This window comes from Ostrinia furnacalis, unplaced genomic scaffold (assembly GCF_004193835.3).
Source record: "Ostrinia furnacalis isolate ACB-3 unplaced genomic scaffold, ASM419383v2 OfSCF2991, whole genome shotgun sequence".
NCBI classification, from domain to species: Eukaryota; Metazoa; Arthropoda; class Insecta; order Lepidoptera; family Crambidae; genus Ostrinia; species Ostrinia furnacalis.
The window spans coordinates 144848-216281 of record NW_021133230.1 but is presented as its reverse complement, the minus strand read 5'-3'; the positions used below and the strand labels follow the sequence as shown (position 1 = coordinate 216281).

General features: G+C 37.5%; 7 protein-coding genes across 12 annotated transcripts; 2 read left to right on the top strand and 5 right to left on the bottom strand.

The window, feature by feature from the left end:
• Positions 1 to 20456: 20456 nt before the first annotated feature.
• On the bottom strand, positions 20457 to 21847 carry LOC114356862 (protein app1). The gene is made up of 2 exons (XM_028310227.1): positions 21477 to 21847; positions 20457 to 21330 (listed from the first exon to the last, which is right to left on the bottom strand). The coding sequence occupies exon 2, from the start codon at positions 21318 to 21320 to the stop codon at positions 20544 to 20546; it is 777 nt and encodes a 258-aa protein (XP_028166028.1). The 5' UTR covers positions 21321 to 21330; positions 21477 to 21847; the 3' UTR covers positions 20457 to 20543.
• Positions 21848 to 24790: 2943 nt separating this feature from the next.
• Positions 24791 to 26578, bottom strand: LOC114356866 (uncharacterized). Of its 4 annotated transcripts, none has more exons than XM_028310235.1 (2): positions 26473 to 26578; positions 24791 to 25248 (listed from the first exon to the last, which is right to left on the bottom strand). In XM_028310235.1, the coding sequence occupies exon 2, from the start codon at positions 25236 to 25238 to the stop codon at positions 24888 to 24890; it is 351 nt and encodes a 116-aa protein (XP_028166036.1). In that variant the 5' UTR covers positions 25239 to 25248; positions 26473 to 26578; the 3' UTR covers positions 24791 to 24887. The 4 variants fall into 4 exon arrangements, with proteins under 4 accessions (XP_028166036.1, XP_028166037.1, XP_028166034.1 ...); XM_028310236.1 differs by having other exon boundaries at positions 24791 to 25245; XM_028310233.1 differs by having other exon boundaries at positions 26405 to 26539.
• Positions 26579 to 27478: 900 nt separating this feature from the next.
• LOC114356861 (uncharacterized) lies at positions 27479 to 29927 on the bottom strand. The gene is made up of 5 exons (XM_028310226.1): positions 29742 to 29927; positions 29439 to 29600; positions 28949 to 29110; positions 28227 to 28430; positions 27479 to 27871 (listed from the first exon to the last, which is right to left on the bottom strand). The coding sequence occupies exons 1-5, from the start codon at positions 29913 to 29915 to the stop codon at positions 27656 to 27658; spliced, it is 918 nt and encodes a 305-aa protein (XP_028166027.1). The 5' UTR covers positions 29916 to 29927; the 3' UTR covers positions 27479 to 27655.
• A 3938-nt stretch (positions 29928 to 33865) lies between these two features.
• Positions 33866 to 40585, bottom strand: LOC114356860 (calphotin-like). The gene is made up of 7 exons (XM_028310225.1): positions 40489 to 40585; positions 39295 to 39330; positions 36337 to 36484; positions 35750 to 35911; positions 35086 to 35247; positions 34451 to 34642; positions 33866 to 34245 (listed from the first exon to the last, which is right to left on the bottom strand). The coding sequence occupies exons 2-7, from the start codon at positions 39318 to 39320 to the stop codon at positions 33919 to 33921; spliced, it is 1017 nt and encodes a 338-aa protein (XP_028166026.1). The 5' UTR covers positions 39321 to 39330; positions 40489 to 40585; the 3' UTR covers positions 33866 to 33918.
• Positions 40586 to 41353: 768 nt separating this feature from the next.
• Positions 41354 to 46491, bottom strand: LOC114356864 (protein PRRC1). 3 transcript variants are annotated; one of them, XM_028310229.1, is made up of 10 exons: positions 46452 to 46491; positions 46149 to 46295; positions 45977 to 46068; positions 45686 to 45801; positions 44560 to 44706; positions 44349 to 44451; positions 43856 to 44026; positions 43114 to 43303; positions 42285 to 42430; positions 41354 to 41416 (listed from the first exon to the last, which is right to left on the bottom strand). In XM_028310229.1, exons 2-9 carry the CDS (start codon positions 46287 to 46289, stop codon positions 42305 to 42307), a joined length of 1086 nt encoding a protein of 361 aa, XP_028166030.1. In that variant the 5' UTR covers positions 46290 to 46295; positions 46452 to 46491; the 3' UTR covers positions 41354 to 41416; positions 42285 to 42304. The 3 variants fall into 3 exon arrangements, with proteins under 3 accessions (XP_028166030.1, XP_028166033.1, XP_028166031.1); XM_028310232.1 differs by having other exon boundaries at positions 44560 to 44703; XM_028310230.1 differs by lacking the exon at positions 46452 to 46491 and having other exon boundaries at positions 46149 to 46445.
• Positions 46492 to 47344: 853 nt separating this feature from the next.
• Positions 47345 to 50924, top strand: LOC114356847 (sorting nexin-2-like). Its single transcript, XM_028310209.1, has 4 exons — positions 47345 to 47581; positions 48109 to 48222; positions 49236 to 49479; positions 50731 to 50924. The coding sequence occupies exons 1-4, from the start codon at positions 47489 to 47491 to the stop codon at positions 50922 to 50924; spliced, it is 645 nt and encodes a 214-aa protein (XP_028166010.1). The 5' UTR covers positions 47345 to 47488.
• Positions 50925 to 53146: 2222 nt separating this feature from the next.
• LOC114356863 (uncharacterized) lies at positions 53147 to 60629 on the top strand. Its single transcript, XM_028310228.1, has one exon. It carries the CDS (start codon positions 53156 to 53158, stop codon positions 60341 to 60343), a length of 7188 nt encoding a protein of 2395 aa, XP_028166029.1. The 5' UTR covers positions 53147 to 53155; the 3' UTR covers positions 60344 to 60629.
• Positions 60630 to 71434: the final 10805 nt, after the last annotated feature.

Sequence of the window (71434 nt, the reverse complement as noted above, 5' to 3'; positions counted from 1 at the left end):
CCGTTCACGATCCGGATTTATAGAGGTTTCAGTTTCATATACGTAATTGATAGATTACTGAAACTAAGCGTATACATTTTCTATACAAACCGAAACCTAGCAATGGGTTCCTGTTTAATCAACTAGGCTTATGTTTACTTACGGATGATGGCTGCTAATATTTTAGGCATATATTAGGCATTAGTAAGATTTATACAGCCGACTGCACATCTAGACTGTTGGTAAACAAGTGTAAACTGTAGAACTTGATTCTCGACTTTTATTTTTGTTACCACTATGTAAATCATGAAGTTAGTTATATGGTTCCAGCAGAGAAGAATAGGACTCTCCCACTTTTCCCGTGGATGTCATAAGAGTTGACTTAGGGACAGTTATTCAAACATCAGTCCTCCTCAACATACGTCTTAGGGGCTGGCCAGCGTGGGGAGTGTAGGATAAATCCTCCATTTGCCTCTGGTAATTTGGATAGGACCGTGTTCCTGTGATAATGAGCTGATGCTGAATACCAGAGAGTGTCAAATATGCTTGCTTGTTTAACTTTTTTAACTTGACATTTACAATAAATTATAGAAATCATCATCAACAGCCCTTTACAGTCCACTGCTGGACTATGAGCCTCCTCCACTATAGTGGAGGGTTTTGCCATAATCTCCACGCTTGGCAGGCGGGTTGGAGATCGCAGTTTAAAATATTGATGTTTTTCAGAGAGCGCTGCTGCCCATTCTCTGTTTGATGTGTAGTCCCTAAGTCGCCTCTTACGACACCCGCGGGAAGAGTAGGGGTTGGTGACAAATGTATTCTACTCTGCCGTCACCACACGGCTAATAAATTATAGAAATAACTAGCAAATATTACAGTTCATACCTATATTANATAAATTATAGAAATAACTAGCAAATATTACAGTTCATACCTATATTAAAAGGAACTAGCAATCATCTAGTTTGTTCAACCAAAAGTGCCCATTTGTCGCAGTCCCTAGCATGTAGGAGTGTTTCAAATCGAGCGCAACGAGGCTACCCGAGCGCTGTGTGAGAAATTTATGAACTTCATCTATCAAGCTTTAGTGAACTACCAATGATGGCTTGAAAGCCAGTTTTGGCGTGACTTTAAGGCAGAAAAAATTAAGCCTTTACTTTTACTTCTTAAGATAAACAATTTATTTATTAACTTTGACAAAGTTCAAGGATGTGGTGTCCGGAATGAATTTATTATTAATCAAAATCTATGAGCACAGCAGTAGAGTGCAAGTGTGAATAGCAGTTATCATGGAAGATTTGCAAAATATAATCTACTACTAGGTTTCGATGTGCTTTGAACTGTTCACTAAGGTAAAACTTACATTCACACGTCTATTAGATCTTACACATAATATAACATTTGAAACACATTAACTAGAGTATTTTTTCAAATCGATTACTAAATTTATTACGGGCGGCTGCGTTAGGATTTCGTGAAAAATATTGCAGTAATCCATCAGGTTACCGAAAAGCGTAAGAGCCTTTTAGTCGGGGGGCTTTACGCTTCTCGTATTCTGAAGCGATGTTCAAAACTTGATTTATTCTTAGAACAGATTCAACTCTATGAAACTTCTATGATTCTCTCTCTTTGTGATTCTAATATGAAATCCGATGAAGCACAATTTTGAATGTAGCTTAATTGATAGGCCAAATCCTCATTGACTCTAGCCTTTAGTACATTAAGGAGGTTCTCGTAGTGCTCCTGTATGGATACTGTACCTGATGATTATCAAAATTTTCAGTTAGCGAAAGTTTGTCAGGACTTTTTGTTACCCTTTCACGATCTTTGGAAACATGAACGTGATATAATGCTTAATTCAATACAACATACATCAGTTTCCGCAATTTATTACACCGATCCTGTCGCGACAAGGAAAAATTTCCGTGTTTTTAAGCGATTTTGTGAAAATTACTATTGGCAGGTAGTTGCTAATTGCTCATAAGATAGGCCCTATTAATTTTTATTTATTGTCCGTGGTGCATAATCTTTTCTTAAAGGTTTTAAACCTTTTTTTTTGTCACCTGTCATCCGCTTTGCAATGGAGGGAAGTCGAACCTTAATTTCGAACTCCTCCTATGTTCTTCTGATTAATTTCGTTGCGGGTCCAATGACAGTTTAACTTTCCCCCGGGACAAACTTGACCTTCATTGGTTGGGTTTTTGTGGCGGTCAAGCTGTAGATCCTGGCTACACAGGAGTTGCAGTGGTGGGAACGAGAGGTGGGAATAGTCCCGTACCCTTTCACGAATAAACAACTGATAATGATGAAACTTTACAATGTTAAAATAGCTTATATCAAAAATTGCATTTTCGTTTTATTTGATGTAGAGTTTACACTTATCAGTTTATTCCTGAAATAATCCTTAATTACTTAACTACCAAGATTTAGTCTAAATCCATCACACTCTTTCATCGTCTACGCTGTGGTCTACCACAGCCTAACCTTAGGACTTTGCTAGTGGCATTTTATGTGAACACAAAGCCATAACAAAGCGCGTATTGTCCCTGTTTATATCACAATAAATAATATCCGTTGTCACTGATAAATTGACCGCCCACCATTGGATTTGATTGACCATTGGTTACTTTGGTTTTCTTTCATTATTTTGTGTTAGGATTCGGTTTATTGTTCTATAATCAGCCTCAGTTATTCAGCACTATTTGTAATTCATTAATCACAAACGATGCTTGCTTAAGTGAAGCAGTTATCGAACACACAGCGTTGAATAGAGCTCTGTGATTGGTTCGTGTGTCACCCTGTGCGTCCACGCGCACTGTGAGACCTCATAGTAATGATTGTAAATACCTACGGGCGTAAGAATCATTGTCAATTTCTTTTACGATTCATTTGCATCTTACCTAACCTAATACATTTTATAAAGTCTATAATACTTACAAATCCTAAATCTCGAATATTAAATTATGTAAGCTATACATTTTGTTACAAAATATAACTATTATAACCACATAAGAAGTTGTAATAATAATTAAGTTGATGGCCCTCGTCCGTACCTCATAAATCACACTCCTATTTTTTGCGTCGGAGCAAAAATCCTAATTTGTAACTTACGTATAGTACCTACTTGTATTTGTCTATTACCAATCCTTCATCACGATACATTTTTCTTCACTATTTCTGTGTATTATTATGATTATTATTGTACTACCTTTATAAGCAACGCATGTAAAATAACCTGAAAGGACAATGTTCGTTCTCCATACATTGTTCGCCTAAAGAACCAACAATTTTGACATATTACTACCCGAAAGCGAAATAATACGATTCTGTGTGTAAGAACAATGATTCCTGATGGACACTTGCCATAAAATTAATGATTAAGAATATTAAATCACAGCGATTTTATAATATGTCGTTTATGACAACATGGCGTCTAATGTATTGTGTGAATGTATGAACACCGATTCGCGAAAAATGTTTTGTATTGTCGTCACGCCGAGTCGCAGCCAAATAGTATAAAATAATAGAACAAGTTTTAGAAATACAACTCGGCATTCCACTTTTACAATATGCCCACATATTGCACGTAAATAAACAACATGAATCGTAGGTTGTTTCCACCCTTGTCATCTGACACATGAAATAAACTCCTATTGTATTATAGATATCGAAGCCGAATCGTATATAATAATAGAATGGGTTTTGGAGATCACTCGGGGTTCCACTTTTATAAAATACCTACATATTACATAAAAATACCACGAATCATGAGTTTTCTTTTCACCATTTACATCTGACACGAGATAACAAACTCCTATCTCCATGACTACCATCGTAGTCTATGCCAAAGACTACAATATTTTAAGCAAGAAGTTTCAAACCTTAGCGGCTACGGTAACCCCTGGGCCACATACATCATGATAACATTCGGTCGACACCGGAACGAAGTCTTGCGATTATGCAAAAAAGCATCGTATTCTAGTGCGGCTATATCACGTTCAACCGGGGTTTTAATTCGACTAAAGTCCTGACTAAAGACTGGAAGAAAATACGCCGCATTGTATGAGCACTTCGTGTTCGTTAAAGCGGCTTCAGATCTAGAGCCCACATAGTTTTCTTTCCAATAATATCCGCAAGTAGCGCTGCATGATCTTTACAACAAAAACGGCAATAGTTATTAAGGTGCCAAAATTATATGATTACTTTGGCACGGTATTATACACGTTCGAAGATTTGTCATTTTCATTCATTTCTTCATCATCATCATCATTTCAGCCACAGGACGTCCACTACTGAACATAGGCCTCCCCCAATGACTTCCACATCGCACGGTTGGTAGCGGCCTGCATCCAGCGCCTTCCCGCTACCTTTATCAGGTCGTCGGTCCACCTTGTGGTGGGTTGACATTGCAGAATATGACTTTTGATAGGTTCATCATAGAATTCGGCGGGGATATCCTCACGGAGGAAGTTCGTAAAAGGGCGGAACAAGATCTTATAATAATGCAAGGCCGAAGCTGTTACGCGCGTGCTCCTACGTGTAATCCGGCGAGTATGCAATAAATAGTAATGTCTGGTAAATAGTGGTAATACGTATCGTTCGTTCGTTCGTTTCAGCCGAAAAGACGTCCACTGCTGGACAAAGGCCTCCCCCAAGGATTTCCACGAAGACCGATCCTGCACCGCTCGCATACAGGCACCTCCCGCGACCTTCACCAGATCGTCGGTCCACCTAGTGGGAGGCCTGCCCACGCTACGTCTTTCGGCTCGTGGTCGCCACTCAAGAACTTTCCTGCCCCAGCGGCCATCAGCTCTACGAGCTATGTGCCCCGCCCCGTCTATGTCTGTATGCGCTACGATTACAGGGTATCATTTTGCATAGTCGCAAGACTTCACTCCGCTGCTGTCAAATCAATGTCGCATAATGTTATCGCAATGTGTGTGGCCCTTGGCCAAATCACAGAAGCCTATGCGAAGAAAGAGCACTTGAATGACAATAAAAATCAGGGTTACCATTTTATAAGATTTCCTCACTATTGAGGGTAACAAAGTAACATTAATAATCTAGCCATTAATTACATTTATTACCTATACGAGAAAGTAAAGCAACATGCGGTTTTATTTTAATTTGTAAAATATTAAACCCCTCATATTTGTAACAGTTTGTTCCAAGTTTAGTTTTACTGTTTTGTTAACAGTATTGCTGTTTCAGCTGTCACTGTGAAGCTTTGGGAAAATAAATAAATAGAAAAAATATTAACATAAATATTTATTTAAGTTTTTATGTTCATTATCATAATATGCCAATTTAAGTTACACTGTGTGACAGTCTTTGACACTAAACAAACTCTTCAGCTTAATAATACCTACCTACAGGGCGTTTTTATAGTTACTCTTGCTGATGAAACAAGAAGGGTTGATTCTACTACTGAAATACAACTACTTTTCTTACAGGACCAATATCAAATTCTCAAAAAAATTCACATCCTCGTGATGGTGATAATTTCTATGGAGAGGTTTTTTTTTTATTCGGTCTCTTGGGATAAGTTATTCCATTTGAGCAGTAGAATTAATCCTTTTTATTCGATCACATATAAAAACAACACAAGTGTTTAGGAAAACTTCTTCTTTGGTATGGTATCACTACGGAGTTATAATGTCGGCAACTCTGTATCACTGACTTGTAACTTTCAAACAGCATGAATAATAAGGGCACCACATTGGTTTTCTTTCTGAAAAAAGGCTTTCAGTTTTAGTACTAACCCTTTAGCACTATTTCATTGAAATAAAAATACAATAAACGCACAGAAGACTGAAATTGAGTCAACTGACGTGACATTTATAATTTGTTGACATTATGACAGTTTGACAAGACTAGGGATTGAAAAAGTTTTAATTGAAAAAGTAAAATGACAATTTATTAAAACGATTCACATGGATATAATCGATTAAAAATATTTATAAAATGTTCTGATACTTGCCTGTAGCGATTATCCAATCCTGGTTTCTACTGAAAAACTACCTCGTGGCAAGATTTTAATAAAATAATAAAATCTTTATCTTCTCTTTCACAATCTATAAAAGTTCATTTGGTCTATTATTATACATGTGCTATGAATGAGGGTTTTCGCGATTGAAAAATCCGCGAGATGGCAATACGTAGACGCGAGGTCCAAATGCTGCATGATTGGTGGATATCTGTCAATGTCATGTCAAAAATAACCAATCATGCAGCATTTGGACCTCACGTCTACGTATTGCCATCTGGCGGATTTTTCAATCGCGAAAACCCTCATTGGCATAGATTATGAGAGACTGGCAACTATACTAGGTTGATATCAGGTGATCCGTCTGCTCATTTGCCTCCTGTCACATAAAAAAAAAATATATATGTTTCTCACACTTCAACTGGCATTGGATTCAACATCGGATTCTGACACTTTTACAGTTATGATACCATGAATATCAGTTTATGGTCCTAATTATTTTTATTTTATTTACGACCTTCGACCAGTTGGACACTTTAGATATCTTCTTGTAATAGTGTCAAACTGTCAATATCTTTTTAGCTTTTAACGCAAATCTAGTCTTCAAAGCAGTTTAATCGATTTATTTTATTTTCAAAATCGATATTTTATTGTCTATGATGGCCGCAGGAACATCACTATACATGGACTCCCAGCAATAAAGTACGGTAATGCCTCGTACAGATTTTATCGGCAAAAATTATGGAACTTGATAGGTTTTAGACCATGCCACGCACCAAAACGTCCGGAAGTTGTAATAGTATTATAGAATAAACGTTAAAAGACTTATTTATTTAATTTTTCAATGCTTAAGTGTCCATTAGAATGAAAGGGTGCTTAATGTATTAAAAAAAATAGAAAATAATTATGATGGGTTAATGTTTTTGGGCGGTTTTTAGGCGGTTTCTGACAATGTCCTTTTGAACACAAACGCTTCTCTTTGTAATATCCAATTATTTTGCCCGTGCCGACCTTACAAAGAACTCGTTATTAACTCCAGAATAAATAATAAACAAGCTATAGAAACTTTAGATACATACATTTAGTACCCAAAGAACTGAAGGGTAGATAAAGTATTTGGGGTCCCTCATAATTAGTGTGGAGGTATATTTATGAAGTATTTCCTCCCCTGAGATAGAAAAGGCAAGGCTAATGCTACAATTTGTTACATAAATACTTGCAAACAATGATCCATCAAGTAATTTGCTCGTATCTTTCCATGATTTTTACACTGATTTAAAAAGGTTTGTGTACCTATTTTATTTGTGTCTCTATTATGTTTCTGTCTTAGTTGAGAATAAAAATGAAGCGCTACCGGGCAAGTACATACAGTTACAATGGCACTACTGAAATCAAATCTACAATACGTACGTTCTAACGTAGGAAGTCCAAAAATAGTCTATATTTTTTACTTTGTACAATAAAAAGCAGAATACGATACAAAGCTAGTAAAAATACTATAAAATAGTGAATCCGAAGAAAACGTGCTTTATTCAGAGCCTATAAATAGTGATTTCAGTTTTTATTGTCCATTTAAATTTCCTGCACAACTATTTAACTGCCAATGGCTTTAGTTGGCCACATTCAGTGTTTGGCTAAGATTTGTCGTTTTATTATACGGAAGGCACGGAAGCACAGGCAAGGAATATTGGCACCAACGTTGGGATAAACTGTTTCCTAAAGCTAAACGTTGGACGAGTAGCGTTGGGGAAAACGTTAGGCCAATGGGTGGAGCTGGTCTAATCACACTGTGTCATCTTGTGTAATTATTTTATTTACTATTTTTCAAAAAAAAATTACATGTTTGTCCACTGTAATTAATTTTATCATTTGCTATATTTTGGAAGATTTAATTCAGCTGCAATGTTTGTTTTACGTGAAACGAAATGAATGAAAACAAATTAAACTTGACCCATTTCCAGGATTTCGATTGAGTTTAAATGTTGCACATGAGTGTAAATTGGATGACAACCTAATTATCCAATTTACGAATTTACATGCCGGAGTAATACAATAAATAAAAATAACAAATTGATATAAAGTATGTGGGAAACATTTCTAGAAAATTTTTCACAAATCGAAAGGCTCATTTCACTTTCCCAGTTAAAGTTTCGTCTATCTGTCCTACACCCTGTTTACAATGACACCATTACCTTAGAACCCCGTATTTAAATGAGAGATCTTATTTGACTCCACGATTATGCAATTTAATAACAATGTCCTTACGCAAGAAGTTACATAGCCAGTCCTACATAACCTCTAAAATCGACACTCACAAAAAAGGAAAAGGCTTGTATAAGCTCGCCTCCGATTTAAAGCTGCCTTAAACTCGACTTGTTTGCTCTCATAAACCAAAATGAGCACTAGACTGTCTACTAGCCTATAAACTTTTATTGTCAAGGTACACGTTTTAGTGCAGACAGAAAACAAACACGTTTGCGGTATGTAAATCAATCAGTAGTAGAAACGGGCGTAAACGCTGGTAGACTTTGATATTTAGCAAAAGGCGAATACGCACATAAAGTTCGCAGTAAATCATTAGGCATTAGTCATCATTTCGTCTCGGATGTTTTGTGCGTCTCGCGGTAATATTTGTAATGAGCATTTAGTTATTAGTATTCGAATAATAACTCGATCACTCTTTAGTATTACGTGATAGATCCCTACAGTAATTAAATGCACATGGGCCATTATGGCTGTGGAGTAAGTAAATCTTTTTCATTTGCACTAAAAAGACGTCGATCTTTTAAACTTCTACCACCTTCTTCGAATCATTCTGGGAGTGGGTAGTCAATGCGAAAAAACGCTCAACGGTTGGAATGTGCAGGTGTCAAAATGTCCATATGGACCGGCTGTTATAGTCTTTTTCACCTAAGATGATCCGTATGACGTTTCGAGTTTGAAAGATTTAGAGATGTCAGATAACTAAACCATAGCGATTTATCTATCGATTTTTTTCGAAGAGTTAGTAAAACCTACTTTTAGAGAAATATTTTGTATAGGTGTTATTTAACAAAAAACATGTTTTTTTAATTACAAATATTATTGTAACAATTTTTTATTGATAATATTCAAATTTCATGGTTCGTGTTCGAAAAAACGATTCCTAAAAAGTACTGGTTCTGTTTCTTTAAATTAAAAACTATTAATTTATTTTTAATGCGTTTATTACAGTCAATAATCGAAAAATATAGTTGATTTTTGTGATGTTTTTAATAACTAAGTATTCACTTCAATCGATTAATGAACCGCGGAAATAATCGATTTTATTATACAAGAAATACCCCAGCACTAAATCTATTCCGTTTCACACATTGCGTACATTAAATAAAAATATTTTTACATCGTATTTAATTAAAATATAATCAATAGACTCAGATTTTACTATATATTTCAAGACAAGGTAGTTATTTTTTTTTATTATATTGCTAATAAAATACAAATATTTTTTCAAAAATATTCTGCATATGTAGTATGCGTAATATGGATAACCTTGAAGTGTCATACGGATCATCTTACGTGAAAAAGACTATAGTGTGGCAAAAAGTATGAACGTCGAAATGAGCAATGGTTAAAATGATCTGAAGTTAAAATGTCTTCGGGTTTATTCGAACAAGCGTCTTATTGTATAATAGCTAACGTGAACACGTGCTTAAATGCATCAAGGTAAAAATGTCCAAAAAAAACTCTTTATGACTGGACTACAAGAACATTGAACATTTTGACATTTAATTTTATTAATTTAATCATGAGCACAATATATCAGTTGATCATTTTATCTATCACACCTTTTGTTGTACTTGTATTTTGTGATGTGTACCATTTGTCACTAAACCATTGTAACCATGGTAATAATGTACGGGTATTTCTCATCGCCACGGTTCTCATCGTCACCTTCGTGGCGAATTTTATTTCTAACTTATTTCAACTTTTTTTAAACAAAAATTGTAGCGCTTGATGTGAAGATTGTATTCTGAGTAAATCAGTCAAATAGTAAGTCTCGTTTGGAAGCTTTAACGTTTTGAATTTTTTGATGCCACGAAAGTGATTCTGTACTTCACAGCAATAATTTTTTCAAACTTTACTACTGTAAATGACTCTTAAGTGTTTATAAAACATATATTTTGTCTTATTTTCATAGATAAATAGCAATAACATAATATAAATAGGTACCTACTTAAATACAAGATAAAATTTTACTTTTAAATTTAATTTAGTCACCTACTAAGTTACAAGATTCTACGCAATTGGTTTTAAGGGTGACACTGTTAGCATTCTGAAATGCTAAAGAAGCAAAAAACGGATTATCAGTAGGTACCTCAATAAAAAAAGAACTCTAACTGATTATTATCAGTCCCTCAACAAAAATATATTTTTTATTTAGGCCAGAGGGCCTCGTATTTTTGTTGTACAACTTTTAACTCGAACTTCAGATTAAATTTATCTTACAAACAGATACACAGTCACATATACAGACATACATACAGTCATACAGACAGACAACAAAAATACGAGGCCCTTATTTATTTATTTATTGATGTACTGATCTCTACTTACCACGTATAATTTATTAGTTATTAAAATATTGTAAAAACATAAACACCAGTCACTATATTTTAAAATAAACCAAAGCAAGAAATCACTTTCGTGGCCTAAAATCACCTTCGTGTATAAAACACCACGAAGGTGATGCCACGAAGGTGACGAAAATTTTAGTTTTTTATGAATTATCCTTAAATTTGAATTTAACGGTTCAAGTCGAATACTACACAAATAAGTCTAACATGTTAAGTTTTCAATGGCAAAGTTTCAATTAAATTGTTTAAATTTTAGAGGTAGAAAATATTGTTCAAGCAAGCGACGGTATGTCTATGGATAATCACAAAAAGTTACGTATTTTTTTTGCGGAGCGACAATCGACCTATCTCACCTCCCCAATGGTCGAAGCGCGACTGACGTTAACCGAATAGAACGCTGTGATTGGTTGCTGGTGTTCGGTTTAACGGCAATCTTGTATTATTACTCAAAATTTTAGGTACCTAAAATCGTGTGACCAACGTATTTCGCTTTCTCAATTCAAAATAATTGTAAGAAGATATTTTTTTGATTATTGTGTGGAAAGTATATTTCATTACGATGATTTTAGTATATGCTACACACAAATTGAATGAAAATTGTGAATGCAGTAACCAAATGTTTCATTGCAACCGAAGGTGTGACACGATGAGAACGCGAAAAATGACCCCGTTTTTTATCGTTTCATGTGATTTTTTCGTATTATTTTTGCTTCTATTACGATAACATTTATTTTGTATGTAGCTAAATAGATATTTTATCATCTGATTTCAAAGTTATTGTTCTAACTTATACCGTTTATGAACTATTATTGTGTGACCATCAAATTTGAGTGTAAATGAGAAGTACCCGTACATTTTGACACTGGGACTTTTCGACGTTCATACTTTTTGCCACACTAACAGCCGGTCCGTATGGACATTTTGACACCTGCACATTCCAACCGTTGAGCGTTTTTTCGCATTGACTGGGAGTGGGTACTCCCAGAATGCTCCGAATTAATTTCGTTGCCAATATAATGTCAATTTTAACTTTCCCCTGGGGCAATCTTGAGCAACACTGTTTGAGTTTTTGTTTATGGTCTAGCTGTACATTCTGTCAAGACTCATAAATCTAAAAATATGGCATAGATAAAAGAGATCTTGTATTCTCGTACACTATTGTATTAGTTTCTTTTAATATCCTGTCTTATTGTATATCACAAAATAACTTGTTACAATTTAACCCTAAAATTCTCAATGCTTTTTTGAGGTCTAGAATGAGTTTGCTTGTCCTTAATTTGGAATGTTTTCCACATTATTTAATGCAAAGTAGATAAATTAACGTTCGCTGATGGTTATTGAAGCTTATCGGCTTAGCGAATGTTTGCAGAATCTGCAAATAGCGAACTTCGAATACTGTGGTTGGCTTAGAAATTCCATCTACCCTCTTTAAACATTGCCGTTGTTCAACTGTTGCTTCATAAGGTTATGTTAATGAAGAGAAATCTAAATATTACTAGTTTATTTTGCCACAGATTTGAATATAGTGTTTGTACGTAGTGTCCGCCGCAACAACAAAAAAAAGAAAGCATTGTACGAAAACTTCTAAAAGTCACGTAGAGCTTGGCTACCCCATTGCAGATAAAGCGAATTAAATATTTTGACCTCTTTTACCTTTTTACCAGCAAAGTATATTATTACCTACTCATAGACAAGATAGAAATACGAGTAAATGACCGGAAAAGACAGTACAGCAAACGGATCAATCAATCAAGGTCATTATCCTAGAAGTCGGTTAAAAATAGGATATTTTTATTCAGTAACAATGTTGAACTGTGACATCGTACGATTTGAATTTAATGACTCATATAATATTCCACGAATATAATAATATCATGCTGTAAACTTATAATCATAAAAGCTAGCGAAGTAGGGTCAACACACGTCACGTTATATTAGCTCGGTGTTTTCCAAGTTCGTAGCCAGTTCGTTGCTTTAAAAACACCTGACTTCATACGGAGAAAATACAAGAAAATTGAAGGTAAAGTCGGAAAACACTCGCATGGAAAATACGTATTTGTTCAATCCACTGCGAGTTTCAATTTAGACTCAAAGAGCGGGATGCCTTTGAAGCAGACCAGACATTGCATCGGCAGCGGCAGAACTAACCCGATTGAGGTATGTATGATTTGATATGCAAATACGTCAAAGACGGAGCTTCTATAGCCGCTGTGGCTCCGCCCATACTGCAAACGTATTTTGCTTAGAAATGCACGTGGGGCAGGGGAGTAGGCCCCGCAACATAATGCCCCAGCACACATAGTTGGGCATAATTATTGTTTTAGCTCGCACCGCACTGTACACCGCCGTACGCTAACGAGCTTTCAAACTACCTACTTCCTCAGAAAACTTGTTTGTAACCTAAATACCTTCTCGGTGAACTTAAAATAAAATTTCCTCGCATATCGAATTCATAGTCGGCCTATTCATACAGGTGACCGTGTTAAAGTCGGAACCGAACTCTGACCTTTTACCTTTAAACACCTGTCTTATTGCTAAGTAGTCAACCGGATTCCGCATAGAGGTTATTCCAGATCGATGTACAATTGAAAAGGGTCAGTACAATCGGGACCGGTAAACATTACAGTAGTAACATTAACCTAAAAATATGAATTATTAGCGTTTATAACTATAAATAATTCAAATAGGACTCACCGGTATCGATCTCGTGGTGCGGTTCACATTCGAAAGTTTCACTCGGAACTCACCTGGAGTTGAGATCGCGTTTGAGCATGTTAAGGTGGATTAGGCGTGGGAAGCTACGCCGACAAGCGTGGGCGGGTCATGTCGGCACGGGCGCTCGGCGCGGGCCGCGAGCCGGACTGGCCGGGTCCTGCGCGCCGCCGCGAGTCTCTGCCCTAAATTCGCATTACAACCAGCACAATTACTGTCGAGGCGCTGCAACGGCCGCACACCCTATCGATTCGCCGCACGGAGCGCACGTATCCAACGCTCGCTTGACGGATGCCGATGCGGACGCTGATCGATTCAACGTTTCGATTGTTCTTTGTGTTCTCACGTGGATTTCGAAGGTACAAATGACCCTGAACCCAAAAATCAAAGCTTCGTTAATAGTAACTTTTTACGCAAAGCCCTAAGTGTGTCTTTTAACTGGGATTCCTTCTTCTTTCGCCCCTAGGGGCCGGCTGGAAATAGCAAACTTAAATATAGGTTTCAAATCTTACGCACACAGCCTGTAAAGTAAAATACTATTTTTACTAATTCACCCCAAAAGTTTTCAAAGTGCGCTGATTTTTTAAAAAAGTGTCAAAGATAACGCATCACTTTTATACACTTGTATAACCAAAAGTTGTCAAAAACGTCCCTTCTTTCAAGATCCTCACTAAACCAGTCCCGCTTTATTTCAATAAAAGTGTCGTAGTGCTACGAGCTACGCCGCCCTGCTACGAACTACGGACTACGCGCTACGTCACTGCTGACGCGCTACGAGTACCTTTACCCTTTAGCAACAAATTAATCATTCTGACACACTTCAGAAAAAGAAAAACTTGTTCAGTTGAAAACGTTTTTAAAATTACTTTTTGAAAGCTTTAAAATCAATGTTTATTCAGCCAATTGGCTTTAAAAAGTAAGTAAGCTTTTGGCCCATATACGAGTACATTGTTATATAAAATACCCTTTTGTAGTTTTACTCTGACAATTATTATATCAAACTAGAACTTTCTAGTGCCTGCTAGTGTGCTTAAATTAAATTATAATTACGAATATTTGTTCAGAAGTGCCCTACAGAATAATAATACCATAGCACTATTGGGTTATAAACGCTTTGTCACTTTCAAAAACAGTACAAGAAACAGTGTTAATAAAACTTTTTCAGTTTTATTGATAAAGTAGTTTTAACTTAGACTGAAATAACCATCTTAATGGAGATGGAAGGAAGCTTGTTTTGACGATAAAAACAAAAACTGTATCCGCTCCTCCATCGGAGGATTACTTGGGTCGATTTTACACTCGTTTTATGAGAAAATCGAGTTAGGAACCGATGCTATTACAATTTTATTATTGATCGTTCCCGAGATGTTGTTCTTGATACGTAAAGTAAAAATAGGGTCTTCTTGTAAAATTAGACTGCTTAAAACATTAATAATATAGAAAATTCTGCATTTGTAACTATATTCTACATGCAGAATCTGCACATTTAGTTACTCTGAAAGTTTTATTGCGAGTTTCATGATTGAAACATTTTATTTCTTGCTAAAAACATAAACAAACGCCTAATGAATCCCTTGATTATATGACAATAATGTAGATCTTTTTCTTACAACAAAAGAAGTATTGTTTAACTGGTTGGTATCAATAATATCCTTATTTCTTTACTTATTTAAAAAAAAATTTACTCAACAAAAGTGACAGCGTTTTGAATTCAAAAAAAGAACCACCCACACAAACCAAGGTGGCGGTTTTGACTTAAAAAAAAGTTTGACATAATAAAAAATGACAGCGATTTAAATTCCAAAAAAGAACGAATCAGCCAGTCACAATACGGACTAAAAGTATCACACCAACCGTTCTCACCTCACGGTCACAGGTGCAGGTCTAATCGACCAGGGCACTGCGGCAGGTCGATCAGACCTCGCGTGACGTGCGTGCCCCAGCGTGCTTTGTTTGTGGTTCTTGAAAAGGTATAAAGTGACCACGGCTTACGTCGGCTCGCCAATCGATTGGGGTTGTGGCTATATATAGCGGATCAAAGAGTCAATTTGAGTGCGTAACTGGTCTATTAAACAGTATATTAAACTGAGTTTATGTATGTCATAGATTAGAGAAGATATTTATGATAGACTTACGTCCATCATGTTTATAAATGCGAAACTGTCTGGTACGATTTCACGACTAAACCGCGCCGTAGAATATAGTATGTTGTTGAAAATCTATTGGGGGATTTAATTATTTCTCAAGTAAGTGGTCTAAGCAAAAAAAGCGCAAAACTTTACGTCATTTTCAGGATATCTACACAGATACACGATTAGGGTTAAAAATACCAAATGGTTCATTCAGTAGCGGAAGTAACTTTATCTTTTACAGCATATTGTATATGAAATAATATTTTATGATACCTTACCTTGTAACAACTGGGAGCTAAACTAATGAGGTCCAAGCACACCTAGCATAATATTTAATACTTATCATACACTCTATCACTCAATTTATAGCTACATAAGTACCTAACCTTTAATAATAACAACCTTTTCACATAGGTACGCTACTGCAGTGGCACTACTGGATGCAATCCCTTTATTATCTAGATAGCTGTTGTTTCCAGGAAATGAAGGAAAATTCTCGGAAACGATGAAGTCCCGATTCGTGGGAAACCAAATACTCACACATCGGTTCCGTAAAATCGGCCAATCAATTCAAAATATTTGCATTCAAATTGGCTTTCATTCTATTACACTTTTCAATCACTGGTCTGTGAACGTGCAAGCGCTTTGTTGTTTTGTAATCTAGACTAGAACTGGAAAAATGTAGTTAATTTTAATTTAAATAATTGAAACTAGTTTTTGCCCGTGGCTTCTCCCGCATGAATATCGACATATAACAGAAAGACTTTATTGTGCGCGTCCCACTTTAAAAATCGGGATTTAAAAACTATCCTATCATTCACTTCTTGACACATTGTATAGGTCAATGAAAACTGCATGAAAATCTGATCAGTAGTTTTTGAGATTATCGCGAATAAACACACAAGTGTTAAAATATTAGATCACAATGACATCAACAGGAAATCTTTATAATAAAACAACTTTCAGCATACAATTGAATAACTGCTGCTGTCTGAAAAACACATAAAACTGGGTAAAGACTTAGCTTTGTTTTAATTGATTGGTCCTCTGTGCAAATAGCTAAGGAAAACAGCTCGCTTCGAAATAGCAGATCGGCAAAACTTGCTCACTCTACAAACGGGGCCGGACGGTTTTGCAAGGGTAACCCCACTATACAATGCTTATGGACATAACTACAATTTATTAGAAAACAAATCCGTCTGTATCCCAAGTAACATTTTACTCCATTTAAGAGTTCAATAGTCGTTCACATGTACTCCACAAGCTGTGTATGTCAGCTGTATACGAGCTGTATAGCTTGCTATAATGCTTTTATAGAACCAGTTTGGGCACAAATTAGACAGCTTTAGGTTCACTATGGCTGTACATTAGCAGTATAATAGCATTATAATAGCAGTTTAAGTAGTAACATCGTACTTAAGGCTGACTTACGGCACTATATGGGACGCAGTGTGAACCATACAACGTACGTGAGGACAATAAAGAGTAACAAGTGGCTAAATGCACAGCTTTCAAAGTTATAAAGTCCGACAAAAGTACTCCAATGCTACATAAAGTTCACGTGTGTCCTAAATTATTTCCACATTTTAATATTAGTTTGGTATTTGTACGTGAGTGCCAAGAGGAAACAACTCGGGCGGATAATATAATCATTTATGCAAATAATAACACGGGTTTTAAATACTTAATAATGTTAATGCCATTGGGAATGCAACTTTATCGTGAAATGTATACATATTTACAGCTAAAATATTTACGCGCCTCTGTAAAAACGCGATATTCATTTTAAAATATTTAAAACTGGCTGAGAGGAAATCTACAATTTTCAGTTTTTGATATTGTATTGGCATTATAATTATACTACGGTAATTAAAAGGATGATGGGCAAATTGGGCGTTAAACCAACAGAAACAAAAAGTATACTAAATTAAAGCTTAGTACTAGTACTTCATTTCATTGTATGACAACAACCCTGTAATACGCGGGGATACCGAGATAGAGGTCGTTGAATATGCAAAGTTTCCATAGTATTTCACATCACATTAGGGTAATGAAAATAATATTAGGTCAATTAGATTGCTTTTATCGATCATATTGAGAGTATTGTATCATATCTTACTATCGATTCTATCGATTTAGTAAGTATGTATACCGAATAATTCAGAATCGATTATTCGATTGCAATAATCGATTATATTGCTGAAAATAAGGAATTGAATTAACAATAAAATTATAGTAATGAAGGTAATCAACAAAATCGATTAATCGAATTGTTAATCGATAAATCGTTATTTGACAATATCGAGTAATAATCGATCCGTGATCGATTATGCGACAACACTACAACTTAACTGGTAGAAATCCCATTGAAAAATGACTGTGTTCATGTCATTTCTCTAAATGGTACCTGGGTATGGTCCTACGCTTATAATGTAGAACATGGTTTAAATATACCATTTGTTGGCCCCACTCCTGAACTGTTGGACATAATAATGGATAAATAACTTAATGTATTTAAAATGTAAGTAGATAAGTATATTAATTAATAATATTTTTTGTTTGCGCTATAAAGCACCTATTACTATTACACATTATGTCAATTTCCAAGCAAACCCGGGAGTTTTTGGTAGTTATTTATATGAAAATATAGTTCTGATATTAAGTCCTAACAAATAATAGTAGTTACATTTCTGTTGGTTTTACGCCCAGATTCCATAGAAAAGTGCCCATCATCCTTTATTCTAATGTGAACTTATGTACAGCTTTAAGATGTAGGCCTAGTTCAGGTCAATTGTGTATCTTTAATTCTTTCAAATACTGAAATTTTAGAGATCCTCAATAAAAATTATTGATGTCCGTTAAATCGCCTAGCCCAGGTACTAATAGTCAAGTATGAATACCTAAAGCATCAGACGGTAGTGTTCCCGGTTTAAATTCGTTTATTATGCCTGACAATTTATTCAAAGCGGAATGAGGAATACGATTTTCAATAGCCCATGTTCTTATTTTTTTGCTAAAGGTTAAATAATTGTCTAAATCAAAATTGTATTCAATATCACTAGAACTGCAATCATCACACTCTGATATCTGGTATATTTTGAAGGGAACTTTCAGGTTCAGGCATAATATTTTCCTCTGCATCATGTACAGAACCACCATAAATACAACTAAAAACAGGCTTGGGGAAAAGTGTAATAGAATATCACATTCACATTCATTTTCAGCTTAAAGCAAATAAGAGTAGTACTTGTGGACAAATAAACTGCTATTGATGTTAATGGACAACACATATAGTCCTTTTAACAGCCTACAGTGCACATGCGAACCATTGAAACACTTTTGTACAGATAGTAAAAAAAGGTTATTTTATTAACACAAACAAGTCCTACTACAGCTACTAGCTGTATAACAGTCTAAAACAAGTAAACATAACAGCCTTTGGCTTTATAAATGACCACGTGTGTTCTATTAAAATGCTAGCTCTATAACATCGTACAAGTAGGCCGTTAAACAGCGGTTGCCGTATCTCTACCCTCCTATAAATAAGAGTAGTACTTGTGGACAAATAAACTGCTATTGATGTTAATGGACAACACATATAGTCCTTTTAACAGCCTACAGTGCGCATGCGAACCATTGAAACACTTTTGTACAGATAGTAAAAAAAGGTTATTTTATTAACACAAACAAGTCCTACTACAGCTACTAGCTGTATAACAGTCTAAAACAAGTAAACATAACAGCCTTTGGCTTTATAAATGACCACGTGTGTTCTATTAAAATGCTAGCTCTATAACATCGTACAAGTAGGCCGTTAAACAGCGGTTGCCGTATCTCTACCCTCCTATAATGCTCTTAGTCAGATGGCTGACTAAAGGATAGTTGTTAGAGTATTATAACACCAAGAATCGTATAAAAGTATAACTCTACACTAGTCTACACTCCTATAAGTCCCTTAGACAGGTATAGGTGTAATTAATTGCAATAATACAGCTTATACATCACGAGTGAACTGTACTAATGCTTTAAGTACACATTGGAACTAAATGTGAACTCTTAAATGGAGTAAAATGTTACTTGGGTATGTCACGTTTAGGTAAACTGCTTTACCAATATCAAGGATTTTGGTCTAGATATAGATTTGACCTGCGAGAAGGGCATAAGTAGGTTATCTAAGTTTGGCAAGGCTTACCGAACTTAGAAACCAGTGATAGCTCAAAACTCTATCACAAATAAGTGAGAATTGGCTTTTTTCTTTTGAGCACGAATATTACTTCGTTAGACCTTTTGTTAGGCCTTTTATTTTATGACATTTCATGACTAAACTAATAGGAACTTATCTCGGGTTTTTACCGTACTGTGCTGGAATTGTATTTTTGATCCCATTACCTAAGGAAGTTATTTACTTACAGCACTAAATAAAGGATGACAAATTTTAGAATTCATGCCTCCACCAATTTTTGAAAGGGGTCCTAATAGTCAAAGGGTACCTTAAATAAGAATTTTCTTAGTGGTAGTTCCAAAACTACCAGCTGGTCACTCTACTGCAACTGGGTCTAAGCAAAGTCCGCGCTAACGAGCTAAGTAACTCAACTTGGCGAGTTGTTTGCGCCAAGTGTTGCGGGTAGTTTATTAGATCGACGCGTCTGCCGTCCCATTACCGTATGACGGCGCTAGGTTTATGGCGTGTCAACTATGAAGAGAGTCTCTTGCTGGTAAACAAGTTTACTTCCCTTCTAGGATATTTGACTAATTATGGAGTTAAACAATTTGTTCTTTTATTTAAAACTGTAGCACTGAACAACATGCGAAAGAACGTACTTAAATAAGGTACTACGTGGCATGGTCACTCTATCTCAGTCCTTAGACTGCATTTCACTTATCATCAGGTGTGATTGCTGTCAAATACTTGTCTTGTTCTGCATAAAAAAGTAAAGCTTTAGCTTTTACTCCCATCAGAAAATTCTTTAAGGTACAAACTACAATAATATAGAGATTAGAAATTGATTTTCGTCCATGAAAAAAAATACAAAGATTTCTAAAATATTTACTTTCAAACGACTTATCTAACTTACGTTAAAGATTACAAAACATTTGAAAGTACATTCTTAATGAAACTTAAACGATCTGCTGAGAGGTCTGGATGCCGCTGCTGATGTAGTTGACGACCAGGCTGAACCAGTTCTGGAGGGTCGAGAACATACCAGCGTCTTCGGGGGCGTTAACCTGGACTTGGACGAGTCCGTTGTTGAAGATCTCTCCAGGGATTTGGGCAGCGGGCTCGGGGACCGGCTCAGCAACTTCAGGAACCACTTCAGGGACAACAGGCTCAGGCATGACGATAGATTCTGGCACCACCTCGGGGGCAACAGGCTCAGGCATGACAATCGATTCTGGCACCACTTCAGGGGCAACCGGTGCAGGCATCACGATGGACTCAGGCACGACTTCGGGGACGACGGGCTCAGGCATGACGATGGGTTCAGGGACCACTACGGGGATCACAGGCTCAGGCATGACGATAGGAGCGGGAACAACCTCAGCGGGCTCGGGGAGGATGATGGTTTCAGGGACATTATGGAAGTCAGATTCGGGTTCGGCGGCATCAGCGATTTGGATGGGGGTGGGAGCAATTTCCTCGGCAGCAGCCACTTCAGCGGCGGCGGCGGCGGCTTCAGCGATGCCTACAGCGGTCAAGGGATACAGCAAGTTGGTAGAGGAAGCCAGTTGTCCGTCGACGTGTTCATTCAGTTGCATGTCCACAATCCCGCCCAGCTCTAGGGCTGCTCCTTCGGGCACGCCATTGACGATCAGCTCGACTGCATCACCGTTGTCTTCAGGGATTGGGACGGCAACGGCGGCCGCGACGAAGAGAGCCAACACTAGGAATTTCATTTTTGCTAACCTAAAACAAAATTGCACAACTTTCTAAACTGCTCGTAAGAAAAGCTCAATAATCGAGGAGAACATTCTGTATAAATTCTCGCTTTGTTTACATACATTCTGTCAATTTGATGGCTTTCAAAGACAAAATAGAATTGTCAGACTCACCTGCGCTCTTCACAAAGGCTTCAAGCAATATGCTACTATGAAATTATCTAACGAAAGTTAAAATATCATTGCCGAACTACGTGATAGAGTGGATTACGAATAACTATTAACAGGATTTCGATAATCCAGCAATAAATTAGCGTAATAAATATGCAATCGACGGTATCTACCAACTTCCTCAGTAAGATAATTTCTTCGTATCATAAACGTTTTAGTTGTAAATTAAAGTTGTAAAACATTAATCGGTATCGCAAGATAAAGATATCAGACTTCGTATTTATTACAACAATAACGTATATTATCAAATAATAAATTAAAATTTATTCAACAAAGAACTAACAACAACAACCACTTTTAATGCAATTACCATGAGTTTTAATTTGTAAAGTGCTTAATAATATTATGTTGTATTATAGTGAAGCACAGCAAGCACTGGAAAAGCTTAACATTGGGATTAATTTCGGAAAATGTTTTTAATAGGTACTCGTCCAAGTTGTAGCATAAAAAACAGTACATAATTTTATTAGACTGACTCACATTGCTTGCAACTGATTATATCTTGCAGAAAACAATTATTAAAAAAACTTCACTGGATAAGTTTCTTTGGAGGCCAAATATTCTGGTGGATTACAAGAGTTGCAGCTGCAAAATCGAGAGGTGGGAAAGAGGGAATAGCCAATGGGCTATTCCTCTATAATTAATCCTCATCTATAATGGACAGTTCCTCTGTCTATAAGGATAGACAGAGGAACTGTCCATTAGAGACAGACAGCGGGCAGTCTATGTAAACGCCATAAAAGAATCGTTGTCTACAGGCTACAGATTCTATAAACTATCTTACTCGACCCAACCTGATTTAAACTGTACTAAACTTAAGATGAGGATAGGTAACAGTGTGCTACTTATACTTAATCGATCCGTCTCGAGTCTCTCCCAGTTAGTATGATGAACATTATAAGAATCTGATAACCTCTTCCTTTTTTGAAGTTGGTTAAAAAGAAAAACGCTTCATTTAATTCACTTAAGAACTCAGAGCTGAGTGAATTTTTGTCGTCGAATGGCTATAGAAGGAGAAATACTAAGGCTGAGTTGCACCACCTAACTTTGACCGTAACTATGACGATAACCGGTGTTTTTTGTATGGAGTTTGACAGATTTTTGACGTTTTTCAAAGATGGTGCAACCCAGCCTTAGTACGTAATTTTGACAAAGTAAAGGGTAGTCTTGGTGCTTGATGGAAGGTTATTTCCTGGAATCGATCGCCATGATATTATTTTCTTTTCCACTTGAAACATTTCAACGAATAACTGCCTGCAACGTCAATCTCTCTATTTATTAAATAACGTGATGGATTTCAAACAACTTCAAATACAAACTTCTATAAAGTCTTTTGCAAATAGCTATAAAATACATTGAACACAAGCTCCGGGGTAATCTCGTATAGTTTTATAATATTCGCAAAAGCACAATACGAGCTTTATGATGCTGTTAAGCCCGAAGCTTTTACGATTCGCTAAGCACAGAATGATGATGTTATTTCTTTCATTGTCTTGGTTGTAGCCAAAATGTCTTAAAAGATTTGGTAATACTACTGATTGTTTTGTGAATTGTTTTTTATGATGGAGAAAAGATTAATAAGTTATTCGCATATTTAAAAACCATAACCCACCTTTCTGGCGCAGCCGGGTGAAAAAATTAAGAGCATTCTTCTTCTATCGAGTGGATTTTTATTAAACACTAGAGTCATTTGAATTCGAGTCCAACTTATAGGTAGGCATAATGTTTTCGTGTAATAAAAATTTACAACCGGGAACTTTGTCGAATGGCATGGCATTAATTCCAGTTTTCTCGGAATTATTCTTTTGATGTCTTGATTTGAAATATAAACACAAGTAGCTCATGGTTATCAATAAATTATCAAGAATTATAAAAGTTATTGAAGTTTATGTCACTACAATAATATTAGTTATTGATATTTCAAACGTTTTTAATGCAGCTGCTGTGTTAAACATACAATAAAACTGTGTAAATAAATCAACAAACTTCTAATTAAATTAATTTTTACCACACTTCGCGTGGTTATCGTAAGAATAAATTCTATGGGAGAAAGGACATCATCCACGTTTCATATGTTTTTGGTCCAAAAAGTATTTGAGATCTCTCGATACTCGACGCACAGTGGTGCTACAGCTTTGGTGCCATAGTAAAAAGTGCTAAGGCGGACGTATTCTGTCAGAATACAGCACTTTTGTTTTTTGGCCGGCACTTTTGATTTTGGACCAAAATGGATGATGTCCTTTGCTAACATCAGGCCTCCCCAACCCGCCTGTCCACCGACCCGAGTCTAGGTCACAATCTCCATTTGCCTCCGGTAATTCCGGTAAATCCTGTAGTGGAGTCGATATCCACAAATGTAGAGTCTGTCTGTGCATGTATACCTGCTCTTTTATATTTTCAAGGACTCAAACATTTAATATTTTCACTTTCCTTTATAACGAACTGATCGCGTCATCTGTTTTGGAAAACAGAACTAACTTATCGTCTAATGTCACAAACGACGAGCTCTGCATAGCAATTTCTTTCAGTTGCTGATAGATGTCGCTGATTTTCAGTGGTTTTCAGCTTCAGCGCTTTATAAAAGCTTTACGAGTTCTGAACCTATGGCATAGAGGGATCTAGCAATAAATGAAGTCGTGTCGTAAATTGGTTAAAATAGGGTGGGTTGCACCATCTAACTTTAACTTTGACAAACGTCAAAAATCTGTCAAACTCCATACAAAAAACACCGGTCATCGTCAAATATAGGTGATGCAACTCAGCCATAATCTTCAGGCGAAGAAGCAGGAATTATTTAGTAAATTATAATGAACTCGTAATCAAAAAGGTTTTTAACACGTTTACAGAAACGTGCTGCGATCACGACTGGACTTTAAAATTCAATTATTTTATTGCGATGAAGACGTCAGCAGACTACCAAAAATATGAACGGACTTTTAAACTGTAAAATCTTTACAATAAGATTCAAACTCAATTGAGGAAAATTATTTTTTACGGGGTTGATGTTCTCTACGTATCTAATAGATTACATTATATCTACAATTTGGATTGAGTTTTAGATATGATTATAATAAACAATAATATCGGTAGTAGATGTTAGTTTTAATTCGTTATTTTTGGACTTAAAATTCTAATTGGTGTAACTCAGTTTGTTATGATATTAACAATGTACCTACCTACCTAGAATTTACTTTCATATAACTTCATATTATTTTGTAAATTGTAATTTGTAACGATCATAAATTGAAAAACAGATGATTGTATGACTTAATTATTTTTATTAATTTATAGTATCTAAAATTAATACTGAAAAGATCTCAACAACATCAGTACATAGCTTAATTATACATTAAATTACAACTTATTAGGTGTAACTACAACTAAAACGGGTCTGAACTTAGGGTCCCACCCATCGACAGGGGACTGAGGCGTCAGGTCACCACTCTTATATGTATCAGAGATTTTCTTGAAAATATCCTTGAATTTCTTCTCCACTGTATCATCAGTTGCTGCCGCGTCTACTTGCTCGATGGTAGACCCAGAAGGCAGGACCTGCTTGCCAGTCGTATAAGGGGTCTCTTTGCCGTACTGGAGGTCCATGTAATCGTTCAGGATCCCTTCGAGGACCGTCTTTGGGGCCGAGTTGATGGTGGCGTCCGTATATGCCTTGGACAGCTCGTCGATGGTTACTGTTGGGACGGCCATGGTTATTCTGCTGTGGACAACACTTGAGATTAGGTGCTGTAATTGTAGCAATTTAAATTATTTGTTTTATGATGATGATAATGAAAAGTCAACAGTTGGATGAGGATGTAGACACAGAAAACCCTAAGCAACACACATGATGTACGATTAAAGATGTATTCAAAATTAAACTACTGAACTGGAGTAGGTATTTGTTTAACTAATCTGAAAGTAGAGTTTTTAAAACCTCTAACTTTATTGAAGTCGTTTAGAACGTCAATATCTATATTAGCTATTGATTTATGGTACTAACATGACTCGCCCATCTAAAACAACAAAGCACCATAACCGATAAGATAGCCGTCCGAAATGTTATTATCTTGTTTTATCAATAACGGTATATGCTTCGCCGATTGCCAAAGTAAATAATATGGTTTTAAGCAAATGGCCGAGCGAAGCGGAGACCTAATACTGACACAAGTATTAAGAGTCCATCCTTAGTTATTTTTTAAAATACTAAAGTCGAGCCTGTCTGTTTATTTGCTATGTAGCCTTCTCTATCTAGTTTCAACGGTATCTAAAATTACTATTTATTGAGCAAATTCTTTTTTTTATAAAACCATTAACTATCACACAGAAACTACACTATCAAACAAACATTTATTGATTGGGATAATTTAATCTAGAGATAGTCAGCTCGGTGTAATAAAAACTCTACGTAAACAACATTCATGATGAAAAAGCCTAATCCGTAACAGACATTCACATATTGAGTTACATGAATAAAAAAATGGCAATCTATACTAATATTATAAAGCTGAAGTTTGTTTGTTTGTTTACTTGAACGCGCTAATCTCAATGCCTTATGGCATTAAGTTCGCCTAATGTTAATATTTTTGGCATTGAAGTATAAATAAATAAATAAATCTCAGGAACTACCGGTCCGATTTGAAAAATTCTTTCAGTGTTAGATAGCCCATTTATCGAGGAAGGCTATATGCTATAATACCATCACGCTTCGAGTAATAGGTGCAGAGCAAAATTGAAAAATTTTGCGAAAACGGGTTTTCACGCATACGAAGTAGCGGGCATATGAGTGTGACTAGTAATAATATACGCAACTTAAAAGATTGCTAGGTACCTAGATACTTGAAAACTTTGTATAAATTAACGAATTAAAACTCTACCTGCACGACACAGCACAAACAAAAACACCCCACAAGAAAAACTTCATGTTTCGTCTCCTTATACTCACTCTAACTTTTGTAACTACTCCCACGGGTGTAGGTACAGTGCTAAATTAAGACTAACGTCAAGCCTATGCTGTGGGAACTTATAAATCACGGACTGATACCAAACTTGCCACGACCACTGATAATGGAACCGCATTTGTCATGTTCACACCAAGATTTTCGCATGACCTCATTTTGATAAAAATGCAAGTGTCTGCCTATAAAGGTATGTTCACATTTTTACGTTGCGTGCGCGGGGCGTTCGATTTGTGTATGAGATTTTTTATCCCATTTTTCAAAAAACTCAACAGTGTTTTAGCTCACTCCTCCGTGAGTGATATTGATTCATCAACGCGTATGGCTTAATCGGATTTCCTTTACGTGGCCTCTAAAGTATGGTCATTTTTCTCGGGATTTCAGGCAGGCTATCTCTTCTTCCACTTGTGTCCTACCTGGGAACAAAACTAGGACCGCCAGATCTAGAGAGATCGCTTATAAACTTCTTAACTTCTTTATACATTGTTATTTTGGTATTTATTGGTGTTAGAAAATTATATTATTTTTAAGTATTCCCAGTAACTCCGTATTCCCAGATATCTTCGCGGTCTCATAAATATCGCGCTTTCCTAACGACCCGAAGCATTGTGAACATACCTTTAAGTAATATTATTTCTGAACGAAGTTTTCATTTGTACAAAATATTTGATAACTTTCGCATCGTAGTGTTGATGAATCGGTGTGGTCTATCTTATCCACAGATACGAGTATCATTTTTGGTTTATTGTTTTGTTTAGTTTTTGAAGAAATTATTTTACCTCTGAATCATATAAGGAAATCGTCTAGTATTTATGTAATTCCGAGAAATTAAGTAGTAGTGATCTATTTCCTGTTTTTCTGATTGAATTCACTCTATTTACAATAAATTACCTAATAAGACATAAAATAATATAAGTATTTGGTTCAGACCTGTTAAAAATAGTTGGGTGTGGAAAAATAAATAAGTTAGGAAAATAAATTAATAAAACTTCATTATTACTTATGTATTTGGTTTATTTTAATCATCTTTAGGGTACATCAGGCAGGTAGGTCTCATCAGTGAGAGCAGAGATGTATTCAGGGTGTTACGCGAGTTTTGACGGAGATATTCGTTGAGATTGCCCCAACAATTTTACTAAGGGTAATTATTTTATGAAGATCTTTGTAGCATTAGACCATGGGGGCGAGAGCAACCTCAGGGGTGGGGAGAAGAGCCTCAATGGGCAGAAGGATGGCGTCGATCGGGTTAGCGGGGCCCTGGACAATCTCGACGGGCTCAACGATGGCAGGCTGCTCAACAATGTTGATGGGGCCAGGGGTGATTTCGGGGACGGGCTGGACGGCGATGGGGCTGGGAACGGGGCTGGGGGCAACAACGTCTAAGTCCTGTGAACAAAAAAATGAAATAAATAATAATAAACATCCTTGGACATTTTACACTGCGCTTCTAGTCCCAAACTAAGCAAAGCTTGTACTATGAGTACTAGACAACGGATATAAACATACTTAAATACTTTTTTTTTTTGTAAATACATACTTATTATAAATAGAAAACACAAACAAACAATAGAGTTTCTTGCGCTACTTCTTCTAAGCACTGACCTATTTATTGTCCCGATTCCCGAAGCAGTGGTAGGGTTATTACTGGGACGTGTAAAAGTTATTTTTCAAAGCCTGCTTGCAAAAATTACCAAAATAAATTATTTTTCTTTCTTTCTTTCACAAATAAAATGAGTTTTACCTCTGATCTCTGGATGTTCAAGATGATCTGAACAAGAGGGTTGGAAGCAGACGCTTCAGGGGCAGGGGCGACGGTTTCAGGAACCACGACGGGTGAAGGGACCACAATTGGGGCCACGGGGACAACGTCGGTAACGTCCACAGGGGTGGGGGCAACACCACCGACTACTCCCAAACCAGCGGGGAAGGCGACAACAATACCGTCCTGAAAAAAGGAAAGTATTTAAGTAACATTATTATTATTATAACTTACTATAGATAGGATTAACGTACACACAGCCACACTGTTAACTATCCATTTCCATTTTTGCTCCCACTCTCATCAAATGGCGATTCTTTGCGATAGAACGAGACGACATGACAGGCAATGGATAGTAACACTGTTGCCGATGGTACCTTGTCATGAAAATTATCGATATTTTTTTTTAGGATTACCTTAAGATAACTCCCGTTAGCCCCTCGTACTAAGCTAAAATATGCTTATATGCTTGTGTCACTTGTGTCAAGCGGAGACGGGGACCGAATCCGCGTTGCCCGGATCGGCCAGTCCGACCCCTTCATCGTTTGGCTATCGTGGCTTATTCAAAACCGAATAGTCCTATTTGCAATAAATGTAGCAATCATATTTTTAAGCTTAGATTTTTAAAGTTGTTTGTTTATTTTATCAATAAGTCAAATTGCCTTAGTCAGAGGTTACTTAAAATTGCCTAGAATAAAACTTACCACATCTTGGCCGCCGAACAGGGCAGACATGAGCACGTTACCAGCATGCTCCAGGTAAGGCACCAGGGCGGGGTTGGTGGCAGGGCTCGACAAGGCAACGTCCAACTCGGACAGGGTCATGTAGGTGATTTCCAGGGCAGGGACCATCAAGGGGATGGTTTGCTGCAGACATATAGTTGTTTTAATTTATCATGAAAAATTATATGAAGAAGGTCTTCTTTCATAAAGAAAGAAATTAGGCATGGTTGGTTAGGTACTGTAATCTTGCACAAATAACAATCGCGAAAGTTGAAACGTGAAATAAGAAAAGACACTGAACACCAATGACCGCAATTTCACTTCATGTTCTGTTCAGGCATAGGTTTAGGTGATTCACCTCAGTCAGACTGCACCTACACAACTATTATCAAGTGAAAATGCGGTCAAAAAATACTATGACTACGTATATGGGCATTGAGTTTAAAAATCAAGGTACAAGTCAGGTACTTACAATATCTTCTCCAGCGAACACGGCGCTGATCAGCTTGTTGAAAGCTTCCTCGAGGTGGGGCACGAAGACAGGGTTGATGCTGTGGTCGAGGAGAGCGGCTTCAAGCTGATGAAGGTTGTAGTTTCCAGAAACTCCAGCAGCGGTTTGGATTATAATGGGGCCCTGGTAAAAGAGAATAGAATTTATTTCACAGTTCTTCTACTTTCATTCTTGTTTTGAAACTTTCTTTTTATTATATTTTGCACGTATTTTCTGCGTTCTTTTTTAGCATGCTTCAGTTAAAACTATTTTGCGCATCTTCACCTCCAATCCAGAGAAGATGTTGTCCATAACGTGGTTCAAGGCCTGCTCCAGGGTGGGCTTGAAGGCAGCTTCGGTGATGGGGCTGCTCACAGCGCTGGACAGCTGGGGCAGAGTCCAGCCCTGGGAGGCAGAGGCGACGGCGCACACGGCCGCGAATACAGCGAAGAACTTCATAATGATTTATATCTGAAAAATAATGATTATTTGACTGTAACCTGTATGTGTACTTATTGAATAAAATAAAATATTATTTTTAATGTATCTCGGGTAAGTGCAAAGGCGAACGCACTCATTTTCACGTGTCATAGTGGAACGGTGATTCAATGTGTTCAATATTCAACACCCTTTGATACGACAACAACGGATATCTAGTCCCCAAAAACATAGTCCAATGGCATTAGGGCATATGCATGTTAATATTAAAACTCGAACTCGAACTCTACTCTCATATTAAATCTAAATGGCACTGTTTGAATTTTTAGGGGTTAATTTATCACGAGTCTTTTTAGATAATTAACAAAATAATAAGTATTGTTAGTCTTACCTCTCGTCGAAAACTTTGCGTTTTTCGCAGAAACTAACGCTTTATAACGTTTCTCAAATGATAAAGTCTATCATAAATTATCATATCAAAGAGTTATAAAAAATAAATTAGCAATAAAATATACTACTCGTAGTGACGTATGTGACGACAAATTTTACTACTGTATTGATGTAAGTTTTATTTTCTTTGGTTCATAATATTTATTTCCTTAGTTAGGTACACATCGGAACTAATATTTCAAAGGCCCAAATTACTGTGTCTATTTGTTTGTTACGTTTTCACGCCTAATACTGAATTAATTTTGGTGTAGAGTTAGAGATAGAATCTTGTCCTCGTTGATTTTACCTACAAAAAATAAAGTGGTAAAATACTTAGTTAAAGAATTTGAATTTGAATCATTTACCATAACAAGTATCAACACCTAGGTAGGTACTTACTTCCTATAGAGGCCGACAAATAGCATCTGTTATTTATTCCGTAATTTGTGTCCAAAACCAATTGTTGTATCATAAACGCCTACGAACGAACATCCTTGGCAGTTTTAATAAATTGTCAACGGTTATCTGATTCTACGGAGCCTAGGGGTCGCCACCACTAGGTATCTTAGTTATTTTCGAAACAGTAAGTAGGTAGGTACTTACCTATCATTATTTTTCCATAAAAAATCCAACAATTATTTGTTTACTGTTCTCATAGATGACTTAAGCCGTGGTAATCTTAAAAGATTACAACAATCCATTTTATTGTTAGTTACAAACTGCAATGTTAACACATTATCTAATGCTACGTGTGAATGTGTTTTTAAGTTATACATAATCTTTTGAATTGGAGGCCTGTTTTGATAAAAAATATAGTTTTTGATTGATCAATCAAACCTACCTACCTATAGAATTACAATTTGTTTAGCTTTCCAACGGTGAACGTGCGAACGAGTGGTATTCTTGGAGAATAGACTAGACTCCGCTCGCTCCCTCAATCTGCAGGTCTTGGTTTCTATTTCCAGGTGAGATACAAATTGAATTGACTGTAGAGTAGTTTTGTAATTACAGACTTCGTTTCCATCAGAGGACGTCCACGGTTAGAGAAAGGTTGTTAAATTCCTTGGAGGAGGCTCTATTATGGAACTCCATAAAGACCGGTCCTGCGCTGCCCACATCCAGGTGCTTTCCGCGACCTTCACTTGATCATCCTAGAAGTTTTAAAAAACCCATGAAGGCTGTGATACTAAGACTATGACCTCAGATGTACCTACCTACCAACCCATGCGAAGGTATATTACGGAAAACCAAAAAACTATCAATGAGTATCAATCATAGCTCATGAGTTTTATTTTATTTTTTTATTTGAGTTAGGTACCTACTATCAACTACCATGTTCGAATCCATCCTGGGGAGGAAGCAACAGACCATTTTGCTATACCTAATGTATGTACCTACCTATACGCGCATGAAGACTACAGCGAATATTCCATGTGAAGTAAATAACAGTCAGTATTGGATGAATGAATGTTTTAAACTGCCAGTCTAGTGGGCAGTTGTTAGTTTTATTCGTCTCATTAGAAAAATAATTCAAATAGATTTTTAGTACTTAAAAAAATAAATTCTCTGGTGGGATTTGAACCCACGACCCTTCATAAAATGTTTTAGATCCCTCAATTATGAAAATTGTATTTAATCAATTCAATCATTTCATGCCCTAAATGCGACAACCAAATCACTCATTCACTCGATTCACTTGAACTCAATGAATGATAATTTAATTTATAACTTCCGAACTAACAAATTCATAAACTTTCTTAGTCATAAAATTGACGCCTGTATTCACAAACATTACCTACCTACTATGAGGTCTCACAGTGCGCGTGGCCGCACAGTCACAGAGCTCTATTCAATGCTGTGCGTTCGATTTTCTGCTTCCCTTAAGCAAGCATCGTTTGTGAATACGGGCGTGAGAACAATGTCAATGCACAGTTTCAAGTTCAAGTGTAAAAGTGCTTTTTTAAAGCCTACTTACAGAAATAAATGAGTTTTACTGAGTTTTTACAACCTGTGGTTACTCCTACCGAATGGTTTGACACGACATATCGATGGCTCCTACGTATAAGGGCGAAACTGCCGCTTAAGCCTTTTTCCAATTATTTAAGCAATGATTTCACTTTGCTCTAATCTATAACATCAGTAAGAAAAAAAAAATTTTTTTCCATTAGATACAAAATAAAATTTTAGGCAAATAGGCGTATGTGCAAAACTACGCCACGTATAAAGCCCAATCATACGATTCGTCAATCTATACGAGTAGTTGCTTACATAAACATATATTTTTTATAATCCAAATCTTAAATAAAGCCATGAAAATATTTAGCAAATTGTTTTATTTATAAATTATGACACATTATATAGTTATTTAATTTTTAGCGTTAAGAGTCGCATCTCAAACTAATTTGAAAATTATAAATAACTTGAAAAAATCCAACTGCCTAAGGCATCGTGGGTTCAATTCCCGCCTTAGGCAATTCGATTTTTTCAAGTTATTTATATTTTTTAAAAATATGACACATTATGTTAAAAGACCTAACTAAATCTCGAGCACAGTATATGGGCGTATTTGCGTTAAAACGTAAAACGGTACATTAAACGACTTTTTCTAACTGATTTATTATTGATATAGCACATGATAACAATTAAAATAATTACATGCATAAATAAAGAGAGTAATCGCTTAAAATATTATATTTACGTTGTCATTTAAGTCTCTTTACGTTGAACAATATACATAAAATTATAGAAATATGCCGACGTAAAAGGGCAATGCGTAAAATCTCAAAATATATAAGAAAAATATAAAAATTGATAACAGCAGTAGCAAAAGCATTACATGTTAAGGCTAAATGTGAAATTTCATTAAATTCGTTTTAGTAGGTCAGAAGATATGACCCAAAAATATGGTTCTGGCCACTAAAATGGCTCTCCTGTAAAATTTACTTTTTTCACTTACGCCAGTATACGTAGGAGCCATCGATATTTTATCTTTCTGTTAAATGCTGGTTTCTGTTTTAGTGAAATGAGACAAAATAGTGTTTTATATGTTGATATAGAAGACATATTATTTTATGAATTGCAAAAAGGTCATAGCAGACTTATCAACTCGGAAAGGGATCAACACTCAGAGAGGCCTTTCGCGAGCGTTACGGTGCGCATAGGTGTGCATTTCAGTATGGAGTTTCATACAAAGAATACTGACCGCCTCGAGCTGATACAGTTACGATCCCTTTCCAGGTTGCTACGTCCTTTAATCTAAAGTACTAAATTATAAACCCCTATCACATTATCAACATAATCCTTTTGCAGGTGATTCAAAGATCACCTTTATTTTCGATGCATGATAATCAGGAAAATAAATAATAAAACATATTTTAAACTGAATAATTAACTTTATTTTTCATTCTCATTTTCCATAAAAAAATATCGGAATACAAAAATGCGGTTTTGGTAAAGTTTCGACGGGAGAGAACACTGTTTCGATGGGATTGCCCTAAATTTAATTTTCCACTGACCGTCTTTAAATAAAAGTAAGAAACGGTTTTATTGATGAATAAATATTTATTAGATTCACGGTCTTGTGTACAGTTGTGGTTTAGACAGGGATTGGCTGAACGGCGATGGGGCTAGGGATGGGATTAGGAGCAACGGGGCTGGGACTAGGGATAACGGGGATGGGCTGAACGGCGATGGGGCCAGGAATGGGATTGGGGGCAACAGGGCTGGGGCTAGGGATAACGGGTATTGGCTGAACGGCGATGGGGCCAGGGATGGGATTGGGGGCAACGGGGCTGGGGCTAGGGATAACGGGGATGGGCTGCACGGCAATGGGGGGGTTGGGACCGGGGATCGGTTGAACGGCGATGGGGCCAGGGACGACGATGGGGCTGGGGATGACAGGGCTGCCAACAACGCCGACGTCCTGTAAACAAAAGAATAACTTCAAATACCTACCAATCATTTTTTTCTGCTTAAACCTTTATGATGTTATATTTGCCTGTTGAACCAATTTATGTGGCATTAAATAATTAATTATTAAACAATTTTTAACGATAAAAAGTAATTTGTGAAATACAAATTACTAATAATTTTATTTTAAAAAATTAGCTACTTGTTGCAATATTTACCTGGGAATTTTGTACGTTCAAGATGATCTGAACGAGGGGGCTTGAGGAAGAAGCAGGGGGGTCGGTAACGACGGGGGCAGGGACCACAACAGGGCCGGGGACCACAGGGGCGGCTTCCGCAACCTCCACGGGGGTAGGGGCAACTCCTCCGATCGCTCCCAAACCAGCGGGGAAAGCGACAACAATACCGTCCTGAAGAAAACACAGTTTTCTATAATCAATCCTAAAATTAATGGAATTTCTTATATTTGTTTTCGAATATAAAAATCCCTCATACCTATTAATAACAAGTCCTTGAACACTGTTTTAAAGTAACATTTCCAACTAAACGTCACTGTAAAACAGTGTTCAACTAGGGTGGGGGTTTAAGTTTTGAAAAAAGAATATTTACAGATTTTATTTCAGTTATTTATTATTAAGATCAATAGATACCTTTAGTATCTTTACATCAGAAGACTAGGTACCTACTCCAAGAAATTAATATAACAAAATCTAGAAACTTGTCAAGTCCAGTCTTAGTTGCAAGCGTTTTCAAAGTGGAGCGGCTCCGCTTTAAAAACGCACTCACTTACTTAGTTACAGGAATCTTTCTAGAACCAACGACTAACATCAATACGGTTTCTTCAACCACTTACCACATCTTGGCCGCCGAATAGGGCAGCGATGAGCACGTTACCAGCGTGCTCCAGGTACGGCACCAGGGCGGGGTTGGTGGCAGGGCTCGACAGGGCCACGTCCAACTCGGACAGGGTCATGTAGGTGAACTCCAGAGCGGGGACCATGAGGGCGATGGTTTGCTGCAGACGAAATATTCATAGATAAGAGCAATTTCCCACGGCAATCTAGTTATAAGGGATCCAGTAATGCATGATCCTGCAAAAAACTGCACTGTCGTGTGAACACACAAGTGCGTATTTAAAATTCTAATTTCACATTCAAATGGATCGGATTTTGACGGGACGTTTTTACGTGGGAAAGAAGAATGGAAGTGTAAACAAAATCATCAATTTGCCTATCGTAAAAGGTCTTCCTCCTCTCTTGTTCAAAAGAAGACAGGAAAAACCATTTCCTGCCCTTCATTGAATGACTGGAAAGATACGAAACCTATTCCTTTAATACGCTTTCACAACTTTACGATTATCGCCTAAGTAAGTAAGTATGTAATTTTTTTCTTCGAAACTTCAGAAATACCTAGTTGTGCCTTAAAAGGATAAGTTACAACTTTAAAAACCCCGTCAAATCACGAAGTCATTGGAATCCTTGGGGCTGAAACTTAAGAAATGAAATTCTTCTACTTACAACATCCTCTCCAGCGAACACAGCGCTGATCAGCTTGTTGAAAGCATCCTCAATATGGGGGACGAAGACGGGGTGGATGCTGGGGTCCAGGAGAGCGGCTTCCAGCTGACGGAGGTTGTAGAAACCAGACACTCCCTCAGAGGTTTGGATAGAGATGGGGCCCTGGTAGAAAAATATGTTGTAAAAAATCATAGACCTAGGTAGGACTTTGCTAGCTCAAACTGTGAACCAGACACAGGTAGCAGCAGTAGGTAACAGCAGATAGCGTAACATCCCTACGTTGTTGACGTTCCACCAGCTCGCACCAAGCGTTTCGCTAACTATGCGAACAACTCCTATAACTAGACTGGAACTCGTTGCCTGCTGCTGTCTTTGCCGCACTCTCTGGGTCTCGAGTATCTTCAAGGCGAGTGCGAACATTTCGGCACTTACAGGGCAGGTATGTACCATCCTACACTGCATCTCACTTTATTTGAGATGTCCGTATAAAAACCACTTTATGCCAAAAGACTCGGTATAAAGGTGGAATTCATATCGCTAGTATTTAAATAAAACACTACACTGTGTTTTAAATCACGCATTCTCACTTCCAGTCCAGAGAAGATGTTCTCCATGACATGGTCCAGGGCTTGCATTAGGACCGGCTTGAAGGCAGCGTCGGTGATGGGGCTGGTGACAGCGCTGGACAGCTGGGGCAGAGTCCAGCCCTGGGCGGCGGAGGTGACGGCGCACAAGCAGTGCCGGATTAAGCCAGCGCGGGGCCTGTAGCAAATTTCTATCAAGGGGCCCTTGGTTTGCTTTAGGTTCTCAAGTTTAGGGTATTAAATGAAACAAAACTGTTATCTACAAATGAACTTTTCTTGATTTAATGTGGGCAAATTTAGAAATAACACTTTCAATATCAACTTCTTTAAGGAAATCATGCTCTACGAGTATATTCAACAAAGTAAGATGATTAAGACGTTCTTGTCCCATCGTGTTCCTTAATTAATTTTTAATACGTTTTAATGTTGAAAAAGAACGTTTGCCACTGCAGTTAGTGATCATGAGAGACATGTAAATGCGCAAGGCAATTTCTAAGTTTGGAAAACACGATTCTAAAGAATTATTTATTAAAAGTTTATAAAATTGCTGCTCCAGAGGCTCCTGTTCCTTGCTGTCAAGAAGAGTAGCCACATCTGTTTTAAGATCAAGTAAGTCAAGTAAGTCAAGAAATCTGTTTTCAGAAGCTCTGCAAACTGCACTAATTCGCCACCTAGGCTGTTCTCCAAATCAATTAACATACTGACAGTAGTTTCACAGTTCATTTATGAAAACCTTTTATATTATGTTCGCAAAAATATAGAGCAATTCACGAAAAAGAGCGATTTGCATAACTTTAATACAAGAAACAAAAATAAACTTGCCGTTCCAAATTTCTAGGCCAGTAGAATTAGATTTTGAATCGGAAATAATTCCTACAAAAGATTTTATTGCTTTAATGGCTTCATTGGTTGCCCATTAAGACTCTACTAGGTTTTCGACTTCGACGGAGTTGTGCTTAAGTGGTGGGGGCCTCCGAAAGGGGCGTTTTTTCGGTTTTCCGGTTATACCGCGTAAAGGACTTACCGTATCGAAAAGTGGTCTTCAGGACGGTTAAAGGGCACTTAATTCTGCATTGAATAAGACCAAATTCATATGTTTTGGACAAACCGTTCTCGTGCTTATCTTCGACAAAGTAGAAAATGTACGTATAATTAATAACCCTCTCTATGTCCAATAGCTCGTCACCCGCAGGCTCCCAAGCCTTGTAAAGGGCCGCCTTAACCAGCTTATCCCTGTCAAGGCTCGCGAGTTGGATTCGCTTATCCTTGTTCGTCCCAGCCGATCCTTAACTGCGGTTGCTGCACCTCTTCCTTGCACTCTCCTGAACGACTCTGTGTTATCTACTATGGCTGCCCCTCTTCCTTGTACCCTCCTGTACGACTGTATTGCTTAGCCGTATGCCTGGTCCAAGGTTCGACGCCAAAAATCAACAACAACAAGTTCATATTAAAACGCTGAAGAGTTTTTTGTTTGTTTGTTTGACCGCGCTAATCTCAGGAATTAGTTGTTTGATTTAAATAATTATTATTGTGTTGAATAGCTCATAAATTGAGAAAGGCTATAGGATACATACAATCACTCTACGACTAATAGAGGCGAAGCAGTAAAGAAAAATGTTGCAAGCACGGGAAATAGTATTTAAACTATTTTCACGCGTATGAAGTTGATTTTGTGGCATCGAACATTGGACCAGGCATACGGCTAAGCAATACAGTCGTACAGGAGGGTACAAGGAAGAGGGGCAGCCATAGTAGATAACACAGTGTCGTTCAGGAGAGTGCAAGGAAGAGGTGCAGCAACCGCAGTTAAGGATCGGCTGGGACGAACAAGGATAAGCGAATCCAACTCGCGAGCCTTGACAGGGATAAGCTGGTTAAGGCGGCCCTTTACAAGGCTTGGGAGCCTGCGGGTGACGAGCTATTGGACATAGAGAGGGTTATTAATTATACGTACATTTTCTACTTTGTCGAAGATAAGCACGAGAACGGTTTGTCCAAAACATATGAATTTGGTCTTATTCAATGCAGAATTAAGTGCCCTTTAACCGTCCTGAAGACCACTTTTCGATACGGTAAGTCCTTTACGCGGTATAACCGGAAAACCGAAAAAACGCCCCTTTCGGAGGCCCCCACCACTTAAGCACAACTCCGTCGAAGTCGAAAACCTAGTAGAGTCTTAATGGGCAACCAATGAAGCCATTAAAGCAATAAAATCTTTTGTAGGAATTATTTCCGATTTAATTCATTTTTGTGTTTAATTCTACTAGCCTATTCAGACTGCATAAGATTGGTAATTCATTTATGGGAAAATGTATTATATTCTTTAATAAATTACCACAAACTGTTGTAAACTACCCATTGACCATTCATAAATTCAAAGCACATATTAAAAGTACCTTAATGAAAAAGGGCTACTATAAAGTCGATGATTATTTAAAAGATAAAAATGTTTGGGATGCGTTACTGCCTAGCTCGCATAAATATTTATAGTTAACTTTGTACATTTTAAAGCCTGTAAACCTTTGAAAAAGAGGCAGACAATAGTGACTGAGTTTCTTGCGCTGCTTCTTCTCAGCACTGGCCCATTTATTGTCCTGAAGCAGTGGTAGGGTTAATACTGGGACGTGTAAAAGTGCTTTTTTTAAGCCTATTCACAGAAATAAATGAGTTTTATCGATTATAATTAAACATTAGAACATTCACGTTAAAAAGTTCGTAAAATACCTACCTACTTATTTTTATGATTTAACGTGATGAAATAGAGTTTTAGATTTTCAAGTGAAAGTAAAGCATAGCCTAAGCGCTTCGCGTTTAAGGCATGCGAGATATTTTACGCTCCTATCTAAATTAATCTTTTTTTTATTTCGGTCAGACAGGCGTTGGAGCGCGGGGCCCCCAAATTCGCGGGGCCCGTAGCATTTGCTACTCTTGCTACGTGGCTAATCCGGCACTGCGCACAAGGCCGCGAATACAGCGAAGAACTTCATGATTTTATGTCTAAAAATACATGAATGCCATATAACATTAACCACAACAAGAGAACCCATCTATCTGCTACTTTTGGACCCAGTTAGATCCAAGAGAAAAAATTGGGCCCCTAACAGAAAACAGCCAATGCGCTTAACGAAGTCCTCAATTGGCCTATCAACAAATGCAAAACTTTAAGTAGGTATGATTTTGGGTTATTGGTAAAAGTTTCAAAAGTTGCTTTGTCATCAACTTTAGTTATTATCTACTTATATTTATAGTAGTCATATGAACGCAAAGTTAGTTTCTTTAAAATTTTTGTAATGCTTTTTAGGAATTTTTGTAATGCTTTTCAGCAAAGGTTCTTGTTTTGTACTTTATTGTGATTTCAATAAAAATAATTATATAAATGTGGCAATTTCTGCTCGTTGATAATAATACCTACCTAATGCTGCTCTTACCTCCCGTCGAAAACTTACTCTTTGTGCACTAATGCATCGTTTTATACCATTCTAAAATGATAATCGTGTATATCATAAATTAAATAATCATATCAAAAAGTTGTAAAATAAATAAGATAATAAAAAATACGCCAAATTGTTTTCATTTATGAATCGCTACTTTAGTTAGTTCCCTCGGTACCTACACTCCGCAGTAAGCCCTTCTTTCTCACTGGGTACCTACCTACTCTAGACACGTGAGGGCCCCGCATTGGAGGGGTCAATAGTATGCTGTTAATACCACAGAATAATAATGTACGTCGTTAATATTCCTAACATATCATTATCCCTTAAGAAAATGGACCTCCTTGATCCGGCTTATTCCACTATTATTTATTTATTTATTCCCCGTTGACAATCTCCGTTAACGCCAATTGGAGCTCATAATGGGGATAAATGAACTAAAAAGTTCATTAATCCCCGTTATATTACGATTTTATTTTTAACGTAATGGGGAATTATGAACTATAAAGTTCATTAATCCCCATTATAAGCTCCAATTGGCGTTAACGGGGATTGTCAGCGGGGAATAGTGGAATAAGCCCTACCTATGTGCCCAGATCCCCAGTAGGTTAAGTCGGCCCTGCCGATGCTCCCCAGTTCCTCACGCGCATTGCTAAAGCGCTTCTTTCAAGCAGGTACCTACTACGAGTATTAATTCTACAACCCGGTTGAGTTAAGCGCGCACCTGACGGCCGTGACGTCACGTCGCTCTGGTACAAGCGGACCAAACGCGAGATGTGCGGGTGAGCGCGAGGGAGTCGCATTCCTGCGAGGTACGCAGTTAACTTGACTGAGTTATAGTTAACACATCAACGTCTAATATTTGTGTTTGTACGATATAAATTAAAACGATCATGACACCGCAATAATTTTGTACGAGTATCTGCATCAAAGTAATAAAACATTTTATTAGACGTCTGATTAAATCGATAACAGTAATATCATAAAGAAGTCAAGAAGTACCTAGGTACAAGTGCCATGATGCGATGTCCAAAGTTTACTTTCACTCGATGAGTTTTTATGACGTACCTATCCTATGTATTTGTTAAAGGGGCGAATTTGCAACAAATATGGATACCTGCATGTACGAGTCTAACTCCCGTATTCACAAACGATAGGTACTTGCTTAAGTGAAGCAGAAAATCGAACGCACAGCGCTGAATAGAGCTCTGTGGTTGGTTCTTGTGTCACCCTGTGCATCCATGCGCACTGTAAGACCTCATAGTAATATTTGTGAATACGGGCGTAACTTTACGGCAGAAGGAATTTATTAATAACTAGCGCCCGCGGCTTCACCCGCGTGAAATTTAGTGTCACAGACAAAAAATAGGGTAGCCTATGTGTTAATCTGAGTTACAAACAATAATACTGTAAAGTTTCAACAAAATCCGTTCAATAGTTTTTGCGTGAAAGAGTAACAAACATCCAAACATCCAAACTTTCGCATTTATAATATTAGTAGGATTTCTTACAAGAAATCTTAGGTTTAATGAAAATGAAAGTCACTTATGGCCCCAATAAAAATAATTTAATTTTCTTATTTTAACGTACAATTAATATATTACATTTAAATACAATTATAGTAGTAGATCTTATCGTCTTCCATTCCGCTTCTGAAACAAAATATTTATAAATATATTCAGCTGATAAAGCTATCAATCAACTGCATATTTCTTTAGATATGAGTCTATAATACCTATAAACTTTATAATAAAACATTATAAAGCCGTATGTCACGATATATTCAAATAAAAGGCTTACAGCTAATCTAACAAATATACAAAATTTCATTCTTTCATTTCAGCGCGAGTTAAAAATGATTTGTAATGATGATTTGCATTAACAACAATATTATAAGATAATCATAAGATGGGACCTAAGTAGTTTTTTACAGGACGCCCACACTAACTGACTGACTGTTAAACATAGGACTCCTACAATGATTTGAAGATTGGCCGGTTAGTAGTGGCCTGCATCCAGCGCCTTCCTCAGTGGCGTAACTATAACAGGGCTGGCAAAATGCCACGGGCCCCCGACCTGAGGGCCAAAGACCCTAATCGCTCCCCCTTCGCGATTCTTTAGGGCATGGTCCAGGGTCCCCTCTGAAAAAAACCCTAGATACGTCAAGGGCCCCGTAGGTCATCTGTCCTCCCACGGATGGACATCCCACGCCTGCTGATATGTGGCCTCCATTATGTGGTCAGTTAATCGTGCTATGTGCCCTGCCCATTGCCATTTCAGTACGTTTCCTTAACAAAACGGAAATATTCCCACCTCTCGTTCCCACCGCTGCAACTCTTGTGTAGCCAAGATCTACAGCTTGACCGTTAATAAAAGCCCAACCTATGAAGGTCAAGTTTGTCCCGGGGGAAAGTTAAACTGTCATTGGACCCGCAACGAAAATTAAGCAGAAGAAGGAGTTCGAAATTATGGATCGATATCCCCTGTTTCTTTAACAATAAACAAATAAATATAGCGCACCTCTGCTTCCTCAAGCCAGCCTACGTTTCAGCCGCGGATACCGCAAGCAGCCTTTTGTATGAGCCGGCGAGAGACTTCGCGGCTAACAGTAGAAGTTCACGTCTCGACACGCCCGTCGCGGCCTCCTGCCATTGCGAGTGGTGGACCTGGATGGAAAGGTTGATTTTAAATAGTACATAGGCAGGTACCCACCTGTACATAGGTACATGGACAGATAAGAATACGATCACATTCAACAGCATACCCAGGGGGAGGCAAAAGGGAGAGCAGCTGAACCCAACTATGCCCCTTTTAATCTTATTTTCAACTAGCAGTGCCCGCGACTTCGTACGCGTGAAAATCATTATTGCTCTGCACCTATTACTCGTAGCGTGATGGTATATAGCATAGCCTATAGCCTTCCTCGATAAATGGGCTATCTAACACTGAAAAAAATTTTCAAATCGGACCGGTAGTTCCTGAGATTAGCGTGTTCAAGTAAACAAACAAACAAACTCTATCATTATAAGTATAGATTAGTATAGATATAGATTGAAGGGAGCCTGCCTAAAACTCTGATCCCCTACAACTTCTAGCCCACAATCTTTATCCCGAATACCGTACAAAACGGAAAAGGCACAAAAATGCAAACATCATCATCATTATCCCGTCTGCCTCTGACCAGCACGGGCATTGTAAACCATATCCTCCAATTTTTTGTCTCTGGTATATTAGAGAGAACCGTGCTCCTACAGTGGAGACCAAAAATGTGATTCAAAATTAACTCTTATCACTCAGAAACAAATATTATTATAGATCAAAAAACTGATTCTACTTTGTAATACAATACCTGTAAGTTAGCAGCCATAATGGAGCCAATAGTGACGCTATATCCAGTCTGCGAGTGTTCATAGTCCTTCGGCGTGGCGGCGCCGGCGGCGGCCACGGCTGGGCCGGGCACCGGCGTGCCTTGAGACTGCAGTTGCAGTTCGATTCCCAGCGAGGGCTGTGAGAACACTAGGAGAGACATGTCGAACCATCTGCGAAGAGGAACAATGAGTTTGATGAAAGTACGGAATTTTTAATCACAAAATAGGGAATGATCTCATATTTTCAGTGCTTATCTGTATCTAAAATCTCTAAAGATACTTAGGTATCTATATCTTAGGATACAGATATTTGTAGTCACTAAACACGTTGAAACAAAAAGCAGTGTCTCATACTAGTTCGCATAGGCGCGTGTTATGTGATGTCGCGCTCAGCTGGTTCCTTACAACGTTAAAACCATCTTTTTATTTGCAGTTCATTTCAGTAATTCTTTTTAAAAAAATGCTTTAAATAGTTAATTAAGGTAAAATTCGATAGAATATAATAGAAAACTTTTTTTTTAAAGAAAGGTACAATATTTTATTTATTTTATTGCGATAGTTATTACCTTATAGAAACTGACTAGTTCTGATATGGAATGAATGTATTATGTCCTTGTTTTATCTTAATAATACTGGGACGTGTATAGTGCCTTTCAAAAGCCTACTTACAAAAATTAAATGAGTTATATGAGTTTTTATTAAAAAATTATAAACATTACCGACCTGTCGCTAACTGTCTCTTGTAAGAACCCTTCAACAGCCACCACTGGAATATTGTTATTAAGATCCGAGCGCGTGGATCGCACGTGCGCGATGCGTTGTTTCGCCGCCGCGTACGCAGCCGCGTAACCAACCGGCTGAGCCGCTGTGACGTCACTTTGCGCTGGGATACCTCTGAAAAAGAAGTTTATTGGTGTTCAAGACACATGTCAATAAAAAACATAAGCACGCCAAATCATTAATGCTAAAATATTGGACAAAACTGAATAATTTTCATTTTCATGATAAGTGCCATCTAGTATCAAAAAACCGAACTTTTGTATTTGTAAAGAGATATTGCTAGTTTTGAGAAAGTGATAATAGGTGGCGTTATCAGTAACTTGTTCCACGATAGAACCTTATTATTTTTGTCTAAATTTAGTTTTAATTTGTTTATTTAAATTGTTAATTTATCTAGATTTTCATACTGTATTGTTTTCAAATAAAAAATACTTACACAACTGTTGCTTTCCCAAAGACTGTTTGAAATGCTTCTCTAATAGGTGAAACCTTCGCTTCTTTATCTGATGCCACCACAAGGTACAAGTCACCACCAGACTCTAAACATTGTAAACACAAACATTTTAGTAGGTATATTGTTCTAAACAATTTTAGATCTAAACATTTACTATATTGTTTTAAAAGAACATCAAATGGAATGAACTTACTAAGATATTCCTTCATTTGTGGATCCAGGGTGGTGATCATGGTGTCCACAGAACTCTTGGCTTTCTCAGCCACACGGTGGAGAATTCCTCCAGTAGCCACTGCACCTTTCACCCAGGTGAATAAGCCACTGCCTGGCATGATGTCTCCTGGAATATTTGAAACTCATAGAATCTGAGGCTAAAATGATAATACCTATAAATTCTGGGCATTCCAGGAACTCACCAATAAATGGCAATGCCAGATTTTGTATGGAAGGTGGCGTCTTTTTTTTTTCGCGCGGCCATCGACCAAACTTTGTTTTTTGATTACAAAATAGTGTAATAAACCAAACTTACTATGGCATATATACCTCTAAACTCAGTCTAAACTGAGTTACGAGCATTAGAAGTTTGATGATTTTCATACTAGATTTGCTTTTTGCGCGCAAGTTTTGTAAGAAATTGCAACAAAATATTGCGCTATTTTTTTATTGCGCTGATTCTGCTTCACACTGATGTCTGGAGCCTTTAATGGATGGTATTGTTTGTTCACACATACAATGTCACTATTTTGTTGCAATTTCTTACAAAACTTGCGCGCAAAAAGCAAATCTAGTATGAAAATCATCAAACTTCTAATGCTCATAACTCAGTTCAGACTGAGTTTAGAGGTATACATGTCGTAGTAAGTTTGGTTTATTATACTATTTTGTAATCAAAAAATAAGGTTTGGTCGATGGCCGCGCGAAAAAAAAAAGACGCCAATTTCCGGCATTGTCTTTTTTAAGGCAAATATTTTTTTTACCAATGGTTTAAAAATAAATTCATTAGAGGCATTTTGCCTTCCAATCTTTTTATAAAAATTATTATGACTAAAATTTACTTTTAAGGGCTGATTTTTCAATCGTCGGATAACTTTTATCTGAAGAATAAGTCTGGCACATTGACAGTGTTTGTATGGGAAATATGTCAAAATGACAAGGTTATTCTTCAGTTAAAAGTTATCGGACAATTGAAAAATCGGCCCTTAATACAAGAATTAAAACTTCTTACCTGTACCATCTGGTAGATGAATAAAAAAAAATTACATATATCATTTTGTTTTGGACTTTCATTAAACAATTATACCATAGTTCAAGATAATTACCAAGTCTGTCAACATCAGCTGCTTCAGGCAGGGAATCTGGAGATTGTGTGGTTTGAGAGTCCTCGGGTGACCTGATTGGGAGAGTTGGTTCTCCTTTGCTAAGTGGGATAGCTGGACTGTAAATAAAAAGTAAAACCTTCAGTAAGCAAACACAAACAGTATTTATTGATGAACTATGTTTTCTTAATAACCAGTGCAATAATTATATTTTTAACATTTTAAAGCTAACTTTCCATAATAATGTTCCTACATTTAACTCTATAAAAAAATTGGCAACTCTAAATACAACACCTGAACTTTTCTTGGTCTGGATCCTCTTTGGCCTGCACTATGACAGGCTGGACTGGTTGAGGAGCAGGGATAGTCTGTGGCACATTTGGTTGCTGAAATACAAATATCAATTTTCGACTGTATACTATTATTTTAAGGTTTATTTATATAAAAACAATCTATGATAACTCACTTCAGACGGTGCTGCAATAGGGGCAGATGTTATAAAACTGGGAAGCTGGGCTGGCGGGGCCACGCTGGAGAGAAGGTTCCCTGGCACGGCCACCGGCTTCGGCGCCTCCGGTATCTTCGGCTTCTTATCAGAACCGCTCATTTTGCCCTAAATACCACCATACAACATGTTTTACACAACGTACAAAATACGCATAAAAATTACACGGATGTGTTGAAAATTCTGTCGTTGAAGTACAGTAAATAAATTTTTAGACAACGCATACTTAAGGAAACAAGAAACTATTCAGGAAATTGCATTTACCTCTATCACAAAAACAAAACAACAAATCCACTTTCCTGTGGTTTTTAGGGTTCCGTAGCCAAAATGGCAAAAACGGAACCCTTATAGTTTCGTCATGTCCGTCTGTCCGTCTGTCCGTCTGTCCGTCTGTCCGTCTGTCCGTCTGTCCGTCTGTCACAGCCGATTTACTCGGAAACTATAAGTACTACAGTGATGAAATTTTATGGGAATATGTGTTGTATGAACCGCTACAAAATTATGACACTAAATAGTAAAAAAAAGAATTGGGGGTGGGGCCCCCCATACATGTAACTGAGGGATGAAAATTTTTTTTCGATGTACATACCCGTGTGGGGTATCAATGGAAAGGTCTTTTAAAATGATATAAAGTTTTCTAAAAAACATTTTTCTTAAAGTGAACGGTTTTTGAGATATCAGCTCTCAAAGTCGTAAAAAGTATGTCCCCCCCCCTCTATTTTTATAACTACGGGGTATAAAATTCTAAAAAAAATAGAGGTGATGCATGCTAATTAACTCTTTCAACGATTTTTGGTTTGATCAAAGTATCTCTTATAGTTTTTGAGATAGGTTGATTTAACTGTTGCTGCTACGGAACCCTTTGTGCGCGAGCCCGACTCGCACTTGGCCGGTTTTTTGACGTAAAATTGACAGCTGATTTCTGACAGCACTCAGTTTGCCACGTAATTTTTCAATTATTTCTGGTAGGTGAAATTATTATGAAATCTCTGTTCCTTTAGACTGTTTTTATGTTTTTTGAATAATTTTATTTAAAATTAATTACAATCAAACATCAAAAGATTATTTTGTGTAAAAAAAAAAAAGTAATCGGTCCGAATCACTCCGTCAATGTTTTATTGATTACCGTCCAATCATCATACGTCACAAAAAAGTGTCAGTTCTGCTAGATCTGTCAAACTATTGTCAAGCAACCCAATCGTATCGGTGGATTTATCTCGCTGTTTTCAGTATTATTTCATTGAAATACGTGTAGTTTGCTTTGGTTGTGCTTGCAAGTGTTGGATTGTGTATTTTGAACCATGTCGGAGGGGCCAGACACACCGCCCTTTAGCACGGTCGATATTAACAATGATAACAGGGATGAAGAGGATCTTTTTGCGTCTGCGGTCCAGGTATCTTATTGGAATCCTGTTTTATTAACTTGTTGTGCTCGCGTCCGCCCCCGGCAGCGCGCCGGGTGTCGCGTCAACGCCCCTTGCCCGTCACAACTAGATCTCAAAATTACATTGAAAGTTTCAACAATCTACTGGAGATAATTATTCAATAATTAAATTACAACAGCTCACGTGAAATATGTCTATTAGCATTAATAATCACTCGTCGTTCTCTGTGCGTCATGCAGTAATTTCCTGTAGTTTAACAGATCTATAATTATTGTATAAGCTGATAAAATTTTGTGGAAACTTGAGTATGTAGGTATTTGGCTAAAAAAATGACTATCCACTCTCTGATATTTATGATGGAAAATGGAAATAATATCCACACAATCACTCACATCATTTACAATGTGCTTTAGGTATTTGTGTATGTGCCTGAAATAGGTTAAGGAAACAATATTAACATTAATAACCTTAACTTTAGTATGAATATTTTATAATGTTTATTTTATCTATAATATATTACCTACTTGTAATTACAGGAAGTCAGCCTGGACCCTGAAGTCAACGGAGCCCAAGAAAGCATGGAAAAGGTGACCATAAGTGATGCACTGCCGTCTATAACTACTACATTAAGCAGCCCCATAATGGAAGAGGTATGAACATACTTATTGACTCCCTGTGTCCTAAAAATATGTTTGAAATAATATTCAAACTCTTGTAGTCAAAAACTTTAAATAAAATTCTAATAAGATATGAAAACTGATAATAAGTAGGTACCTATGTTAGACATATTTCAAAAAAGCAAGACAAAAAAGGTCCACCCTCTTGTATTTATTTGTATAGCAAGTGTATTACTTTACATCTCAATGACCAACCATATAAAAATAGTAAACTTGTGCAGTGTTTTCTTATAAAATTAAAATGTTGTGATGTATTTTATCTCTGTTGTGACATTGATATGTTGTCATTATTGATAATCCCTTAGATTTTATATCTTTAGGCTGGGTTGCACCATCTTACTTTAACAAACATCAAAATTCTGTCAAACTCTATACAATACAAAATGCACCGGCTATCATTATAATTACCGTTAAAGTTAGGTGGTGCAACTCAGCTTTAGAATTTTTCTTTTGAGAAACAATTATGTAGTGATAACAATATTCAACAGAAAACTTAAATAACTAAGACAGATAATGCTATCAGTCACTATGACTAAGGCAACATGACGTGATGCATAATGGGTAATTTCTTTCTCTAAATACTGAGTTAAAATGTAAGAATTATTATGATTTCATGACCATGTTTCTGCTAGAAAGATGTGCGAAATATGCAAAATTAATGACTGAAAAACATTCTTCATTTTTCTCTTGAATATTAATTTAAATGGGCTTTTTTTTATTTTTTTTATCTACAACGAATTTCCACATTATAATAAAATCATTTTGTCTATTTCTTTTTAGGAAAATAGTCAATTTACTAATATTCCCAATTATTCCTACTGTTGAACTAAATAATCTATTTGTGTCATGAATTGAGTAGGTTCACCACAAAAGTCCAGTTTAGATGGCAATTCTTATTGAGTACTGACCCTCGGCAGTTATGATCCTACACCAAACTCTTGTAGCTGGTATTAGTGTTTGAAAGTACCTAATTCTCTGTTTCACAGATTGCAACGGAACGCACAAACAACATTATCATCACCATCACAGAACCACAGAAGATTGGCGAAGGCATGAGCTCCTACGTAGCTTACCGTGTACTCACCAAAACCAACATGCCTATATTCAGCAGGCATGAGTTCGCTGTGTGGAGACGCTTCAGTGACTTCTTAGGGCTCCACGAGAAACTGACAGAGAAGTATCTTCGCTCTGGAAGAATAATACCTCCGGCCCCTGAGAAAAGCATAGTTGGTAAGCAACATTGCTAAAATAAGAATTGTGTAGTGTAATTAACATTGAAAAAAAAAACACTTCTAAGCCCAGTGGTAGCAGCGTTAAAAAGTTATCCCCTTGCCATACAAAATGTATGGGAGAGTCAGGTTTTGACTACTCATTGACTTGGGTTTCCCTATTGATTTGAAGAATAAGTGACGTCGTAAGCGCTAATTTGTCATACTAAATCTATGGGGAAATTCTCCTTTGACAATTTGTTGACTACCCTACTTGGTCAGTATTCTTAATTCTTCATTACCTACATGTTTACATTTACATGCCAATGAATAAATGATTAGAATACATAGTCTCAATTCAATGCGCATTATAATTTACGTCATAGAATCATGTTTTGGAACAAGGTAATGCTTTACAAAAACGTTTATTAGAATTACTATGGGTAATGGCTATATGCCAAATCTAAAATAAAGTCACAAGATTTGTGATAATGACTTTTTCCTGTGATGCGGATTTCGGCACGCATGCGGACCTACAGTAGGTACCTACGTGTAAAATCTTACTGCTGGTTGCACGAAGGACAAAGATTTTGTATTGTGTTCCCGCAGACAATCCGCGTTCCGCGTGCGTGTAGCCCGCGAAATAGGAAAAACATGTATGAAATAATGAAATGCGGGCAGCCCGAATGTGGATTAAATCCGCACTACAGGAAAAGGGCACTTAGACCGTGTATGTAACGTGCTATTTTTGGGACAACTTGAATATTCTGAAAGGCAAAATTTGCTGAATGTGTCTAACTCCATATTATTGCTCTTAATTTTGGCTATGGCAGAATCTCAGATCATACTATGATCTGAGGGCAGAATAATAGGGTTTGTGGAAATCAGTGAGTCATACGCCCATATTCACAAACGATGCTTGCATAAGTGAAGCAGCAAATCGAACGCACAGCGTTGAATAGAGCTCTGTCATTGGTTCGTATGTCAACCTTTGCGTTCACGCGAACTGTGAGACATAGTAATGTTTGTGAATACGGGCAATAGTCTTTTGGTCTCATACCACTATAATAACTGTATTCTGTGATAAACTGTAAATGTAACCTGTTATGAGACAAATAAAAACTTTCTATCTGTCTAAAGTTACCATTATCATCATTTCAGCCATAGGACGTCCACTGCTGAACATAGGCCTCCCCCAATGCTTTCCATGTTAATCGATAGGTAGCAGCCTTGTTACCAAAGTTCTTTCTTGTAAATAATTATTCTAATCCAGGAACAACCAAGCTAAAGATGACATCGACGCCGTCAACGGAGAGCGCTAACGGGAGCAACTCAGGCAACGTGCAGTCCCAGTTTGTGGAGCGACGGCGCGCGGCGCTCGAGCGATTCCTGAACCGCGTGGGGCAACACCCTGTGTTGTGCATCGATCCGGACTTCAGGGAGTTTCTGGAGTCAGGTTTGTACTGATTTTTCTCTAGTTGTTCGCAAAAACTCTACAATTGATAGAGTGTAAAGAATTAAAAGATGTGCGTCCAAAAAATACTTCACTGCCTTCCTCTACAACCCATATACTTTTCGGTAACCATGTTTGGTGCCGTCTTGCATCTTAATGTTTTGCACTGCAAATCTATATAATATAAAAGAAAGTCGTGTACGAAGTACAGTGCATTCAACTCGCCCGTAAGCGCGCGGTCAGCATTTACCAATCTGACCCAATTTTAACCTTTTCATTATTTTAATATCTTTAAGTTAGTTCGCGTTCGGTTACCATCGCCGCGTGTACTCAGCATACCATTTAACCATTTTACGAATATACCAAGTTTAACCAATTTTGACGTTTTATATTATTTCATATTTATTAATTTGTTGGACTTACACCCGACAAATTTGGTCCTTCGAGCCTTCGGAAAGGTGGGACCTGCCGCGTTGTGAACTTTGTACGTGACGTGTCAGTGACTATCTTTCTGTGTAACCAGCCCTTTGGGGTACTTTACCATTTATCGAACCATTTGACTACGAACCAATCAGTGCAAACCAATTGTAATCATTTTGTGTGACCTGTGACCAATATTTGGATTCCCGGCCACCAACACCACTACTATCAACGACCAGTAAGCAGAACCACCAAGTAAGATCTTTCCATTTTTATACTAATCAACCACTGCACCAACCAACTACCAAAATGTCTTCTATCGCCGATCTTATTGCCGCACAAAAGGAGATTATGGAGAATATGAACAAGCTTTACATGAATTTCAAAAAAGAAGGGAAAGAAAGGAAAACCTCTGATAGCATTAAACGTCGTTTGCAGTCGTTAGAAGCTTTCTGGAGAGAATTTTCGCAAAACCATGAAAAATTAGTCAATATTTGTGATGAAACTGAAGACGATATGTATTTTGAGGATGATTCCTATTTCAAAACCAAGAAATTTTATGACGATGTTAGAGTCCATTTACTCAAAAGTTATGATGAAGTAACCAATCGGTCCCAATCCCCTTCGGGTCCGAAAACCAGTGAAACTCAAAAACCATCAACACCTACCGCACAACCGGGAACCTCAACATCAGAAACCATGCCTAAAAAGGTTCTACCATTACCAAGATTTGTTTTCCATGACGTCGACAAACCAAGTAAAATCGATGAGATGATGAGAAAACAACAAAGCAATTTCAAAGCTCTAGCTCGAACTATTTCTCAAATTAATTTGAACGTTTTATCGGACAAGTGGGAATTTCAAGATGTTTTAAAGANAGTGGGGATATTCACTTAAGGGGGATATTTACTTTACCATTTATCGAACCATTTGACTACGAACCAATCAGTGCAAACCAATTGTAACCATTTTGTGTGACCTGTGACCAATATTTGGATTCCCGGCCACCAACACCACTACTATCAACGACCAGTAAGCAGAACCACCAAGTAAGATCTTTCCATTTTTATACTATAAACCAACCACTGCACCAACCAACTACCAAGATGTCTTCTATCGCCGATCTTATTGCCGCACAAAAGGAGATTATGGAGAATATGAACAAGCTTTACATGAATTTCAAAAAAGAAGGGAAAGAAAGGAAAACCTCTGATAGCATTAAACGTCGTTTGCAGTCGTTAGAAGCTTTCTGGAGAGAATTTTCGCAAAACCATGAAAAATTAGTCAATATTTGTGATGAAACTGAAGACGATATGTATTTTGAGGATGATTCCTATTTCAAAACCAAGAAATTGTATGATGATGTTAGAGTCCATTTACTCAAAAGTTATGATGAAGTAACCAATCGGTCCCAATCCCCTTCGGGTCCGAAAACCAGTGAAACTCAAAAACCATCAACACCTACCGCACAACCGAGTACGTCAACAGCGGGAACCTCAACATCAGAAACCATGCCTAAAAAGGTCCTACCATTACCAAGATTTGTTTTCCATGACGTCGACAAACCAAGTAAAATCGATGAGATGATGAGAAAACAACAAAGCAATTTCAAGGCGCTAGCTCGAACCATTTCTCAAATTAATTTGAACGNTTCAAAACCAAGAAATTTTATGACGATGTTAGAGTCCATTTACTCAAAAGTTATGATGAAGTAACCAATCGGTCCCAATCCCCTTCGGGTCCGAAAACCGGTGAATCTCAAAAACCATCAACACCCACCGCACAACCGAGTACGTCAACAGCGGGAACCTCAACATCAGAAACCATGCCTAAAAAGGTTCTACCATTACCAAGATTTGTTTTCCATGACGTCGACAAACCAAGTAAAATCGATGAGATGATGAGAAAACAACAAAGCAATTTCAAAGCTCTAGCTCGAACTATTTCTCAAATTAATTTGAACGTTTTATCTGAAAAATGGGAATTTCAAGATGTTTTGAAGATTATTGAATCACGTTGGGCTGCAATAGATTCGTTACATTGGGAAATTGACAGTAACTTAGAATTTGAAGACAAGACATATGATGAACTATTTAATCGCTATGAAAATGAGTACTACGACATTAAGAAGTCTATTAACAACAGGATGTGGGACACCAACCATAGAGAGAAGTCTATACCACACATAGATATACCAATATTCAGTGGCAACTACCAACAATGGATATCCTTCAAAGATTTATTCCTAGAAGCCATTCATAAAAATAAATCTATGTCTAGAGCTCAAAAGATGCAGTTTTTGAAGAGCAAGCTACGTGGAGAGGCTGAAAAGCTCATTCAACATCTTCACATTAGTTCAGAGAATTACCAGACCTGTTGGGACATATTGAACCAGAGATATAATAATAAGAAATTAATTTTCAACTCACATATGAACACGCTCATGTCATTACCAATTATACATCAACAGACCGCATTTAACATAAAAAGGCTCCACGATACAACCAATGAATGCCTCAACGCTATAAAAAACCTAGGTGTAGATATAACGACCTGGGACCCCATGATTGTATACTGCATGGCACAGAAACTTGACGCCGAGACCTACAACGATTATATTGACTCGCTACCAGAACCAAGAGATCTTCCATATTTAAAAGATTTCCTATCATTTTTAGAAGGGAAATTTATTGCACTAGAGACTGCTCGCCGAAAAAGTGAGACAAACAAATACTCACAATCTACATCTAATGAAAGACACCAGTATAACCAAAATAATTATACCAACAACAATCAATATAGGACACCAAAGGAAGGAATTTATAGACATCCAAATGCTTGGAGACAGATTGACAATAAACCCTTTATTAACCACTCCACCACCAATACATCCCAAAAATGTTTCATCTGTAATGAGGATCATGTTTTGTATATGTGTACCAAATTTCGAGAATTAACCAACCAAGAAAAACGGAAAGCGATTTCTCAATTGAATATATGCAAAAATTGCCTAATCAATCATAATGGCAGAGATTGCAATTCACAAAAAACATGTCGCATTTGCAACGAAAAGCATAACACGCTATTGCACAATGCTTACACGTATAATCGTCCAGTTGCCAACCCAAGTTTTAACAATCAGCGTCATCAACCAAATTATGTGTCACACGTGTCGAACGATCACCAGTCAATGACCGACGTTTTGTTAGCAACCGCCCAAGTTAATGTCTTAGCAGCTGATGGAACTTACAAGACTATGAGAGCCCTCATTGACCAAGGATCTCAAACATCAATAATATCTGAAAATGCAGCACAACAACTTGGAATACCACGCCAAAGATGTAAAGGCGTTATCTTTGGCATTGGAGCGAAAGAAAACACTTGCAAGGGCGTTATTACCATTACCGTAGCATCATTACATAATGACTTCACCATGGACACTGATGTTTTCATAATGCGAAACCTCATCAAAAAGTTACCAAATCAATCCTTCAGCAAGCCCTCATGGCAATATCTCGACAACATACAACTTGCTGACCCCGATTTTAACCGAAGCCGTCCGGTTGACCTATTACTTGGTGCCGATGTATACTCTCAAATTATGTTACACGGGATTATAAGACAAGACCAATCCCAACCTATTGCACAACAAACGCAATTAGGGTGGATACTGTGTGGAAATATCAAATCTTATTACTGTAATGTTATTCTGAACAACTATGACGACATACAAAAATTTTGGGAGATAGAAGACTTGACAAACAAGCAAGATAATCAATCAACTGAAGACTTATATTGCATACAACAATACCAAACAGAAACAAAACGCCAACCAGATGGTCGTTATGTCGTCAGATTACCTATGAAACCAGATGCAGATGAAAAACTAGGAGAATCTAAATCTAAAGCCATCGCTCAATTTTACCAATTAGAAAAGAAATTATGTAAAAATAACCAAATAGCAATTGGATACAAACAGTTCATGAATGAATATTTTAATCTCGGCCACATGAAAATAAGCCATAATAACCAAGAAATAGAATGTTTTTTACCACACCACTGTGTCGTACGGTCTGAGTCAACCACTACTGCAATCCGAGTCGTATTCAACGGATCAGCAAAAACGGCCACTGGACTAAGTGTGAATGACCTTATGTACAGCGGACCGAACTTACAACATGACCTCCTTTCAGTAATAATTAAATGGAGACAATATAAAATAGGATATGTAGCGGACGCAGAAAAAATGTACAGACAAATCCTCATAAATGAAGATGATCAGCGATACCAGAAAATCATATGGAGAGATTCGCCAAATAAACCACTTCAAGAGTTTCAATTAACCACGGTTACTTATGGAACAAAAGCCGCTCCATTTCTAGCCCTCATGACCATGCAACAGTTAGCGAAAGATGAAGCTCACAGATATCCAGAGGCAGCCAAAGCATTACAGAACAACCTTTATATGGATGACTTATTACACGGTCAACATAACCTTGAAGATGCTGAAAATCTAAAAACCCAATTAATAGAGTTGTGCAAAGCAGGGGGATTCAATTTACGGAAGTGGAAATCAAACGAACCAAAATTAATAGAAAGAGATGTGAATGATAAACAACAACCATTTGAATTTAAACAACAGGAGTCAACCAAAACCTTGGGACTGAAATGGACACCATCAACAGACAAATTTAGTTTTGATATAAAAATCTCATTATTACCAACTTTACAGATAACCAAACGGGAGCTACTCTCTGAAATATCGAAAGTTTTTGACCCTCTGGGATGGCTGTCCCCTGTGACCACCAAGTTGAAACTGCTATTTCAGTCAATATGGCAATTAGACCTTAACTGGGATGATAATTTACCAGAAAATATTAACCAAGAATGGAATGAAAACAAAACAGACTTACAACTTATCAACCAAACACAAATACCAAGATGGTTAAAATGCCACAAAAGTGATAATATAGAGTTACACGGTTTTTGTGACGCTTCAACCAAGGCGTACGCCGCTGTGATTTTCTGCAAGACTCCCTCCTCCGTGACCCTTGTAGCCGCCAAGGCTCGCCTCGTGCCTATAAAGAAAGATGTGACGTTACCAAGATTAGAGTTATGTGCTGCTCAATTAATGACAAACTTGATGAAAACTGTTCAAACATGTCTATCAGAACTCAACGTTAAAACCTTTGGATGGTCGGATTCTACGGCGGTGTTAGGGTGGATTAATGGCGACCCAAGCCGTTGGAAACCGTTCGTGGCCAACCGAGTAACTAAAATCACAGAAATATTACCAGCAGAACAATGGAATTACGTCAAATCCAATGAAAACCCCGCAGATTGTGCCAGCCGAGGCATTAAGGCCGCACAACTTATTGAACATCCAATTTGGTGGAGTGGACCTGAGTGGCTTTCAACATTTGATGAGAAATCTATAGAAAAGAAACCAAAATACACAACACAAGAAGAAACCAAAAAACAGCTTCAAGTCAACGTTATAACCAAACCATATGAAAATGACGTCATCGGTAACTTGATCACCGATAACAGCAATTACTCACGAGTGTGTCGTGTTCTCGCGTGGGTATTACGCGCATTTTCACGTGATCAAAACAAACCATCGTATTTAACCATTGGAGAGCTTCAGAAAGCGAATAATTTATTAGTGAAACATGTACAACAAACTGAATTTTTGGAAGAAATTACCAACATTAATAACAAAACCAAATTGAATCCGAAAAGTCGTTTATTACCATTAAATCCATATTTGGATACTGAAGGTGTGTTGCGAGTCGGTGGGAGAATTAACCATGCCAATATTAGTGAGGAAATGAAACACCCAATTATATTACCAAACAATAACCATCTAACTGATATCATCATTGACCACACGCATAAAATGACTTACCATGGAGGACCTCGGCTCACGTTAGCGTGGCTGAGAAGAAAATTCTGGATTATTGGGAGTAATAACGCCGTGAAAAAACGTCTACGTCAATGCATTACCTGCCGCCGAGCTAAATTTGAAAACAAAGATCAATTAATGGGAGACTTACCAGGTGCACGGACGAACCAAACACGACCTTTTTACCACACAGGGGTTGATTTTACCGGCTTTGTCGAAGTGAAATGCAACAAAGGTCGAGGCATAAAATGCAGCAAGGGATACATAGCAGTTTTCGTGTGCTTAGCCACCAAAGCAGTACACCTGGAACTGGTATCTGACCTTACTTCATCAGCATTTATAGCCGCCCTAAGAAGGATGACAGCACGACGAGGCGCCCCAAGACACATGTATAGTGATAATGGAACGAATTTTGTGGGAGCTAACAATACCATACAACAAGAATATTTCAACTTAAAACAAACCATGGATGATAACATTTACCAAAGTCTAGCAGAAATGCAAATAGAATGGCATTTTAATGCACCATCCTGGCCAAGTGCAGGAGGTATCTGGGAGGCTGCCGTCAAGAGCCTCAAATACCATCTACGTAGAGTACTTGGAGACCAAAAACTTACCTACGAAGAATTTTCTACTCTATTAACACAGTTAGAAGGCTGTTTAAACACACGACCATTATGTGCAATTTCAGAAGATCCAGATGATCTGGACTTCTTGACACCATCTCATTTCCTCAGCAGTGGACCAGTATTAACTCTAATCGAAACTGAAAAAGACCAACGTACCAGATGGCAACTTACCCAAAAGATTTACCATGACATTTGGAAAAGGTGGCAATCAGAATATTTGACGCAATTAAATGCAAGATCAAAGTGGCATCATACCCAAAACAATATTAAGGTGAACGATGTTGTAATCGTCCAAGATGTACACGTGTTGCCCGGAAAGTGGGCACTCGGACGAGTGTTAGAGACTCACCCTGGTAGTGACGGTCTAGTCAGAGTAGTCACATTGAAAACCAAGGGAGGTATATTGAAAAGACCAATAACCAAATTGTCTATTCTACCAATTAACCCTAAAGAAAACCAAAACACATCGCAAAAACCACCCCAACCAAAACCAGAGATGACATCAAATGTTAATGAAACCAAACCAAGTAAGCCAACCATGAACCTGAGAAATAAAACAAAGACTGTTAGTTTTCTATCCATGGCACTTATTTTTCTTATGCTATTAGCCACACCAGCACATTGCGAGTCGTACCATACGACCAACCTGAAAGAAAATCAAACCATATATTTTGACAAAATCAGTAATATGAGACAAATAAGAGACGAATGGAAGCTGGTAGTATTTTATGATATGAACGCATACTGGGACGGGACATCTTTAGTCACAAAATACATAGATTATTTAGAAAAACTCTGCCAAAAAATACCATCGCACTGCCAACTAGTATTGCTACATCTTCGCCATAGTTTAGCAGATTTCGAACACTATAATGAGATTTTAATCAACCATGGACAACTGCCAGAAAACCACCACCGTCGTCGCCGTGGCCTCGTGAATGCCATAGGTTCCATCGCCCATACTCTGTTCGGAGTACTCGACGATGACTTCGCACAACAATACCAGAAAGACCTAACCAAGCTTCGACATGACCAAAAATATCTACACCAGCTATTGAAAAACCACACATCGATAATAGAATCTGAGTACAACGTTATAAAACGAATGGAGAAAACTATCGACCAGCAACATAAAGCATTTAACCAGCATTTGAACCGCCTAGATCAACTTGCCAACACCATGCAAAAGCAAATACAAGAAAACTCAGATGCCAATGAGTTCGCATTATCATCAATCACAGCAAACGGAATACTTATGAACCTCAAAGACATACAGCAAATGTTATTAACCACCATCACTGATATCTTTCATGGAAAGTTTAATATACATCTGTTACAACCCCAACAACTGACTACAGAACTTCATATGATCTCGGGACAAATTTCCAAAGAACTATCATTACCAATCGACAACATTCAAACCGACCTAATGAAAATCTACCATTTATTAACTGTCAAGGCCCGATTTACACAAGAATTTCTGATCTTCGAGATTAAAATACCATTAGTAGGCAGAGATAACTTTGAAATCTATAAATTAATACCAATTCCTATGAAAAACGAAAATCAAATGCACAAAGTAATTACTGTGGCAGACCTGTTAGCAATTAATATACAAAAAGATCTACAAATACCATTTTCCGATTTGCAATTACAACAATGCAGTAACTATGACTCTGAAACATTACTGTGTGCCCATCAAATACCAATATCTATGACTAAAACCGATCAAAGTTATTGTGTTAAAGTAAATGAGTCACTAAGTTGTAAAACAGAGAGCACAAAATGCAAAAACACTTGGATGCAACTACACAAAGTAAACAATTACTTGTACTCATGTTGCAGTGAATGCACCATTCAAATCATATGTGACTATCAAGTTACCATCGAGCGACTCAGCAAGGTCGGGATACTCGCCTTGGAAAGTGGATGCGTCATCAAGGACGACGGGATCACCTTGCTGTCACATAACAAACAATCGACCAATGACATTAAAATGAAACCAGATATTCTTAATATTGAAATTCCATCAATAAATAACATTGTGAACGTTACCATGAATATAACACCGCTAACCAGCACAAACCAAGAAACTGATATTGACAAGGAATTAGAGATTATTGGAAAGAAAATAGAACAAATAAAGAATAATACCAAGGAAGACTTAGACGACACATCCTTCGACAACCATGATTTGCACCACTACATAGCCATCTACCTCCTGACGGGTGCCGGCCTCGTGACTGCTGTGGCCTACGGCGTGCGGAGGATCCGCGCGCGCGCCCAGTGGCCGGCAGCTGAGCAGGCGCCGCCGCAGCCGCAGCCCCGCGCCCGCGCTACTGCCCTGCACCGCAGTGCTAGTGCAAGTGACCAGTGTGATAGTGCGAATGTCCAGTGTACTAGTGCAAGTGACCATGTGTATGCTAAAGTGAAAAAAGTGAAATTACCAAATTCTTTTAATTTTAGTGTTGTTGAATAGAGACTATAAGAATTGAATTTTTAAGTTTACCATGTTATTATTATCACCTTGTAAATTGCACCAATTTATTGTTTTATCATCTTGTATCACCTTGCACCCTCATTTGCTTATTCTTTCTCCCTCGGGAATATGTACGAAGTACAGTGCATTCAACTCGCCCGTAAGCGCGCGGTCAGCATTTACCAATCTGACCCAATTTTAACCTTTTCATTATTTTAATATCTTTAAGTTAGTTCACGTTCGGTTACCATCGCCGCGTGTACTCAGCATACCATTTAACCATTTTTAACCATTTTACGAATATACCAAGTTTAACCAATTTTAACGTGTTATATTATTTCATACTTATTAATTTGTTGGACTTACACCCGACAACATTTAACAGTGATTATTTGATAATTCAACCTTAGTACTGAATAATTAACTTTTTTAAAAAATAAAACCGACTTCAAATGCGTGAACACAAAAAAAAACTAAAAATTGCGTATAAAAAAGTTCATCCCCAATTTTCCACCCTTGGGGGTTGTTTTTTCTATTATTAAATTTAAATGGGACCACCCTTGAGGTATTACCTATACGCCGAAAAAAGATTTGTTCAAATCGGTTCATAATTGGCGAAGTTATCGCGTAACAAACATAGAAAAAAAAAACATACGGGTCGAATTGAGAACCTCCTCCTTTTTTTTGAAGTCGGTTGAAAATTTCATAAAAGAGAACAACATCTTGTGTACATGCTCGTGTACAGCCAAACTTTTGAACGTTTTGATATCATATATTATTAAAATTTGACATAATGAGTTTGGAATGTTTCTTGCATAATATTACTTTTCCATGGTGCCTATAACATAATGTTTTGATTTAAAGTGGAAAATAGGTTAAGGTGCGGCGGGGGTGGCCCTTGGGCCACCCCTAAGCCGCCTATTTAGTTTTATACACACATAAATGACCTTATATTAATCACATTTACCAAATCTTGCGGTAATTATTCATAGAAACCGGCGATTATTCATAATTTTCACATTTATCACTTTGACCGTAACATAGACACAAACCTACTAACAAATCCTGAAGACTGAAGGTCGAGTGAAACTGATACCAAAACGGACAAATTGATTTTAGAAAGAAAAAAGATCTATTATAAGTAGGTAACTACTTCTACCACAATTTCAAACAATCCTGTAACGAGAAAAGTAGGCGCTTAAATCCACACAACTTTTGTTCTTCAATAGGACTCTGGTGTATGATTTCAAAATTATGTAGGTACTTAGGTATTTTCCTCCTTAATTTAATGTACTTTCCTGACGATAAAAAAGTCCTACGTAATTAAAGCAAAGTGTGCGGGTGGTGTACGAAATGAGTAGGTAAATATTGTAAAGAGAGCACTAACTGTGTGGGTCGTACATGTAGCGCCGCGGCCGGCGCGCGCGGCCCGCGTCGCCCGCGCGGCCCGCGTCACTCGCGCGGCCCGCGTCACCCGCGCGGCCCGCATCGCCCGCGCCTCCGCCGCCGCCCGCCTCCTGCCGGCATACACAAAGCAATTAATTAGCAGTACCTACAGAAAATATTCGTCAATAAATTTTTATTTCATACTCAAAACCCTTTTGGTTTTTCTCTCTTTTTTACATGAGCATAATAAAACAAAGTCGCTCCCGCTTTCTAAGAGTAGGTATATACGTGCAGATCTTTTAAACTACGCAACGGATTAATGCAGTTTTCACTAATAGTAATTCAATACAAAGTTTTATACCTATCATGTTTATTATAGCACCCGTACAAAGCCGGAGCAGGGTCGCTAGTTGAAGAAAATAAACCTAATACCTATTGTAAGTCGGTAAACAAAAATAATCTCTAATGTAATGTTACTTTAGCCTTTGCTTATTATTAGGTAGGTAGGTAGGATAGGTACCCGTAGGTAGACAGGAGTTAATATTATTTTCCGAGCAAGAAGATCATGAGCGTCCCCAACAACACATGAATGACTTAGATTTACGTGGGACACTATTTAAGTTGTGAGCCTAACTATGAAAACAAAGTAGTTTATTATTAAAATGGTATTGATTGCGTTTATTGGTATTGTCTTTCATGATTTATGTACTTTTTAATGTGTCCGAAATACTTTTCATAGCATTTTTTCCACTCAGCTTGAGGCACCTCTAAGGCGTGGTTTTGGCCCGCCCCGCCTTTTGCTTCTGGCTACATAAATCGCTGATACCGCTTTAAATTTTAAAATATGGGTACCAAAGGAGGTTTTAAGATTCTAAGCAAGAATTTTGTAGCGTTTTTACTATTAAGAATTAACCATTCTAAATTTCTCTAGTGACGTTTCTGTCACATAATCGGATATTTCGGAAAAATAGGCGACCGTAAGTTTCAAAGTGTTCCGAGCGCATGGGACTTTTGTTGGAATTGGTTCATCTTAAAACACCTCCATAGTCGATAGCTGTTTATTTTCAAGATCATTATGCATAGATCCTTAATTCGTCAACTGTCACAATTTTAAAAACGGCTCTTAAAGCTTTTTAAACTTATTTATCAAACATTTCCAAGGACTAAACGACACAAGCGTCCTATTGAGCGTTTGAAAAATTTTGTGACATCCAGCGAGAAAAAAACGTATTAACCATAATATGGTCATACAATATTTTATTACTGCTGGTGGAATTAATGCCTAGGATTATCTCAATCCTAAGATATATCACATGATGAGATTTCTCTTCCATTTTTCTGACAACATCAATGTTTTCCGCCACAATTAGTCATTTTGGACGATTTTCGCAAAATTCACTGATGAGCCAATGACATACAATATTATATTTTTATTTATTTTATTTATTTTTATTATACTTCTTAAACTAGCGTTTTACAATGGTAAAGGATAGATCTTTATCACCACAAGTGAAATTTAGCTGACCGCTTCAGTTTTGTATGATTAACCACGTCAAAAGTCATAATAAATTTTCGCGCGAAGATTTCCGCAAGTCAATTCGACGTTTTTGTGGTCAAGACATTTTTCAATTCAATGTTAATAATGGAAAACGTGCTCAAATGACAAAAAGTTTTGAACAAGGTTATAGTCAAAAATCACAAACTTTTCATTCAAAGTATCAGATGTCGTCTAACAACACGTTATGATGTCGAGGCTCACAACTTAAATAGTGCCCTAGTACAAAAATTCTGTTACAAAAATTCGGACTGGATGTACAGCTTCTAGAAGTTTACTTGATAAACGTTGACAAAGACTTTCCTGAAACCGCAAATCATAAAGCGGCTCGAATCAACGCCCATGGCCATCCGACAACGGTCCTGCTGACCTGACTTAATATTGAGTAGATATACGAAACATAAACAGACATGAGTGCTACTTAACCTTATCTAAAGCGTTGTTAGAAACAATTCATACATAACAATTATTACCTAGGCACCTACTGAGTATTTTCAGCGAATTAAAAGTACCTACTTACTTACACACAATGTAGATACCTGTAGTGAATAACAAATGGCCTACTTATTATTTATACTAATACATAATAATATTATAGTTTGTTTGTTTGCTTGAAAGCGCTAATCCTCAGGAACTACCTACTGGTTCGCTTTGAAAACATATTTTTGTGTTGGATAGCCCATATAATTATCGAGGAAGGCTTTGGCCTATACATAAAACAGGCAATACGGGCGGAGCAGTTAAGAAAAATGTTGCAAAAAATAGGAAATATTATTCATACCTACCTACTATTTTCACGCATACCTACTAAGTAGGTACGAAGTCACGGGAACAGTTAAGTAGTCCTTTTTTTCCTTGATATTTTTAAATTAGAAACCTATAAAGGAATCTTTTTACTGCCGTGCCGTACTTAAGTATTTTAAAATTGAGCAGACAACATTTGTGTATGATCCCCTCATAATAGTCTTTGATCCCCTCCGTGTCTCAAGCAAGGTTAAACTAATACTTAGGAAGCCAAGAAAAATGTTTGTAATTTGCAATACAGTAGGTATTAGGTACTTATTTAGATCAAAGTAATAATGAAATAACAGTGTAATCTAAATGTTTTGTATGCAAATTATGCTCCCCATTCAAGTCTAAATTGCGTTGTTTGGCAAAATGCGCACGCAATCGACCCGCGCCGAACGCCTGTCCCTGAGCCCCCGAGGCCGCAGCGAGGTCTCGAAGGGCCCCGGGCGGCGCCAGGCCGGCGGAGGAGGCGGGCTGCTCACCGCGTCGTCGTCGAACTCGAAGTCCTGGTCGGCGCGGCGCGCCGCGGCCGCCGCCAGCGCCAGCAGCGCCGCCGCCGCCGCCGCACACGCCCAGCCTCGCGCTCGCATCACTGTCCTAGCGCGCCCCGGGACCGCGCGCCGCGCACTGCCGCGCCGCCGCCTCCGCCGCCCACCGGCGCCGCGCCAGCCGCGCGCCGGCCCTGCCTACTCGCACCCTGCCTCTGGGAGCCTGCACTGACCACACGTTACATAATAAAATATAAGCTGTATTTTTTCCTAATAAAGAATATAAATTAAACTTTTCATAGTCAGAAGCATTAATAAAGCCGCCAGAAGCAAAGTCTAGTAAGTAGGTTATAGGTTGAAACAAACCACCGTTGTGATTCACAGGAAAATGTAAGATTTTAAGTAAGTATTGAAATCTACTTCAAAATCAAAAATCAACCCCCTTACTAATAAAACTTACACGCTCGTTAAACAGTTTTAAAGTGACGTTTAGTATGGAAATGCCATTTTAAAACAGTGTTCAACAACTGTGTAACTTTTATTAGTAAGGGGGTAAGTGATGTAAAAGACAATAAACAACCACATTTTTAGACATTGCTTGATCGAGTCTGAAAAATTAAAGATGGAAAGATTGTATTAATATGCAACTAATAAAACATGCAAAAGTACATACCTAATTACTCGTAGTATAATAGTAGTAGCTAACTACTAATTACGTACTATTACACTTTCTAGATAATGTAAAAATATATTGTTCATAAAAATGTTGGATAACTGGCAGGCGTTTGACGTTCTGAGCCTGCATACTCTATGAGCCGCGGAACCTCGTCCGACATCCCGCGTCCCGTCTCCCCGCGCGGCCCTCCCCGCGAGAGCCTTATAATATTTGAACAGGTTCCCATTTAATATTGCAGCGCTCATCTCGGTGTCTGCCGCAAAGCGGCACTCAACGCATTGTCGGGAGGCTCGTTATTTTTGCTAACTTCGGCGGTGTTTTGGCTACATCAGAGCAATGTTACGGGGAATCATTTGTTTATACATAAATGATGGATGTAGCGGGCGAAAGGCGCCGCGCGGCGACGGCGGCGGCGGCTGCGATCGATACCGCCACTCGCGGCCGCCCGGCTCCGCCGCCGCACGTCGCGCCAGCACTCGTCTCCGGCTCATCCCGCTCTAGCAGTGGCGTAGCTTGGGGGGGGCAGGGGGGGCCATGGCCCCGGGCGGCATATGAAAGGGGGCGGCGGATAAGAAAAAAAACATTGCATGAACAAGAAAAAAAAAGTTATTCCAAATCGCGTCGTAATATGTTACGTACTGATAAAGCGAAACGAAACGCACAAGTGTGCGCAAGAGAGGACGATAATCGCCTGCGACTGGCTCGCTCGGCCGACGCGCGGCTGGCTCTATCGGTCGGCCGCGGCCGGACTAATAAGTACCTAATCTGTGGCGGCCGGTGGCTAAAGCCTGGTCCGTGAGTACGTAGAATTTTGTCCAATGACCCCAAGCTACCCATCCTTATCGCTCGCGCGTAATTATATTGCTGTCGCGACTGTGCGACGGGCGCCCGCAGTGAGTGTTGAGAGAAATTTCTCCAAAAAATGCCCCTATAACAGGTAGTTTTTATTACTTTGTATTATTCTCTATCGTATTATCTTTGTAAAACCAAAAATCGCATGTTTTTATCCCTATCACAACGTTTGCAATGATCGTTTGAACTAGTGATGAAACGGATAGTTGTTTGGCCGGATACCGGATACCGGATATCCGGCCAGCTGCTAGGCCGGATAGCCGGATATCCGGCGGCCGGATAGTTGGACCATTGTCTCGTTGCATGTCGTGACGAGTTTAGGTGCTTCGAACGTGATCAGTGGGTCTATTAGTAGACTAGACTAGTCACACTTTTCGAAAATCGAATCAGTCCGAATAGAATGTCAGATTTTGCCACTTGTCTAGGGGGCAGATTAATTTGGGCGATTTCGGTTGCCATCGTGTGTGATTGAATAGCAAAAAGGACATCATCCACGATCCATACATTTTTGGTCCAAAATCAAAAGTGCCGGCCAACAAAAAAAAGTGCTGTATTCTGACAGAACACGTCCGCCTTAGCATTTGTTACTATGGCACCAAAGTTGTACCACTACTGTGCGTCGTAGTATTTGAGATCTTAAAGTCATCCACGTTTCATATAATTTTTGGTCCAAAATCAAGTGCCGGCCAACAAAAAAAAGTGCTGTATTTTGACAGAACACGCCTGCCTTAGCATTTGTCACTATGGCACCAAAGCCATGCCAAGCCATTTAAAAATGCCATGTTTTGGCAAGATTCACTCAAGACTTCATTTGTTTTAGAGTTAGTTTAATCGTAAATGTTAAAAAGACAGACTTTTATTCAAATTCAAATTCAAATGATTTATTTCTTAAAATATGGTACAGTCATAAGGTTTTAGAACTCGAATACTACGATGCACAGTCGTGCTACAGCTTTGATGCCATAGTAACAAATGCTAAGGCGGACGTGTTCTATCAGAATACAGCACTTTTCTTTTTTGGCCGGCACTTTTGATTTTGGACCAAAATTGATGATGTCCTAAAGTTTACTTGCTGCGTAATCTGACTGAACTGCATCATGACATCAAATCAAATCATATATTTTGTGAAAATGGGTTTACATCAGTAGGTGTTACAATTTTAGATCAGTTATTTTACATCAGATCATCAGTGAAAAAAAATCGCCTATTTTATTTGGCAATATTTCGACTTATCAGATATTTACTATTTATGTATTCGTCATTAGAGTGAATAGCCCAGAAAAAGAAATTTTTTTTAAAGGCCTTATGGCCATAAATTATGGCTTTTTGTGACTTTTTGGACCTTTTTTTTATGTGACAGGAGGCAAACGAGCAGACGGATCACCGTCATTATTAAAGCCATTTATTGATGTTTACCTCAAAGATTAATGTATTTCATTTTATTAATAGGAAATTGTCGTAGTTTTTTATAGTAACTCACTATCCGGTATCCGGCCGGATAGTGAGTTACTATCCGGTATCCGGCCGGATAGTAAATTTAGGCCGGATATCCGGCCTACCGGATAGTTACCGGATATCCGTTTCATCTCTAGTTTGAACTAAGCCTCTCCGGGCGCGTCATTCAACGCTTCGTTAACAACGAAACTGAAAATGGCTCTAGATTTGTAATTTTGATAAAGACAAGTTAGATTTCAAATAAAAACAAGAGGTTTCGAAGTAAAATAAGCATTTTAGTTAAAATTAAAATTGTCTCTACCTGTAGCGGAGAATAATGTTGTAGCAGCCCTTTGTTCAAACGATCATAGCAAATGTTGAGATAGGGATAGAGACATGCGATTTTTGGTTTTACGAAGGTAATACGTTAGACAATAATACAAAGTAATAAAAACTACCTGTTATTGGGGCATTTTTTGGAGATATTTATCAAATAACCAAAAAAACACGAATTTAAAAGCAGATTTTTTAAAAAAGTATAATTTTTTATTATTTGTTGGCCTTTTTTGTGTATTTTATGTATTTTTTTAGTATCACCTGTTATTTATAGCCTGACCAGGAACATAAAAACCCTGGCATAGAGGCGCGTCAATTGCATTTGATAGTGCAACACTGAGTACAGTCGTACCTGTGTTAATTAATAGGCTAACTTTATGTATCAGGATTCAGAATTACGGGCTAATTTCATAAATTAACTAAAAAATATTATTATAGGTAACCTGGTTTAAATAAATTAAATGAAACCATCAATCGAGCTAGTAGGATTTATTTTATTATTCATCAATAATCAAATTCAGAACTTGAATATTCAACTGCAATGTCTGCTCATGAACGCTTCAAACTCGGTACTTCTTTCCCAATTCCATAAAATTCAACACTTAGAAAGTGACAAAAAATTTTAAAATAGGTAGTTGAAACAAACCACAGCTAATTTTCATAGTGGACTGTACTATGCGATAAACATGTCAGTCAATTTGACAACCTTTGTCGGAAACATTATTCAATGAAAATATTGTCCGAACCCTTAGTATTTCTCTTCGACAAACACTTTAACACATTGTAAACCACTTTTCTTTCACGACTATAAAAAGATTTTAGCAATTTAATTCACAAAATCAATTGCGCACATTTAAAATAAAGTTTGTTTACACTTTGACAGAAATAGACTGACATTCAAGGTGACATGACAATGAAGTTTTCAGTTACTGTTGCCATTAAAAGAAATTAGTACCATTAGTTTTCCGCAACATGGCGAGGGTTTTTATGTTCCTGGTCAGGCTATAGCATTATTACTGTTTTTATTTTATCAGGATATACCGCTTAGTTTAAAAGTTATTACGTTTTCTTTACAATAAGTAATTGGAAGAAAAAAAAATCTATAAAAAATTAAAAACAAATCTCAAAAAACTTTAGACCTCTTTTTTGTCGATAAAAATAGGTCTAGTTTCATCTATTTTTATATGTACACTTTAACGTGACTCACACTGTATTTAAACTAAATAAATAAATAAATAAAAACTTTAAAATATTTATAACTAGCTGACCCGGCGAACTTTGTTCCGCCTTAATGGCAATAAATAAGCAGACTTTTTTTTAATTTCGAACGGGATAAAAAGTATCCTATGTCCTTCTCCTGGCTCTAAACTACCTCCCTGACAATTTTCAGCTAAATCGGTTCAGCCGTTCTTGAGTTATAAGCGAAGTAACTAACACGACTTTCTTTTATATACAGGGTGGAAACGTTAAGTGATCTCACTCGATTATTTCTAAACTATACAAGATATTGAAAAACTGGTTACNAAGAATCGCGTGAGTCGTTCATCCTGAGCTATCGGGCCTACTAGCAACGATATAGCGGATCTGTAGCAGTTTACTGTGCCGTACTGGCTACCGCTATTAAACACCTCGGCAAGGAACTCTATTATGACAGGAATAGACGGTTGAAACATGTCAANGTTTACATTAACGCCCTTGGTCTACCTCATAATTATCTTGGTGATTATGAGTTTATTTCATTCACATATTTAATTTTGTAATGCGCCGATTATAATCGGCATATTTTGCCGAATAGTCGTCACTAGTCGGCCGACTATAAATGATGCCGAATAGTCGGCTTTCCCGACTAGTCGGCGACTAGTCGGCCCATCTCTACTGGTTACTGATCCTGAAAGTGCTTCAAGAGCTCTTTCAAACGGTACCAATAATAGGTTACAGAATAAACTAGATCTATCTGAAAATTCAATGTTTCCAGCTTCCATACTAAATGTATGCCAGACACAAATATTAGAAGTGTATTTTTTTTATTTAATAATAAACTCTTAAAATGAACTCGTAAATTGTATTCTTATTTTAAATTATTCATGGAAAACATTGGTTTTAGGCTTTACTTGCTATAATATTGTCAAGAGATGAGTGTCATGAATGTGGTAGTACAAAATGTATGGAAGAAGGAAACATTGAATTTTTGGATAGATCCAGTATATTCTGTAACCTATTATTGATACCATTAGATAGAACTTGTGAAGCACTTGTAGAATCAGTAATCAGTTTTACGATATCATGTGTAGTTTTTAAAATAATGTGACTTTACCAAATGTATGGAAGCTGGAAACATAGAATTTTCGGATAGATCCAGTTTATTCTGTAACCGATTTTTAATACCGTTTGATAGAGCTCATGAAGCACTTTCAGGATCAGTAACTATTTTATTTATATCTTGTATAGTTTAGAAATAATCGAGTGAGATCACTTATCGTTTCCACCCTGTATATAGATTAAAATAAAGGGCGGCAGATTTCCGGACGGCCCCGGGCGGCGAAAAGCCACGCTACGCCACTGCGCTCTAGCTAATTGTTCTAGCTGGAAATGCTGGAATACCTTAAGATTTTCATGTGTACTGCTATTGACTGTGACTCTTATTTCCTAAAATCGAAACCCGATTGACTCTACCCCAAAGAATGCTATAAAACTATTTTGCCACTAAAAAGTTTATCGATGTAAGGTGTTGGAAGCTTTATTTATATTATTAATTTAAAGCTACCTAACGAGTGTACTTTATTTTGAAAATTATAAATAACTTGAAAAAATCGAACTGAGTGCAGTTGAGTACATCATCATCATCATCATTTCAGCCACAGGACGTCCACTGCTGAACATAGGCCTCCCCCAATGCTTTCCATGTTGATCGATTGGTAGCGGCCTGCGTCCAGCGCTTCCCTGCTACCTTTACGATGTCGTCGGTCCACCTTGTAGGTGGACGAACTGACTAACTAAGTACATAATTAGCCCAATAGGAATGTTAAAGAAATGTTCATGTTCAACCACTGCGTAAAGTGTTTGCAAAATTGAAATTGTCACAAATTCGTCTCATGTAGTGCGGAACTTTGTGCGGAACAGTTGTTCAAAATAGGTAGTACATACATCAACTACCTAACTTGATTGAAGAAGTAGAGTAGGTAGGTACACTAATTATAAAATGTTTTGTCGTTCTTGATTACATTTTCTTACATTGTCCACTCATTGTCAACGAGAGCGACCGAATTAATGCATAATTACATTAACGTGTAATGGCAGGCAACATTTGACAACAATCGCTGGCCTTGCAAGCCTCCAATTATTCACCACGAACTTTCAATTTCAGAATCAATAAACCAGTTAATGTCACGGGCCTCGATCGATTGGTGAATCGCCAATATCAAGGTATAATAAACATTATTTTGTTCGAGATATGTAGCCAAGTTCGTTAAATATTTTAATCTCTACGTTCTCCACCCATTCAGCGATGTTTTTGATAGGTATTAACTTTCTAACATCCGCACCTACCCTATGTAGGTGGTACCTAAGTATGTACG

Coding starts and splice junctions, on each gene's coding strand:
- LOC114356863 (XM_028310228.1), top strand. CDS start 53,156: ATGCCTAAAAAGGTTCTACCATTACCAAGATTTGTTTTCCATGACGTC.
- LOC114356864 (XM_028310229.1), bottom strand. CDS start 46,289: ATGAGCGGTTCTGATAAGAAGCCGAAGATACCGGAGGCGCCGAAGCCG. Junction 43,304..43,855: donor CAAGAGACAGTTAGCGACAG/GTCGGTAATGTT, acceptor TCCTCTTCGCAG/ATGGTTCGACATGTCTCTCC. Junction 42,431..43,113: donor TTATGGCTGCTAACTTACAG/GTATTGTATTAC, acceptor CTTTCCATCCAG/GTCCACCACTCGCAATGGCA.
- LOC114356862 (XM_028310227.1), bottom strand. CDS start 21,320: ATGAAATTCCTAGTGTTGGCTCTCTTCGTCGCGGCCGCCGTTGCCGTC.
- LOC114356866 (XM_028310233.1), bottom strand. CDS start 26,451: ATGAAGTTTTTCTTGTGGGGTGTTTTTGTTTGTGCTGTGTCGTGCAG. Junction 25,249..26,404: donor GTTTGTGCTGTGTCGTGCAG/GTAGAGTTTTAA, acceptor TGTTGTCCACAG/CAGAATAACCATGGCCGTCC.
- LOC114356860 (XM_028310225.1), bottom strand. CDS start 39,320: ATGAAGTTCTTCGCTGTATTCGCGGC. Junction 36,485..39,294: donor TTCTTCGCTGTATTCGCGGC/CTTGTGCGCAGT, acceptor AATCCGGCACTG/CTTGTGCGCCGTCACCTCCG. Junction 34,643..35,085: donor TATTCGGCGGCCAAGATGTG/GTAAGTGGTTGA, acceptor TGTTTTCTTCAG/GACGGTATTGTTGTCGCTTT.
- LOC114356847 (XM_028310209.1), top strand. CDS start 47,489: ATGTCGGAGGGGCCAGACACACCGCCCTTTAGCACGGTCGATATTAAC. Junction 48,223..49,235: donor GCAGCCCCATAATGGAAGAG/GTATGAACATAC, acceptor TCTGTTTCACAG/ATTGCAACGGAACGCACAAA. Junction 49,480..50,730: donor CCCTGAGAAAAGCATAGTTG/GTAAGCAACATT, acceptor ATTCTAATCCAG/GAACAACCAAGCTAAAGATG.
- LOC114356861 (XM_028310226.1), bottom strand. CDS start 29,915: ATGAAGTTCTTCGCTGTATTCGCGGCCGTGTGCGCCGTCGCCTCTGCC. Junction 29,601..29,741: donor ACATCTTCTCTGGATTGGAG/GTGAAGATGCGC, acceptor CTCTTTTACCAG/GGCCCCATTATAATCCAAAC. Junction 29,111..29,438: donor TGTTCGCTGGAGAAGATATT/GTAAGTACCTGA, acceptor ATATGTCTGCAG/CAAACCATCCCCTTGATGGT.